Source organism: Coregonus clupeaformis, chromosome 10, assembly GCF_020615455.1.
Source record: "Coregonus clupeaformis isolate EN_2021a chromosome 10, ASM2061545v1, whole genome shotgun sequence".
Taxonomy (NCBI): domain Eukaryota; kingdom Metazoa; phylum Chordata; class Actinopteri; order Salmoniformes; family Salmonidae; genus Coregonus; species Coregonus clupeaformis.
In genome coordinates, this window is record NC_059201.1 from 46,043,862 (window position 1) to 46,114,615 (window position 70,754).

General features: G+C 42.7%; 5 protein-coding genes across 6 annotated transcripts; 2 read left to right on the forward strand and 3 right to left on the reverse strand.

Moving 5' to 3' along the window:
• The first annotated feature begins 2,051 nt into the window (after positions 1-2,051).
• On the forward strand, positions 2,052-7,533 carry LOC121575979 (acidic mammalian chitinase-like). The gene is made up of 11 exons (XM_041889281.2): positions 2,052-2,364; positions 2,783-2,812; positions 2,940-3,141; positions 3,519-3,575; positions 3,656-3,821; positions 4,016-4,140; positions 4,287-4,410; positions 5,704-5,889; positions 6,391-6,513; positions 6,815-6,953; positions 7,117-7,533. The coding sequence occupies exons 1-11, from the start codon at positions 2,325-2,327 to the stop codon at positions 7,398-7,400; spliced, it is 1,476 nt and encodes a 491-aa protein (XP_041745215.2). The 5' UTR covers positions 2,052-2,324; the 3' UTR covers positions 7,401-7,533.
• A 2,700-nt stretch (positions 7,534-10,233) lies between these two features.
• Positions 10,234-16,427, forward strand: LOC121575390 (G2/M phase-specific E3 ubiquitin-protein ligase-like). Its single transcript, XM_045223042.1, has 13 exons — positions 10,234-10,592; positions 10,699-10,819; positions 10,926-11,232; positions 11,320-11,399; positions 11,674-11,726; positions 12,802-12,838; positions 12,917-12,984; positions 13,106-13,195; positions 13,295-13,608; positions 13,755-13,933; positions 14,163-14,335; positions 15,489-15,703; positions 15,779-16,427. Exons 3-13 carry the CDS (start codon positions 10,941-10,943, stop codon positions 15,928-15,930), a joined length of 1,653 nt encoding a protein of 550 aa, XP_045078977.1. The 5' UTR covers positions 10,234-10,592; positions 10,699-10,819; positions 10,926-10,940; the 3' UTR covers positions 15,931-16,427.
• Positions 16,428-16,637: 210 nt separating this feature from the next.
• Positions 16,638-18,397, reverse strand: LOC121575389. Its single transcript, XM_041888457.2, has 3 exons — positions 17,533-18,397; positions 17,069-17,287; positions 16,638-16,974 (listed from the first exon to the last, which is right to left on the reverse strand). Exons 1-3 carry the CDS (start codon positions 17,889-17,891, stop codon positions 16,767-16,769), a joined length of 786 nt encoding a protein of 261 aa, XP_041744391.1. The 5' UTR covers positions 17,892-18,397; the 3' UTR covers positions 16,638-16,766.
• A 7,157-nt stretch (positions 18,398-25,554) lies between these two features.
• On the reverse strand, positions 25,555-45,030 carry LOC121575981 (sodium- and chloride-dependent neutral and basic amino acid transporter B(0+)-like). The gene is made up of 15 exons (XM_041889282.1): positions 44,939-45,030; positions 44,341-44,515; positions 43,940-44,071; positions 35,780-35,941; positions 35,386-35,524; positions 34,751-34,883; positions 34,506-34,646; positions 30,237-30,372; positions 29,983-30,075; positions 29,777-29,902; positions 29,572-29,690; positions 29,334-29,433; positions 26,425-26,534; positions 26,074-26,241; positions 25,555-25,886 (listed from the first exon to the last, which is right to left on the reverse strand). Exons 1-15 carry the CDS (start codon positions 44,999-45,001, stop codon positions 25,722-25,724), a joined length of 1,962 nt encoding a protein of 653 aa, XP_041745216.1. The 5' UTR covers positions 45,002-45,030; the 3' UTR covers positions 25,555-25,721.
• Positions 45,031-50,197: 5,167 nt separating this feature from the next.
• On the reverse strand, positions 50,198-53,978 carry LOC121575391 (fibromodulin-like). Of its 2 annotated transcripts, none has more exons than XM_041888460.1 (6): positions 53,894-53,978; positions 52,560-52,870; positions 52,168-52,290; positions 51,716-51,856; positions 51,328-51,595; positions 50,198-50,919 (listed from the first exon to the last, which is right to left on the reverse strand). In XM_041888460.1, exons 2-6 carry the CDS (start codon positions 52,737-52,739, stop codon positions 50,768-50,770), a joined length of 864 nt encoding a protein of 287 aa, XP_041744394.1. In that variant the 5' UTR covers positions 52,740-52,870; positions 53,894-53,978; the 3' UTR covers positions 50,198-50,767. The 2 variants fall into 2 exon arrangements, with proteins under 2 accessions (XP_041744394.1, XP_041744393.1); XM_041888459.1 differs by having other exon boundaries at positions 52,560-52,989; positions 53,894-53,953.
• Between the last annotated feature and the right edge of the window lie 16,776 nt (positions 53,979-70,754).

Here is a 70,754-nt window from a genome sequence, read left to right on the forward strand (position 1 = left end):
GCGCGTCGCCAGCCCGGCCCGGCCTGTTCCTCCTCCACGCACCAAGCCAGGGGTGCGAGTCGTCAGCCTGGTAAGGCCCGTCCCTCCTCCACGCACCAAGCCAGGGGTGCGCGTCGTCAGCCTGGTAAGGCCCGTTCCTCCTCCACGCACCAAGGCAGGGGTGCGAGTCGTCAGCCTGGTAAGGCCCGTCCCTCCTCCACGCACCAAGCCAGGTGTGCGCGTCGTCAGTCCAGCACAACCCGTGCCTGGGTCACCGGTGCCTGGTAAGGTACCGGTCAACTGCTCCACGATGGAGCTGAAGCTAACCGCTCCTGCTAAGTCCAGTTCGGCTCCAGCCGGCGGGGCCAGACTGGACCAGGGGCGCTATGGGGGGTGTATTGGAGGGTGGTGGTCAAGGCCGGAGCCAGAACCGCCGCCGAGGAGGTATGCCCGCCCAGCCCTCCCCTGTTTTGTTTAGTTGAGGCGCGGTCGCAGTCCGCGCCTTTAGGGGGGGGTACTGTCACACCCTGGCTCTGGGACTCATTATGTTGAGCCAGGGTGTGTTCATTCTATGTGTTTATTTTCTATGTTGGTAATTCTGTTGTGTTTAATTCTATGTTTGCCTGAGTGACTCCCAATCAGAGGCAACGAGTGTCAGCTGTTGGCTGGTTGTCTCTGATTGGGAGCCATATTTAAACTGTATGTTTTTCCCTTTGGGTTTGTGGGTTTTTGTTCCGTGTTCGGTCATTGATACCGTGGACGTCACGAGTCGTTTCTTGTTTTGTATTCATGTTTAAACTTTAACTAATTAAAGTATGTTTGTTCATCACGCTGCGCCTTGGTCTGTTCCCTATGACGATCGTGACAACCAGTGATTCCATGTCTATGTATATAGGGCAGCAGCCTCTAAGGTGCAGGTTTGCGTAACCGGGTGGTAGCCGGATAGTGATGGCTATTTAACTGTCTGATGGCCTTGAGATAGAAGCTGTTTTTTCAGTCTCTCGCCATTCAGAAAACCCAAGGACACTGTACAGTAAAGACTATAAAACAAGAATAATACAATAAAAGGAATAAAAGCTTCATCCCAACATGATTTGAACATACAACCTTCTAATCTGGAGTCAGGCCCACTACTGTTGCAGCACGAGGTCTTGGTTGACCACCAGGTCTGCAGGGGAAGCATGGTTTCATGGAACTGTTCATCAGACGATTCCTCCCCATCAGAACGGGCTTCCCCCTTGGCTTCCCCCCCTGATTAATGTCCTGAACTGGGCAAAGAAGGCAGAGTTTGCATGTGTAAAAAACTTTGCAGACAGCAAAGCGCTTAGTCAGAGTATGCTGTGCATATGCCACCCTTCAACCATGATCGCAATTTAGGCAGTGATTGTATTCAAGGAACTTATAAGGACTGATACACTGTTTTAAATGTGATAAGGTAGATATCAGAGCACTTAACTCCTTTTGAACAATTGATGGCGCAGCTACAGAAACGCCAGTAGAAAAAAGTTAACCTGATTGTGACTCTGTAATGAAAAAAAAAATCTTTATTTTCAGACAATTTTTTTTTTTGACATTGTGTAGAAATCATAATTATTAGTAATAATAACAGATTCCAATAAACTAAAACTAATATGGTACCACTGTGGTAACACACTGAAATGTACACTTGATTTCTTAATAATTACTTTTTATACGGCTGCATTGTAATACATTATTACTGTTAACAATTATCCTATTGCAAGTACCAAAACTTTTGCTCGGCAGACCATGAGGTTATACAGGTCTGTCTCAATTTTAAATAGACCCTTTGTCCCTTATCCTCTAGTCACACCTCGTACCCCTATCCCCTAGGCACTTCCCCCCAACCTTCAGCCCACTAATATTAGAACTGAAACATAAGATATGAAATATGGGGACAGCTCAACCTTGAGCTTGACTTGGTAGAATGGTCACCACATTCTTTACATCTATCCCATTTCAAGGTCAATCTCCACAAGTATATAGGGTTTTGGTGGTAGGAGAAAGGTGCTAGCTAGGGTGTAGGGGCTAGTTGTAGGGGCTATACTGAAGAGGTTAAGCGGGACTAACGTACCCATCTCTATGCTTGTCAATTTCACCAAATTATTACAAACGAAAAACAGACATGCTTTTTTTAATTGTCAGCATATCTAAAAAACAAGGACATATTAACTTTATCAGTGTTTTAGTTAAGGCAGTGGAAACCCTTGTTCAAACAAGTGACTGAGGTTGATTGTGTTTTGCTGTGGAATGGGAAAGCCATAGAGATATGAGAGCGATAGTAGTGTTCGTTGAGAGTATAAAAGAGTCCAGCAGCCTATGGAGCGATGTACAGAGTAACCATGGGCAAACTACTCATCTGCATCGGTAAGTGGAATTACTTTTAGGCTAATTTAGCTTATAACTGCACTAATGCTCTTTCTATCTTTCAAAGATTTTATTTTAATTTTCATTGTAATGGCAATTACCAACATTCAAACATACAAGGCTCTGTACTACAGCTTTGGCTCCCTGTGGAGAGAATAGGCCACTGACGAATGTCCTCTAGCTATGCATTTTGTCAATGCTACTGTGGTCAATGTTTCTAAGGACTGAGGTTGCCAGCCCCATGACCAGCCTATATTCATGTCTGAGGGAAGGAACTGCACTTTATATAATTATCATTACAGTTCTAAGTAATGCTGACTTTTTAAAAGTTTGATGTAACATAAACTCTCTCTCTTTCTCTTTCTCTTCCTCCTTTCTTTATTTCTGTCTCTCTCTTCCCCTCTTTCTCTCTCTCTAGGACTGGCTCTCCTGCTGCATGTGCAGCTAGGTATGTTTTAAGTACATTTACTTTACATGTAGCCAATCAGAGAACAATAACTCGACTTACAGAGCATGACAACCATGACTCTAAAACTGCCTCTCCTAACTCTACCAATACTACTACCGTTCCATAGGGTCCTCCTACATCCTCTCTTGTTATTTCACTAACTGGGGCCAGTACCGGCCAGGAGCAGGCAAGTATTTCCCCACCAACGTGGACCCCTGTCTCTGTGACCATCTGATCTATGCCTTTGCCGGCATGGCCAACAACGAGATCAAGACCTACGAATGGGACGATGAGAAACTCTATGGACAGTTCCAGGCTCTCAAGAACCAGTGAGAGAGAGAGAGACACACACACACAAACACATGCACAAACACACACTCAAGCAGGCATGCACACATGCACATACACATGCATGCATGAAGGGACGCACACAAATACACAAATGCAGGCAAACACATTCTCATTCAAGCATGTTCACACCACAGGAGTTTGGTGGCACCTTATTTGGGGAGGGCGGGCTCGTGGTAATGGCTGGAGTGGAATTAGTGGAATTGTATCAAATATATGAAACACATGTGTTTGATGCCATTCCATGTGCTCCATTACAGACATTATTATGGGCTGTCCTCCCCTCAGCAGCCTCCTGTGGTACACACACATGCACACCTAAGCCAGGACTAACCCTAAGTCTTGTATTTGCTAACAGGAACAGCAACCTGAAGACTCTGCTGGCCATTGGAGGATGGAATTTTGGCACTCAGCCGTAAGTGGAGATACACACACACAAGTGCACACACACATGCCCACACATACCCTGTGTCTGAGCCGTGTGTGTGTACACAGGTTCACAGCGATGGTGTCCAGTGCAGCCAACCGCCAGACGTTCATCAACAGCGTGATCAAGTTCCTGAGGCAGTACCAGTTTGATGGCCTGGACATTGACTGGGAGTACCCCGGATCCAGAGGATCCCCGCCCGCAGACAAGGCCAGATTCACCACCCTGCTGCAGGTTAGACTCAAACACCCATACACACAAACACACACGTGAATGAAGAAACACGAATGAACACACATTAATAAACACACACACACACACAGATGAACACACGCACATCAAGATACACAAATGAACATAGGGACAAGAATGAACACATGAACACCAAAATGAACACACACACCCCTCTGTGCGCTGTCTCCCTATAGGAGCTGATGGCTGCCTTTGAGACTGAAGGAAAGAACACCAACCGTCCTCGTCTGATGCTGACTGCAGCTGTGGCTGCTGGAAAGGGAACCATCGACACTGGATACCAGATCGCCGAGATTGGATCGTCAGTACACACACACTGGGCATCATTCATATATTAGTTCTTATGAAGATTGTGTACACAAAAACATGCATGATCTATCAAATACTTATTGGCATATTGGAAACTCTCTCTCTCCCCCTCCCTTCCTCTCTCTCACTCCCTCTCAGGGTGTTGGACTACCTGCATGTGATGACCTATGACTTACATGGAGCTTGGGAACACAGCACTGGAGAAAACAGCCCTCTCTACAAAGGACCAGCTGATCAGGGAGACTACATTTACTTCAATGTGGTGAGTATCTCTCTCTCTCTCTCTCTCTCTCTCTCTCTCTCTCTCTCTCTCTCTCTCTCTCTCTCTCTACCTCTCTCTCTCTACCTCTCTCTCTCTACCTCTCTCTCTCTATCTCTTCCTCTGCTTATCTATCTGTCTCTTCCTGCCTATTTAGTTTTCAGTTGAGAATGAGTAGCACATATTTAAGTGATAATGCCCTCGAAGCCGGTGTTTGAAGGATATATTGGCATGGGTGTTGCCAATAAATCCTCCAAACACCGGCTTCGAGGGCATTATCACTTTTATACAACGGGTTACCAACATATTCAAATAATGATTGACATTATTTTGATTAATTTATTCATACTATTTGATCCTTCCACAAGATATAGTCCCGACACAAATCTAGGGTTGCTAGAGATGCGACCCAGTAGTTCAGTGTTTTTATTCTGTATCTATGGACGTGACACAATCATTTGTTCTAAATGTTCCATTGCCATACTGGCTGGCAACGTTCTGATCCCTTGCTTGCTAGCTAGCCAACTACGGCTAATTTACAGTCACGTCAAACAGTGCAGCCAGACTAACACAAAGTATTGCATTTGCATTTGTTTAAGCTGTTTTCTAGTGACATTTATTTGGATACATCCATAACAATGAGCTAATGAGGTGTGATTTCGCCTGGCATAGAAAATGTGCTCACTCGTCAGGACACTGTTGTTCAGAGGAGCTAGCCAACAACACAGCTACAGTAACACAATCACTTCAATCTGAAGCTGGAAAGACTGCAAATTAGCTGTGTTTCGTTTAACCTTTTTTCAATTGACATTTTTTTTATATATTCATAAAAATGATGCCACCTGATTCATGATTTCGACTGGCTGAGAAACGCTGCCTGCCTGTCTCGTCCCAACTCCTGACACATTCATTACTATTGGACAGCAGGAGATCGAATTTGAATATTGAAACAATGTTGTAGATGTCGGAGAAACAGACAGCAAGGTTTATATGAATCTCCGCTGTTGAAAAGGAAATGCTACTCTAAAAGAATGTCTACATGCTTTTTATAGTGGAGATCAAATGTATAAGTTGGCTGGCTGGGCTGATGAGACAGTGGATTGCGCAGTCAGATGGAACAGAGTAAATAGACATTTTAACGTCATAGATTTAGCCGGTGGCAACTTGTGAAATAGACACCAGCTGGAATGCGGTTTTAACCAATTAGCATTCAGGATTAGACCCACCAGTTATATAAATCTTAATAATTCTTCTCTCTCCAGTGTTCTCACTACCACATACTGTGTGTGTTCTCAGGACTATGCTATGAAGTACTGGAAGAGCAATGGTGCCCCCGCTGAGAAGCTCCTGGTTGGATTCCCCACCTACGGCCACACCTTCCAGCTGGCCAGTGGCTCTAACACTGGAGTGGGCGCTCCCGCCACCGGCCCCGGCCCCGCCGGACCATTCACCAGGCAGTCTGGCTTCCTGGCCTACTACGAGGTAACTGACAGGATTAGGATAGGTCTGAAATTACACCCTATTCCATTCCCTACACAGTGCGCTACTTGTTTGCTAGTGTCCTATATGGGGAACAGGGTGTCAATTTGGATGCAAATCCAGTGTATGTTTTTGAGTGATTACATCTACAGCTTCCTGAATCAAATCAAATCAAATCAAATTGTATTGGTCACATGCGCCGAATACAACAGGTGCAGACATTACAGTGAAATGCTTACTTACAGCCCTTAACCAACAGTGCATTTATTTTAAACAAAAAAGTAAGAATAAAACAACAACAAAAAAGTGTTGAGAAAAAAAGAGCAGAAGTAAAAATAAAGTGACAGTAGGGAGGCTATATATACAATAGAATAAAGTGACAGTAGGGAGGCTATATATACAGGGGGGTACCGTTGCATAGTCAATGTGCGGGGGCACCGGCTAGTTGAGGTACTTGAGATCATGCAACTCCCAACCCTAACATAAGTGTGTGTGTGTCATTAGATCTGCACCTTCCTGAAGCAGGGAGCTACCCAGGCCTGGGACTCTACCCAGATGGTGCCCTACGCCTACAACCAGCAGAACCTGTGGGTCGGATATGACAACGTCAAGAGCTTCCAGGACAAGGTCTGTGTTTGTGTGGGTGTGTGTCTGTGTCTGTTGGGGGAAAGATATGACTAGGGGGTAATGGAGTAGCATCCTACTCTGTTTCAATAAGCCTAATAATATATGGAATTAAGCAGAAGCTTTTATCTACATGATTTACAGTAGTGAGTGCAAGCCTTTCTTATGGGTGACCACAGCGGGAATCAAATCCACGATCCTGGCATTGCATGCGCCATTCCCTTCCAACTGAGCAACATGGAACATCACCAACACAAATGTGTCCAATTTCACCCCATTAAGTAAACCTTCCACTCCCCTGCAGATCGAGTGGCTGAAGAACACTGGCTACGGAGGAGCCATGGTGTGGAGTCTGGATCTGGATGACTTCTCTGGAACCTTCTGTGGACAGGGAAGATACCCGCTGATCAACACCATCAAGTCTGGACTGGGAACTGGAGCCGGTGAGTGACACAGACACAAACGCAAGCCTGCATGCACACACAAACGTTCAACAACAACCCTCTCCATCACTCTCTCAAATAATAGTAGAAATGTAGTTGAAAAGATCATAACCCACTCTCTCTTCTATCTCCCCCCCACTCCTATGTCTTCCGTCTCTCCCAGGTTGTGCTGCCCGTAGTGACCCCATCGCCCCAATGACTCCTTCCCAGCAACCACTCAACCCCCCACAGCCCGGCGGTCAAGGTGGCAGCAGCGGGGGTGGCAGCAGTAGCGGTGGCAGTAGTAGAAACGGATCTGGCTTCTGCACCGGGAAGGCTGACGGCATATACCCTGACCCCACCAATAACAACCACTTCTACAACTGTAGCCAGGGCGAGACCTACGGCGAGCAATGTCCTGCCAGCCTGGTGTTTGACACCAGTTGCAAGTGCTGCAACTGGGCATAAGAAACAATGGTTCCCGCCGATTAATGAAGGAGCTGGGTCTAAAGGTTGTGTGGTTGTTAGGGCCACCGTTGTCATGGCCTATTTTAACATCAGCTCTATGTAACATGTCAAATCCACTCCAATAAACTTCCAACATTTGAACGCATCCTGCTGTCTCTGGAACATTAATTCATCTGCTCTGTTTGGGTTTGAGGTCAATTTCATTGCACTTTGAGCAGAATCACTGATCTACAAATAACCTTGCATCCCACATAACTAATCATTATGTGAACAAGATAAGCAATTCTGCTCTTCGCCTTTCTCAAACTGATTCCCTCAAACACCTTTTTTTTCAGTTTAGTTTTTATACAATTCATTCCACCACAGAGAATCGCAGTAAAAGATAAGTCCTTTATTGCTGTCAAACTTTACCAGGCTGACAGACACGGTATAAAGCACACAGAGCTTAGACTGACTCATCATTACCATGACATAATGATAGGCTCACCATTTAGTCTTTTTAACTACCATTTAATTCAATAGCAAAAATACAAGATACACATTTCAAAACTGTTCTTTTTGAGGTGCTGAATAGAAAGAATAGATGGTAAATATTATTTTTGATACAGTATTTGACTATAACTTGACATGCACCATTTTTTATCATTTGTATCCAATGGCAGGTTGTGAGCATGTTGAGAAATATGTCCGTCTTACGGTTTCATTATCCTTATACAGCACATACAGTACCAGTCAAAGGTTTGGACACACCTACTCATTCCAGGGTTTTTCTTTAATATTTTTTACATTGTAGAATAGTAGCGAAGACATCAAAACTATGAAATAACACATATGGAATCATGTAGTAACCAAAAAAGTGTTAAACAAATCAAAATATATTTGAGATTTGAGATTCTTCAAATAGCCACCCTTTGCCTTGATGACAGCTTTGCACACTCTTTGCATTCTCTTTCCACTTTGTCCTATGATTTAGTATTTACAGACACTTCCATATATGATTTGGTTTTACCTTCCAACATTTTTGGGGGGTAAAAATATATAAATATACAGTGTACAGCAGTTATCAAACTATATATGTTAACTAGGCACTTTGTAATTGTGGTTCAGTAGTTATCAGTTTTGAGCAGTTTGATTAAGTGATAGTTAATTGTATTGTTAACAAATGACAAGAAAATCATATGTGTATGAATGAAATTCAGATAATGAGTGTAATATATTGTTATATATAATCCAGGTATTTCAGCTGTGCATTGTACACTTAATGAATCCTTCACAACCAACTTGCTCCGGGACAGGCTACTCTAGTATTTTTATCTACCATTTAATCCAATAGCAAAAATACAAGATACACATTTCAAAACTGTTCTTTTTGAAGTGCTGAATAGAAAAATAGATGGTAAATATTATTTTCGATACAGTATTTGACTATAACTTGACATGCACCATTTTCTATAATTTGTATCCAATGGCAGGTTGTGAGCATGTTGAGAAATATGTCCGTCTTACAGTTTCATTATCCTTATACAGCACATACAGTACCAGTCAAAGGTTTGGACACACCTACTCATTCCAGGGTTTTTCTTTATTTTTAATATTTTTTACATTGTACAATAATAGTGAAGACATTAAAACTATGAAATAACACATATGAAATATATGATTTGTTTTTACCTTCCAACATTTATTTGGGGGTAAAAATATAGAAATGTACAGTGTTCAGCAGTTAAATAACTGTATATGTTAACTAGGCACTATATCATTGTGGTTCAGTAGTTATCCGTTTTGGGCAGTTTGATTAAGTGATAGTTAATTGTATTGTTAACAAATGACAAGAAAATCATGTGTATGAATGAAATTCAGATAATGAGTGTAATATATTGTTATATAAAATCCAGGTATTTCAGTAGTGCATTGTACACTTAAGCAATAAAGTACGAGGGGGTGTGGCATTTAAGTGATAATGCCCTCGAAGCCATGTGTTTGGAGGAAAAATGAAAATATGTAAATCTTATTTGAATATGTTGGTAACCCGTTGTATAAAAGTGATAATGCCCTCGAAGCAGGTGTTTGGAGGATATATTGGCACGGTTATACAACGGGTTACCAACATATTCAAATAATGATAGACATATTTTCATTAAAAACATTATTTTGATGAATTTATTCATACTATTTCATCCTTCCACGAGATATAGTCCCGACACAAATTTAAGGATGCTACCCAAGCCGGCTAGTTGTTCGTTCTATCAGTTCAGTTGCCAGAGACGCGACCCTGTCGTTAAGTATTTTTGTTCTGTATCCATGAACGTGACACAGTCATTCGTTCTAAATGTTCCATTTCCATACTGGCGGGCAACGTTCTGATCCCTTGCTTGCTTGCCAACTACGGCTAATTTACAGTCACGTCAGAAAGTGCAGCCAGAATAAGAGCAAAGTAGCTGCAATTGTGTTTCTTTAAGCTGTTTTCTAGTGACATTTATTTGGATACATCCATAACAGTGAGCTAATGAGGTGCGATTTCGCCTGGCATAGAACATGTGCTCTCTCAGGACACTGATGTTCAGAGGAGCTAGCCAACATCACAGCTAACACAATCACTTCAAACTGAAACTGGAAAGACTGCAAACTAGCTGCATTTTGTTTAGTTTGACCTGTTTTCTATTGACATTTCTACGGTGGCCGGGAAGTGCAAAGCAACATTACAAAGAATGAAACACTTTTACAAAGCTCGAGACAAATTTACATTTTGGAAAACAAATTTACATTTTGGAAAACAAATTTACATTTTGGAAAACAAATTTACATTTTAGAAAACAAATTTACATTTTAGAAAACAAATTTACATTTTAGAAAACAAATTAACAAGACGCAAAACACTTTTACCAGTCCCGAAACAAATTTACAAATGACAGATTCGTCACGGAAAGGGAATGTACCATATACCGGAAGTGACGAGCGTGGTCTTTTCGTGTTTTTGTTGTGGAGTTTATGGCGTCAAATAAGTTTATGGTGACCGCCCGAACATGGACTGCGGCCGAGGGATGTTTTGCCCGTTTTGTGGCAAACACATGAACAGCTTAACGCGGTTTTGCTTTACGTGTGGTCGGTGTTTGGAGTTTTTAAAGGACGCGGACAAGACGGAAACATTGGAAACACAGGGGACGTCTCGACAGCCGGACAGTGCTATGCAAAGTAAGTTTAGCAAAACCAAAACGCTAGCTATCTAAAGGACAGTAACGCTAATGATTTTTTGAGCGGCTTCTAACTTTCTGTTTCGGAACTCTGTCCATTTCTGCAGAACAACCATGCCCATCATACAAACAGTTCATGGAGTACAGAAGCTCGAAATCAAAAGAACGACAGTCTTTTAACTATGGGCCAAAAGGAAGATATAGGCCTAAAAAAGAAAACACGTCCAGGTAAGGTGTACTGACCGTCCTATACAATTTTGCAATGCTCTATATGTATTTGTGTATATTTATTTTACCTATGTATACATTAATTATATCTTTGTTATTTTACTAGATAAACGTAGGATTGATGGTGCCAAGTGGAACTAATTTAAAACCTCTAAGAGGGAAAACACTACAGTTATTTACAGACCCAGAGGTAGCAGCACCTGATCTACTGAAACAAGCTGTCCAGAAAATGACAACATTTAACAAGGACATGCACGAAGGACCTTATGTCCTTTTGTATCCAGACTGCTCAGAGGTGGTTCATGTGCCTGGGTCAGAAAGGCCATTCAAATTGGCAGAATATAAAAAGGAAATAGGAAAGGCATATTCCAGGATCACTTTTTTCATTTGCCTAGAAAAACACTATAAAAGAGGTTAGTGGATCTCATGATTCAATATTTTTACATATTTAGATACTCTGCTGGAGGATAGATAATGGTTGTTTGAATTATTTTTTTCAGTGGATGATACCTCAGACTCTGATTCTGAAATTGTCATCACAACAAGGAGCACAGCTGAACTCAATCGTGCTGACACTTTGGTACATCAGTTATTTCTCTTTTTTAAAATGTTTATGTATGTTTGTATTTATTCATTTTCATATAATTTATTAATTAGATGTACATTGGATTTTAAGCATAAAATCAATGTCCTGGTCAATATTTTAGTGGAAAAAGGCTTGTTTTGATTATTTTGCAGTAACTATTATACAGTAACACAGACAACCATTCAGCATTGATATATACTGTATGTGGTAATGGAAAAATAATGGAACTTGTTGAAAGTTGTTGATCATTTTATCCGTTTCCTCTCAGGTTTTTGAACCACAAAATCGAAGTACTCCCAAACACAAGCTGGACGATGAAAGGTAGGTGTTGCACACTTGGACACAAAGGAATTTTCACACGTGCAATAATAATTCATATTTTGTTGGGCTACAGTGCTTTCACTACCAGGTAAAGTGCAATTTCACCTTTTTTTTTATTTAACTCACAAAACTGATAAAACTACTAGCAGATATTTCACTACTTATTCACATACACATTATACATACATTTATATTGCTGCACATAAGCTCAACGTTGCTACATGCTATCAGCTGTTTCTGTAACTGACTGCGGTGCCCCCTCGCTCCCTACCTAAAGGACCCACAGCTGCCTGTGTGAGCAGAGCTTTACAGAATAAACCCACTGAAATACAGTTGCTCTTGCAGTTGAATAAACAAAAATTAACCAAACCATTAAAAAAACACGTGAGAATGAAGTGGGGGTATCCACTGTCCATTCATATGTCCCACATCACTGTCGATCCTGCATAGGTACTATAGGCCTTTACTGAAGTGGCACGGTCATCCAGAACCAACTTAAAGAACTCCAACACGTTTCGGCATCTAGCCTTTGTCAGGGAGTCAAATAGATGTAATGAGAGACACTGGGTTTTTTCTAGTGGTAATCCACCAATAGGAAACATGGGACACATCCATATACATAATGTTTACATGATTTGACTATTGTAGGCCTGAAGGACACCTACTGGTTTTAAGATGTCTACAACACCTACTCTAGCCCAGAACACCTTGGACACTAGAAAATACCCATTGTCTCTCATTTCATCTGTTTGACTCGCTGACGAAGGCTAGATGCAAAAACGCATTAAAGTTCTTTTAAATTGGTTCTGTATGGCTTGGCCACTTGCAATACAAGCATTTTAATAGTTAAAAAATAGTAGTTTGAGCTTTCTTTTATTTTATACCTTTTCCATTAAAAAAGAAACTCAAACTAACTCAGATTTGAGTCCAGGAAGCGCTCCTATCCACATGTTCTCAAAATAATCTTTTTTTTTAATACATCTTTCTGTTCCCTCTACTACTACATGCTACTCAAAGCTACATTATAGCCTTTATCATGGAGCTAATCATTTTAATATGTTTTATCATGTTTCAGAGATGCACCAGGACAATCAACAATTCAGCCTGGACAGGTAATAAGGCAGAGTGTGGCAGCATGACATTTCTTGCTTTCAGTGTTGTTGTTTCAGACATTTTAATCTTTTTTTCAGATAGTAATATCTGATGCTGAGGATCTGGATCCACCGGAAGCAAATCCAGAAAAAATGTCTTGCTACAGGTAAGTAAAAAAAAAAGAAAAGATAATGACTGACATAATTTAAATGTATTGAACTGATTACATGGGGAAGACATTTTTGTTTGTAAGATGTTTTAACATGGAAATGGCAATTTCCCAACAGTAAATACACAGACCTATATTCACCAAAAGTTGAGCAGGAGGACGAAGAGCCGGTTGCTGTCAATGTGAAGAATTTCCAACACACAGCAATGTAATATGCTTTTGACTATAGCACTCCAGTTTTTTCACTGTACAATAGTTCTTGTATATCTGGAATATCCACAAATGAATTAACTTTTTGTCATTACAGGGAGGAGACGGACATTGCATTACCTGACATTGTAGCAAACCTGTCTCTTCCTATTGATCATAAAAAAGTCCGCCGGTTTAACATCTCAAGGGATAATGTTTGGGATGGGGCAGTCAGAGGTTTCAAGCGTACAACATATTCTGAAACCTGTGACATGCTGGTGAAATTTACTGATGATACTGGTGTTCTGGAAGAGGGAATTGACACTGGTGGTCCAAGACGAGAGTTTTTAACTCTACTGATGAAACACCTAAAAGACCGGCCCATTTTTGATGGACCAGAAGGACATCGGTTCTTGGTCTACAATGCAAAGGGTATGCATATTGGTTGGATGTGTACTATAGGCTACTAATGGTTGGTTAATGCTCATTGACCAGATATACCACATGACATATGCTTGCATATTACAGTATATACAGTAATGCATTGTTTTAATTTTGCAATATGAATTCATTCACAGCTGTTAGGGAGGATGAATACTACTTGGCAGGAAAGATGATTGCTGTGTCAGTTGTGCATGGAGGTCCAGGACCCCATTTCCTGTCAGAAGATCTTGTACATTATCTTGCAGGCCAGCCTTCATTCAAAGCAACAAATAATGTAATAACTGATGAAGAAATAGGGAAAGCTTTGCAAGAGGTGAGAATAGCATAAGGGTATGGTAGGGCAGAGTTTTTCATACTTACTGCAGTGTTTTTGAGACAATGTTTACTTCCTATATCACGTGCGGAATATATTTAATTAATTTATTAGTTTTTGATAGTGTAAGATTACACCTTGCTATGTACGTTATTAAAAAAATAGGCAAGGAGATACAGTGCATGCAGTTATTGACTGGGGTGTTTTTGCCCATTTTCATGTCTTTCAGATTGAGAATGCTGCTTCATTGGATGCTCTGCAAGAATGTATGATGAGACACAGCACAATGTTACAGACAGCAGGTTGTCTGAGACATGTGGCTACTGTGGAAGAAAATAAAGAAATCGTGTCAGACTACCTCCAATGGTATATCATTGACCGCAACTCATCTGTAATTGACAGGTAAGACGATATTTGTAGTGATGAGATTTATATTTATTTATGTATGAATTTTTTGTTTGAAACTCCTCATGGTCCCCATCTTTGGTTTATGCAAGTATGTATATCTGTTATCAATTTGTCCTTAATCAGAATTTGTACCTTAGTGTATTTCAACGGATATGTGATGTCACTTCATTCTGTGTCAAACTACAGTGCCTTCATTAAGTCTGCACACCTTTATAGATTCAATTTAAAATATATTTAAATCCTTTTCCTCATCAATCTACACACAATACATCATAATGACAAAGCAAAAACAGAAATTAGATCTTAGGTTTCTCCTCCTGACTAACTCTTCCATAGAGGAAAATCAGTCCAGTTACCCCTTAAAGTGATCCATCCACCTCTGCTGCACATCTGGCAGCAGAGTGATGGTTTGAGGCTCACTTTACCCATCAAACCCTTGATGACTTGCTGCTGTTTATCCAACCACCTGCTCCATACTGTAGCAGTGTCATTTACATATGGATCTATTTCTGCCCTCAGTTCTCATAGAGATCCTGACATGCAGAGAGGTTTTAGTATCTCTTGTAAATGTCCCTGAAAATCAGATATAAAGAGTGTGGTGATGTTGTGTGTAAAGCCTGTAGCTTCATACACGAGGAATCCAGGCTGGAATTACTTCCAAAGGTGCTTCAACAGTGTACTGAGAAAATGGTTAATTAACTTGTGCGAATGTGATATTCCAGTTTTTAATTTTTATTACATTTGCTACAATTTCTAAAAACGTGTTTTTGCTTTGTCATTATGATGTATTGTGTGTAGGCTGATGAGGAAAAATATTAATATTACTATTTTAAATTGAATCTATAACGAAACAAAGTTGTGAAAAAGTGCAATGGGTGTGTAGACTTTCTGAAGGCATCGTGTGAGTGCTCAAGCCACCCATCCGTCTGTGTCATTCCAGTCTTTTGTTTCTGTGTGTTATACTTACAGTTTGTAACAATTAATGTTTAATGTGCAATGCAAAAATAGGGTTTTTGAAATCAATTTTCAACAATGTTAAGGTGGATAGTAATTGTAGAGAAGAGAATATTTAATAGTTTTCTTTAGATAATTTTAAATTCAATTGGCACTACACAGCAGTGAAACAATGTTTGTGTTCACTCTGTAGATTCAGAGATGGTCTTTCAACCCTGGAGTTTTTGACTGCACTACAACAACACCCTACTTTGCTGGCCCCTGTCATGTGCCACTCTGAAAGGCGACTCACTGCTTTTGAACTTGAGAGACTCTTCAAACCTGACCTCAGTCCTTCGGGGAGTAATCGAAGACTTAAAGAAAGTCAAACCATGGCCTACTGGGCAGACTATCTCCTTGATTGTGAAGGTTTGTTAGTTAGTTTTTTATAACTAGTTAAGAAAACACATGGCAGTGATGTATCTGAATTGTTTTTCTTTGCAGAAGGCCAGGCTGCTGTGTCTGTGGAAGATGTTTTGATGTTTGCTACTGGGCTGTCTTCACTTCCCCCATCTGGCTTGGAACCACTGCCTCAAATAGAGTTCCTGGAGGACTCTGCGTTCCCAATGGCAAATACATGTTCAAACTTCTTTTGATTACCACTCCTAGACTCATACACTTTGTTTAAGTCACAAATGGACTTTGGAATTCAAAATAGTCCAGGATTCGGCTGTTTCTAAGCTATATGATGGATGACCCCTAGAGTTAAGACTCTGAAAAAGTTGTTGTTGTTAAAGGTTAGGGTTGGGCATCATTTAGATTTTAACGATTCTGATTCCAATTCCGATTCTTCCTTTTGATTCCGGTTCTTATCGATTCTCGATTCCGATTCTTTGAGTGGTGGAGTTGAAACGGGTCACATGCTTATTTCACAAATAAGAGGAAAGTTTTATTTTGATTCAAAGGTGGGTTGCAGTTTGACGGGGCTTTTTCAATGTAAAATAAAGCCACACTAGAGCACCGCTTACTGTGCTCCATGGCTGCAACACAACAAGCACCTGGCCGCTACAGAAACCAAAACCTGCGCATGTTAAATTTGGAACCCATGATCAGATTTGAAACCCAATCCTCCAAAACGATTCCAATAAAGAAACAATTCGATGGAATCGTAATTTTTTTACTATTCCAAGTAGGAATTGGTTCTTGATGCCCAACCCTATTAAAGGTGCACTTTTAAAGTGCAGTTGCCAAAGTTGTTTTTATAATGTTACTGTATGTGAGCATGTTCTTTTCTCACAGTAAACATTTTGAAAATGTTTTAGATCCATTACTCTCAATACTACAAAAGTGTAATAAATACTGATTACTATTTTTGATTAATTTACTTCACACTTAAAAACAATTAAGCTTTGGGTGACAGATTCATAAATATTGTGTTCAGACAGACAGCAGTATTCCACCACTACAAAAAACCCTCCCTTTTTTGATCATTTCATAGCTGAGCCATTTCTTTTAGTTTCATGTACAGTTCGGATGCAGACTCCCAGTTGTCTGGCTTCTGTAACTGATTGTGTTCCATGGCAAAGTCCAAGTACTCCTGCATGTTTGGGTCCCCACAAGGAGTCATTGACAGGCTAGCCTCAGGAAGGGCATCCAGTTCAGCTTGTTCACTTTGAAATCCGCAGTCTCTGGAGCCAAACCTATGTTAAATAGAATACATAATTGCATTTATTTTCATTTAAGCTAAAACGTTACATTAATGCTTTTATCTGTTTATTATCACCAATGTATCACCTGTGTGGTAAGTAGTAGAGTTCATTGGGCACTCCTCCTGGACATGCTGCTGTTCTGGAAGGGCGAATCCTGTGGCTGTTCCACAGTCTCACACACTCATCCAAGTCCTTCTGAATAACATCACCAAAGCAATATCTCAATAGGCATTGATGCTCATGACTCCCGTTGAAGTATCCGGCATCTCTAAGGTCGGCAAATAACTCCATCCAGAACTGAGACCTATAGAAATGGATACAAATGTTTAGTTATACTATAAATAATAAAGGTTAGTTATAATGAAATGTATGGTCTGTGCATCTTTTGGTCATTCGATTTTCTTTTCAGGAACAGCTACTTTTCCTGACGGGCAGGATTTGCTTTACAAATTTGTATTGATAATTATTGTGCTCGTTTTTCATTAATCGTTCCTCAGAAGAAAATCGAATGACCAAAAGATGCAATGACCCTTTATGAAGACAACTCACCTTCCCTTTCTAAATATAGACCACCAGGACTCAATACGCTGGTTATTTATAGATGAGCCGTACATGTGGCTGGACGCTCCAGAGTAGTAGTCACTGTGATGGTGGCGTAGGGTACATTGAATTGCAGCCATTATGCCGTTCTCAGTGCCGCAATCAGTCCTCAGTCTCATGGGGATGACACCGAGGTTTCGCACACATGACATGAAATAGTGAGCAATCACTGTTGGGTTATTATTTGTTGGTCCACATTGAAGCCACAATACTTTACGTGAAAATCCATCTATGCATCCCGAAATGGCCAAACCGAATGGCTTAAGTTTGTCATAACCATCTGCGTGCCACATATAGTTAGGTCCCATTGAGTAGTTGTCCAGGTCCACGAAGTTCAAATCTGATGGCGTTACTCACGGCGTTTGGCGAGGAATAATCCTTTCTGCGGTACAACCCGGCTTCGTTCAGTTTACTTTTAAGAGTCCTCAAGCTGATGTTTACACCGTGTAGACTTGACATCATGTCCACGATTACAGCGTACGAGTGACCCTCGTTAAAATATTGAACGCAATGATGCAGTATGTCTGGTGTTTCCGTCTGGTCCGCGTCCTTTAAAAACTCCAAACACCGACCACACGTAAAGCAAAACCGCGTTAAGCTGTTCATGTGTTTGCCACAAAACGGGCAAAACATCCCTCGGCCGCAGTCCATGTTCGGGCGGTCACCATAAACTTCTTTGACGCCATAAACTCCACAACAAAAACACGAAAAGACCACGCTCGTCACTTCCGGTATATGGTACATTCCCTTTCCGTGACGAATCTGTCATTTGTAAATTTGTTTCGGGACTGGTAAAAGTGTTTTGCGTCTTGTTAATTTGTTTTCTAAAATGTAAATTTGTTTTCTAAAATGTACATTTGTTTTCTAAAATGTAAATTTGTTTTCCAAAATGTAAATTTGTTTTCCAAAATGTAAATTTGTTTTCCAAAATGTAAATTTGTCTCGAGCTTTGTAAAAGTGTTTCATTCTTTGTAATGTTGCTTTGCACTTCCCGGCCACCGTACATTTCTTTGTATATATCCATACAAATAATGCCAGCTGATTCATGATTTCGACTGGATAAGAAACGCTGCCTGTCTGTCTCATCCCGACTCCTGACACATTCATTACTATTGGACAGCAGGAGATCGAATTTCAAAATTGAAACAATGTTGCAGATGTCGGAGAGACAGACAGCAAGGTTTATATGAATCTCCACTGTTGAAAACCAAATGCTAGTCTAAACGAAATGGGAGATAATGTCTAGATGCTTTTTATAGTGGAGATCAAGTTTATAATTTGCCTGGCTGGGCTGATGAGACAGTGGATTGCGCAGTGAGATGGAACAGAGTAAATAGGCATTTCAACATCATAGCTTTAGCCAGTGGTAACTTGTGGAATAGAAACCGGTTGGAATGTGATTTTAACCAATCCGCATCCAGTATTAGATCCACCCGTTGTATAAATGGCCAATATACCAGGCTAAGGGCTGTTCTTATGCACGATGCAACACGGAGTGCCTGTATACAACCCTTAGCCGTGGTGTATAGGCCATACAGTGGGGAGAACAAGTATTTGATACACTGCCGATTTTGCAGGTTTTCCTACTTACAAAGCATGTATAGGTCTGTAATTTTTATCATAGGTACACTTCAACTGTGAGAGACGGAATCTAAAACAAAAATCCAGAAAATCACATTGTATGATTTTTAAGTAATTAATTTGCATTTTATTGCATGACATAAGTATTTGATACATCAGAAAAGCAGAACTTAATATTTGGTACAGAAACCTTTGTTTGCAATTACAGAGATCATACGTTTCCTGTAGGTCTTAACCAGGTTTGCACACACTGCAGCAGGGATTTTGGCCCACTCTTCCATACAGACCTTCTCCAGATCCTTCAGGTTTCGGGGCTGTCGCTGGGCAATACGGACATTCAGCTCCCTCCAAAGATTTTCTATTGGGTTCAGGTCTGGAGACTGGCTAGGCCACTCCAGGACCTTGAGATGCTTCTTACGGAGCCACTCCTTAGTTGCCCTGGCTGTGTGTTTCGGGTCGTTGTCATGCTGGAAGACCCAGCCATGACCCATCTTCAATGCTCTTACTGAGGGAAGGAGGTTGTTGGGCAAGATCTCGCGATACATGGCCCCATCCATCCTCCCCTCAATACGGTGCAGTCGTCCTGTTCCCTTTGCAGAAAAGCATCCCCAAAGAATGATGTTTCCACCTCCATGCTTCACGGTTGGGATGGTGTTCTTGGGGTTGTACTCATCCTTCTTCTTCCTCCAAACACGGCGAGTGGAGTTTAGACCAAAAAGCTCTATTTTTGTCTCATCAGACCACATGACCTCCTCCCATTCCTCCTCTGGATCATCCAGATGGTCATTGGCAAACTTCAGACGGGCCTGGACATGCGCTGGCTTGAGCAGGGGGACCTTGTGTGCGCTGCAGGATTTTAATCCATGACGGCGTAGTGTGTTACTAATGGTTTTCTTTAAAACTGTGGTCCTAGCTCTCTTCAGGTCATTGACCAGGTCCTGCCGTGTAGTTCTGGGCTGATCCCTCACCTTCCTCATGATCATTGATGCCCCACGAGGTGAGATCTTGCATGGAGCCCCAGACCGAGGGTGATTGACCGTCATCTTGAACTTCTTCCATTTTCTAATAATTGCACCAACAGTTGTTGCCTTCTCACCAAGCTGCTTGCCTATTGTCCTGTAGCCCATCCCAGCCTTGTGCAGGTCTACAATTTTATCCCTGGTGTCCTTACACAGCTCTCTGGTCTTGGCCATTGTGGAGAGGTTGGAGTCTGTTTGATTGAGTGTGTGGACAGGTGTCTTTTATACAGGTAACGAGTTCAAATAGGTGCAGTTAATACAGGTAATGAGTGGAGAACAGGAGGGCTTCTTAAAGAAAAACTAACAGGTCTGTGAGAGCCGGAATTCTTACTGGTTGGTAGGTGATCAAATACTTATGTCATGAAATAAAATGCAAATTAATTACTTAAAAATCATACAATGTGATTTTCTGGATTTTTTTCTCTCACAGTTGAAGTGTACCTATGATAAAAATTACAGACCTCTACATGCTTTGTAAGTAGGAAAACCTGCAAAATCGGCAGTGTATCAAATACTTGTTCTCCCCACTGTATGCCACAATCCCCTGAGGTGCCTTATTGCTATTATAAACTGGTTACCAACGTAATTAGAACAGTAAAAATAAACGTTTTGTCATACCCGTGGCATACGGTCTAATATAACATGGCTTTCAGCACAATCAGCATTCAGGGCTTGAACTACCCAGTTTATAGCACACTATAATTCCAAATGGTAGCACATGAGTGACTCTTGCTACTTTGTCCAATTGAAGCACACTGGCAGATGGAGAATGATGATGTAGTGCAGCCACATCCATGTATGATTTGGTTCCATTGAGCAAGGCATTTAACCCTAATTGCTTCTGTAAGTCGCTCTGGATAAGAGCGTCTGCTAAATGACTAAAATGTAAATGTAAAATGTAAACATACATTTATGTCAATTTGATACATTTATGATGTATAAAATATAGAAATGTACAGTGTTCATGCCCAGACGCAACCCCCATACATTAGCCCTTGATCAACACTATAGTCTCGTTCACCCAACCAACACCTTTCACAACATGTCGCACACAGACACACGGACCCCCTCCTAACTAACCCATCACATCCACACTACAATAATCAGAACAGTGGGGTGAGATGTTTACGTACAACATGTGGTAAAAAAATTTATAACATGAGGGTGTGATATTCATATCCTGATGTGAAGTCACATGGGTGAGATATTTGCAACCTAGTGTGAATCCCTTCTTTCTTTTCTCTCCAAATCTCTTGAGCGTGCCGTCTTTAGCCAACTCTCTTGCTATCTCTCTCAGAATTACCTTCTTGTTCCAAACCAGTCAGGTTTCAAGACTGGTCTTTCAACTGAGACTGCTCTTCTCTGTGTCACGGAGGCTCTCCGCACTGCTAAATCTAACTCTCTCTCCTCTGCTCTCATCCTTCTAGACCTATCTGCTGCCTTTGATACTGTGAACCATCAGATCCTCCTCTCCACCCTCTCCGAGTTGGGCATCTCCGGCGCGGCTCACTCTTGGATTGTGTCCTACCTCATAGGTCGCTCCTACCAGGTGGCGTGGCGAGAATCTGTCTCCGCACCACGTGCTCTCACCACTGGTGTCCCCCAGGGCTCAGTTCTAGGCCCTCTCCTATTCTCTCTATACACCAAGTCACTTGGCTCTGTCATATCCTCACATGGTCTCTCCTATCATTGCTACGCAGACGACACACAATTAATCTTCTCCTTTCCCCCTTCTGATAACCAGGTGGCGAATCGCATCTCTGCATGTCTGGCAGACATGTGTGGATGACGGATCACCACCTCAAGCTGAACCTTGGCAAGACGGAGCTGCTCTTCCTCCCGGGGAAGGACTGCCCGCTCCATGATCTCGCCATCAGGGTTGAAAACTTTGTTGTGTCCTCCTCCCAGAGTGCAAAGAACCTTGACGTGACCCTGGACAACACCCTGTCGTTCTCCGCTAACATCAAAGCGGTGACTGCAGAAGCACAGTTCCCGCTCAGCCCAGTCAAAACTGTTCGCTGCTCTGGCACCCCAATGGTGGAACAAGCTCCCTCACGACGTCAGGACAGCGGAGTCACTCACCACCTTCCGGAGACACTTGAAACCCCACCTCTTTAAGGAATACCTGGGATAGGATAAAAGTAATCCTTCTATCCAGGGAATGTGCACCGCTACATACGAGCAGATAAGGGGCCAGGTTTAGGAGAGAGAGAGACCGCGTCCCTCCCTGCCTGTTGATGTACACCACCACTGTCCTGTTGTCGGACCTTACCAACACATGCTTGCCCTCCAACATCGGAAGGAAACGTCTCAGTGCTAGCAAAACAATCAGTAGCTCTAGGTAATTCATATGCAGTGCCCTTTGCACTGTTGACCAAATCCCTCTTTCCAAGTAGACCACACACAGCGCTCCCCATCCCAGTAAGGATGTGTCTGTCATGGTCACCCTGCGGTACACTACCCGGCCCATGAGAACCCCATGCAACAACAGTCACGTGGATAGCGGGTGAAGTGTAAGCATTTTGAACTTGCAATCTTGAGGCGCTTGTTTAAAACACGCAAGTCCAGGATGTTATGCAACGTTACATCACTCTTGAGAACTAAGAAGTACCAGCTGTACCAACCGCTCTGTACTTCTGACACGGGGACCAACCGAATAGGCTACTTTTGAAGGAGAGAGGAAATCTCCTCTCTCAAGACAGGCGCTGGGACCTTGGGGACCAATGATGTTATCATACCACGAAAAGGAGGAGGACGCACGGCGAACTACAGACCCTACCCCCTCGTCACCGTCTTCATCACCCACAGTGAAACTGTGCATGCCCGCCACTGGACGGAGCACGCTGCCAGTCTCCCATATATTATCTCCTGAAGGGGCAGAAGGCCATCCTGACTACTGGGATAATATATATTTTTTGTCATGCTTGTTTTCATATCCACCACTCTTGACAACTGTGTGTCCAAACGTGGGGAAGGAACTGTGCGTTCTGTTACCCGGTGAACACCGGGTTTGGGGACCTCGACAACCAGTAACTTGCCCCCATTGACCGAGCCATTTGGAAGCACTGTTGCCACAGTAAATGCTTGGGGATGAGGGCTAGCTAGCTATGTTTCAAAACGATAGGTGGTCATTGGACCAAGATACAATCAATCAAGTGAACACCGCCCGTCTCATCGGCTTGTAATTATGTTGTGTCTTCATGGCTAAAATTGTTTCTGTATCGGATATACCTAAGGCAGAATGATCAAAGAAAGGCTGGTTACCTTCTGGAGTGTCTGAGGAATAAATAGGAATCTAACTTGACTGGCTGAAACAAGGTTTGGCTTTCAATTTTCACAGATTTCTTTCTTTGCAAGTTGAACGAGTGGGAATACAACATCGATCATGCATACAACATGGATCGTGTTAGGATATAAAAGTAGGTTTTATCAAACAGAACTACGCTATATTTTATCTCTGGGACACTCAGGATGACAAATCAGAGCAAGATTACTGAATGTAAGTACATTATTTACCTTCAGATGTGAATGAATCAAACCTGTCGCCGTGATAAGTGTTTTGTTGTTGTGCACTATCCTCAAACAATGGCATGGTATTTTTTCGCTATAATAGCTACTGTCGATTGGACACTGCAGTTAGATTAACGATAATTTAAGCTTTCTGCCCATATAAGACACGTATATGTCCCGGAAAAGTGGCTGTTGTTTACAACATATTTGTAGTCACATTATACATATTGAGTAACAACTGTCCCATTCACGGGACACCCATCCAGAGGTTAACAGACACCTAAGTCAGAGCCGAACCTTGTAGCCTTTGTGTGCTTGAAAAGTTTGTAAATTGCGTGACAAGTTCTTCCTTCAAGCGAGCTGAAAAGCGAATAATTTAGGAAATGGATGCGAGCCCTGGTATTATAACCAGGAAGTTGTGGCTTCCGAGGGCGGGCTCGGCATCCATTGGCCTGTTGGGCGTGATTTCAGTTTGCTTCAATTGAATAGGATTGGTCGTTGACTCCCCATAGTATGTGATACCGTGTGACTGACTGAAAGGGAGCACAGTAAACATCATGTAGACAACAGTAAATAGAAAACTACTTCAACTTCATGTAAAATCTGTGGTTTAATGAATTAAAACATTAAAAACAACAGGCAAGACCACAGTGCAAAGTGAAACTAAGAATTCCTAATTAAATAATTAATAAGTAAATCACAAGAATTCATAATGATCACACACACGTATGAAATACACACATACACTCCCCTACATATTTAATTGGACAGTGAATTTAAAACTTTTAATTTGGCTATATACTCAAATGTTTTACATGTGGCGACAGTACAAAATGTCTCCTTTTATTTGAGCGTATTCTCATACATATCCGTTTTACCGTTTAGGAAAAAAAAGCACTTTATGTATCTAGTCTGCCCATTTGAAGGTGTCAAGTATTTGGAGAAATTCACTTATATGTGCATTAAAGTAGTCAAAACTTTCTTACTCATCATTATTCACTATTAATCATGGTAGCAGCCACATTAATTTAGAAGTGTTCAGAAACATATTCTATTCTTATTTACAATAAAAGTTACTCCAGAATGACACAATACATTATTTACCATTCATTTCTATTGGGCACAACATTCTGAAACAACCAAAACAAACTGCAAATGCATCCAACAAGGTTGTAGAGGGCGGCAAGTAGCCTAGAGGTTACATCATTTAGAGCATTGGTTGCTATTTCAAATCCCGGAGCCGACAAGGTAAAACATCTGTTGATCTGCCCTTGAGCAATGCACTTAACCCTAATTGCGCCAGGGTCACCGTCAATAATGGCTGATCCCTGGCTGTGACCCGACTCTCAGGGGGAGTTGGGATATGCAAAAAAAACATTTCCATTTCACACTTGTACATGCAGGACAAATATAAGTACCCCCTATTTGACCTTTTGAGTATCACAAGTTTGATGTAGTCATTGCGTGCTAGGAATATGTGACCAAATATTAAACTCAATACAAGTTAATTTGTCCAAATATTTATGACACCTTCAAATGGGGGAACTCAATACATAAAGTGTATTCAGAAATAAATGGTAAAACAGATACGTATGAAAATACCCTCAAATAAAAGGTGACATTCTGTGACGAAGGTCAAATATAAAACATACAGCAAAATTAAACATTTTAGCTTCACTGTCAAAATAAATACATAGGGGAGTGTACGTATAAAACGTTTATAAAATCTTATTAAAAGTGGTGATACCACATTTACATTTTTGTCATTTAGCAGACGCTCTTATCCAGAGCGACTTACATGAGCAATTAGGGTTATGTGCTTTGCTCAAGGGCACAATGACAGATTTGTCACCTAGTGTGCACACGTTGGTGGCACCTTAATTACTCGTGGTAATGACTGGAGTGGAAGTAGTGGAATGGTATCAAATATATCAAACACATTCACTCCATTTCAGCAAGTATTATGAGCCATCCTCCCCAGCAGCTTCCACTGACACACACACACACACATACACACACACCAGGGGGTTAGAGGCGTGTGAGGTTGTTGGGGATGATGTAAACATTGTTGTCTGGCAGGTGGACAGAGTTCTTCCTGTAGTACCATCGTCGTCCATCTGCATAACGCTCTCCCCAGTGGACCTCCAGGTACGGACCCCAACTCTCCACAGGAGAACACACAGCACACAGACGCTGCAGACAGAGACACATTCATGTAACTTTAATGGATTCACACACACTGCAGACACTTGGAGACACACAGACAGATACTTCAGACGCTAGATCCTAAAAAAGGATTCTGACAATTGCAGGAGAAGTTCCAAACACTCTCAGAAGTCCTAAGGAGCCACATCTCTGCCACCCACAAACACACACCCACCTGCCAAGGGTTTCCTTGGGAGGTGAGTATTTTCCAGATAGCGAGGAGGGGGATCCAGATGAGACAGAAGGCGATCATACACCATCCTAGAGCCACCCCCCACGCAGGGTACTGCACCGTACCGTAGGACGGGGGACGGAACGTCAACAACGACCACACCAGGATCACCTACACATCAACAACAACAACATACACACACACACACACAGGCGTTAGAGAGTGTGCTTACGTCTGTTAGAGAAACAAAGGGGTTAGAGAAATGAGGACCATTGAACAGAGAGCCAGGTAGGATAGAATCTAAGTTCTAAAGAGGAAGACAGAGACAGAGAGGCAGAGAGAGAGAGAACTCACAATGATGATGGCGGGAGAGATGAAGAACCAACATGCTCTCCACCACAGCCAGAAGAGAGAGCTCCTCGTCCCAATCATCATCTCTATGTCCTTAATGAAACGGTTTCCTCCTACACACATACACGTAATACATGTCATAGAATAGGTAACTGCCAACTAAAAAGGAAACACCAACATAAGGGGCGGCAGGTAGCTTAGTGGTTAAGAGCGTTGTGCCAGTAACCGAAAGGTCGCTGGTTCTAATCCCTGAGCCGACTAGGTGAAAAATCTGTCGATGTGCCCTTGAGCAAGGCACTTAACCCTAATTGCTCCTGTAAGTCGCTCTGGAAAAGAGCGTCTGCTAAATGACTAAAATGTAAATAAGGTGTCATAAATCAAATGTTATTTGTCACGTAATTCGTAGACTAACAGGGGAAATACTAACAGGTTATTTTCCAACAACGCAGAGTTAAAGATAAACATAAAACCATTAAAATAGTGACAAGAAGAATAAATACACAGTGAATAGCAATAACATGGCTATATACAGGGAGAACCAGTACCAAGTCGATGTGCAATGGTTTGAGGTAGCTACATTTATATAGTAGGGGTAAAGTGATTATGCAACAGGATAGATAATAGAAAGTAGCAGTGTGTGTGAAAGTGTATGCCCCACCAACATTCGAAAACTATATAGAAAGCCCTTAAATTATTGAAATAAGTAAATTTAGTCGATGATGATAGAATAGTCAAATTAACTGATAACTGACACAGACATGGTGGCATAGCAGGAAGATCTGAGTTCAAGTCCCAGGTGAGGACATGTTGAATAAGTGTACATGCACAATGTAATCATGTATGTCAAAGTGTGTTAAATTTAAAATCAATGTGTGTGATTGTCCCTAAACTTGCCAACAGACAAAAAGAGCTGTGAACGGATCAGTGGTTCACCAATCAGGGCCTTGATGGGCTTGGCAACAGTAACAAGGCGTGATGCGTAGTGAAACATTTTGGAGAACGTTTCCTTGGGACCATCAGGCGACATCCGGACAACTGATACACAGAAATGTTTTTCCAACATTCCCATGAAACGCATCTAGAACACTAATATTGTATAATCTGAAAACATGGCAACCATGTTCTGTGTATGTTTGGTGGGACATTTATGGAATATTCTCCTAACCCTCAGAAAACTGGACACATGAATGTTCTTGCAACTTCCCATAAAACGTGTCTAGAACAATAATGTTGTATATTCTGAGAACATTATAACCACATTCTAGATCATTTCTGTTTGGCATTAAGGGAATATTCTCCTAACTTTAACACCTAAACATGCTAAAAAGGTCCTCAGAAGGTTTGTGCTAACGTAGATAGAATGTTCCCCTAACAAAGGGAAAACTGGACACTCAAACATTAGGGGAACATTGTGTGTAGCATATATATATATATATATATATATATATATATTGACCTCTTCCTAGAATTGTTAGCTGGGAATGCAGGTAGTCTGGTAGCCATTTGATAAGCTATTTAGCAGTCTTGTTTAGCAGTCTTATGGCTTGCGGGTAGAAGCTGTTCAGGGTCCTATTGGTTCGAGAATTGGTGGGTCCAGGGCGTCTAGGATGATTGTGTTGATGTGAGCCATGACCAGCCTTTCAAAGCATTTCATGGCTATAGATGTGACTGCTACGGGGTGATAGTCATTTAGGCACGTTACCTTGGCGTTCTTGGGCACAGGGACTTTGGTGGTCTACTTGAAACAAGTTGGTGTAACAGTGAAGACACTTATAATAATATTTTATCCAAAGCGACTTACAGTCATGCGTGCATACATTTTTGTGGATGGGTGGTCCCGGGGATCGAACCCACTACCTTGGCGTTACAAGCGCCGTGCTCTACCAGCTGAGCTACAGAGGACCACTTGCAAGCTGGTCAGCGTATGCTCTGAGTACGTGTCCTTGTTTACCGTCTGGCTCTGCAGCCTTGCAAATGTTACCCTATTAAAGGTTTTACTCACATCAGCAACGGAGAGTGAGATCACACAGTCGTCCAGAACAGCTGGTGCTCTCATGCATGGTTCAGTGTTGCTTGCATAGAAGGCATTTAGCTCTTCCCGTGGGCTTGTGTCGCTGGGCTGCTCGGCGTTGGGCCACCACGAGCCAGAACAGCTTCAATGCACCTTGGCATAGATTCTACAAGTGTCTGGAACTCTGTTGGAGGGATGTGACACCAATCTTCCACGATAAATCCCATAATTTGATGTTTTGTTGATGGTGGTGGAAAACGCTGTCTCAGGCGCTTCTCCAGAATCTCCCATAAGTGTTCAATAGGGTTGAGATCTGGTGACTGAGACGGCCATGGCATATGGTTTAAATATTTCATGCTCATCAAATCATTCAGTGACCACTTGTGCTCTGCGGATGGGGGCATTGTCATCCTATAGGGACATAGCCATGGTAGCAAAAATAATGGCCAAAATAATGGCCTGCCCAGCATTGTTATACATGACCCTAAGCATGATGGGATGTTAATTGCTTAATTAGCTCAGGAACCACACCTGTGTGGAAGCACCTGCTTTCAATATAATTTGTATCCCTTATTTACTGAAGTGTTTCTATTATTTTGTAGTTACCTGTACAGATGTAGGATCTTAATTTGATCACTCTTTTGTTGCTGAGAATTACCTGCACAGCAGGAAATGCAAACTTGTAGTGTATTCGAGGTTTAAAAAGGCTTCTAATTCCCACTTTAAAATGTCAGACTTGATTTTCCCTAACAAAAAAATGATTAATACCTACATAAGACTTCCCATTCATTACAATCCACATAATAATTCACTTTTCCTGTTGCTGCAGGATTATTTTCCTGCTTTAGCAAACTGGCTCAAATTAAGATCCTACATCTGTATGTAGCATATTTCAATTTACCGTAGATGTAGAAGACTCCAATGAGCTCCAGCAGAGCAGCGATCAGTAGAACAAAGCCAGCACAGAACTGATCCATCAGAGTCACCCAGTATATCCCTGCCTGGAGAGACACACACACAGTTATCACACACACAAATACACACACATAAAGCATGAATTAATTTGCACAAAATGGTCAACAGCGAAGGAAATTGTGGTATCTAAGGACTTCCTTCTGTCACGGTAACTAAGGACCTACCTGGGTTACGCACGGCAGGCCAAGCAGGAAGAGGATGGCACAGGTAGCCACAAGGATGATGGAGTTTTTTGATTTTAAGGTTTCAGGGAAGGCGTCCTGTAGGCAGGTGGAGATGACCTCTGAGGGAACAGAGGTCAAGAGTCAGAGGTCAGGGGTCATTGTCTAGTTCTAGTTAGTAGTGTGTGTATGTGTGTCTGTGACTGACCTATGCCAGCGAACTGCGAGTCGAGTCCGAGTGTGAGCAGCATGAAGAAGAAGAGGATGGACCAGAGAGGAGAGATGGGAAGCTTGGACAGGGCATCAGGGTATGCAATAAATGCTAGGCCAAAACCTACACACACACACTGTTAGTTTGTTAGGGGGTTATCGTGTCAGGTAAAGCTGAATACAGTACAGTGGTGTACTACTGACCTGCCTGGGCAACCTCTGATACAGGCTTTCCGTAGACATGAGCCATGTGACCTAGGATGGAGAAGATGGCGAAGCCTGCAAACACACTGGTACCTATACAGTGACATTAAGAAGGATCAAACACACTGGTACTGGAACACAATGAAAGAACTGGAACAATGTTCTTCAATGTATATTTCCTAGTTTCTATGATGCAATTAGCTTCGGTCTGGTGTGTGTGTGTTTTGTGTGTGTGTTTTGTGAGTGTCCCGTACCACAGTTGGTGAGGCAGACGATCAGCGCATCCTTGAACACATTGTTGTGGAACTTGTTATAAGAGGACAAGGCTGTGACTCCACCCCACGCTATCGACAGCGAATAGAAAATCTGTGTCGCTGCATCCCTCCACACCTGCCACAGACACAGGCACAAGCACAGAAGGCACAGTCAGCCTCAGTAACTTTCAACAGCAATCAATTATGCATTTTGAGTGAACCATCTCTTTGCTACAAGGTATCAGAGTTTGACTTTGAAATTTCAAATCAAATCAAATCAAATCAAATTTTATTGGTCACATGCGCCGAATACAACAGGTGCAGACATTGCAGTGAAATGCTTACTTACAGCCCTTAACCAACAGTGCATTTATTTTAAACAAAAAAAGTAAGAATAAAACAACAACAACAAAAAAGTGTTGAGAAAAAAAGAGCAGAAGTAAAATAAAGTGACAGTAGGGAGGCTATATATACAGTAAAATAAAGTGACAGTAGGGAGGCTATATATACAGGGGGGTACCGTTGCAGAGTCAATGTGCGGGGGCACCGGCTAGTTGAGGTAGTTGAGGTAATATGTACATGTGGGTAGAGTTAAAGTGACTATGCATAAATACTTAACAGAGTAGCAGCAGCGTAAAAAGGATGGGGTGGGGGGGCAGTGCAAATAGTCCGGGTAGCCATGATTAGCTGTTCAGGAGTCTTATGGCTTGGGGGTAGAAGCTGTTGAGAAGTCTTTTGGACCTAGACTTGGCACTCCGGTACCGCTTGCCGTGCGGTAGCAGAGAGAACAGTCTATGACTAGGGTGGCTGGAGTCTTTGACAATTTTGAGGGCCTTCCTCTGACACCGCCTGGTATAGAGGTCCTGGATGGCAGGGAGCTTTGCCCCAGTGATGTACTGGGCCGTACGCACTACCCTCTGTAGTGCCTTGCGGTCAGAGGCCAAGCAGTTGCCATACCAGGCGGTGATGCAACCAGTCAGGATGCTCTCGATGGTGCAGCTGTAGAATTTTTTGAGGATCTGAGGACCCATGCCAAATCTTTTTAGTCTCCTGAGGGGGAATAGGCTTTGTCGTGCCCTCTTCACGACTGTCTTGGTGTGTTTGGACCATGATAGTTCGTTGGTGATGTGGACACCAAGGAACTTGAAGCTCTCAACCTGTTCCACTACAGCCCCGTCGATGAGAATGGGGGCGTGCTCAGTCCTCTTTTTTTTCCTGTAGTCCACAATCATCTCCTTTGTCTTGGTCATGTTGAGGGAGAGGTTGTTGTCCTGGCACCACACGGCCAGATCTCTGACCTCCTCCCTATAGGCTGTCTCATCGTTGTCGGTGATCAGGCCTACCACTGTTGTGTCGTCGGCAAACTTAATGATGGTGTTGGAGTCGTGCCTGGCCATGCAGTCATGGGTGAACAGAGAGTACAGGAGGGGGACTGAGCACGCACCCCTGAGGGGCCCCCGTGTTGAGGATCAGTGTGGCAGATGTGTTGTTACCTACCCTTACCACCTGGGGGCGGCCCGTCAGGAAGTCCAGGATCCAGTTGCAGAGGGAGGTGTTTAGTCCCAGGATCCTTAGCTTAGTGATGAGCTTAGAGGGCACTATGGTGTTGAATGCTGAGCTGTAGTCAATGAATAGCATTCTCACGTAGGTGTTCCTCTTGTCCAGGTGGGAAAGGGCAGTGTGGAGTGCGATAGAGATTGCATCATCTGTGGATCTGTTGGGGCGGTATGCAAATTGGAGTGGGTCTAGGGTTTCTGGGATTATGCTGTTGATGTGAGCCATGACCAGTCTTTCAAAGCACTTCATGGCTACAGACGTCAGTGCTACGGGTCGGTAGTCATTTAGGCAGGTTATCTTAGAGTTCTTGGGCACGGGGACTATGGTGGTCTGCTTGAAACATGTTGGTATTACAGACTCAGTCAGGGACATGTTGAAAATGTCAGTGAAGACACTTGCCAGTTGGTCAGCACATGCTCGGAGTACACGTCCTGGTAATCCGTCTGGCCCTGTGGCCTTGTGAATGTTGACCTGCTTAAAAGTCTTACTCACATCGGCTACGGAGAGCGTGATCACATAGTCGTCCCGGAACAGCTGGTGCTCTCATGCATGCTTCAGTGTTGCTTGCCTCGAAGCGAGCATAGAAGTGGTTTAGCTCGTCTGGTAGGCTTGTGTCACTGGGCAGCTCGCGGCTGTGCTTCCCTTTGTAGTCTGTAATAGTTTTCAAGCCCTGCCACATCCGACGAGCGTCAGAGCCAGTGTAGTATGATTCAATCTTAGACCTGTATTGACTCTTTGCCTGTTTGATGGTTCGTCGGAGGTCATAGCGGGATTTCTTATAAGCGTCCGGGTTAGAGTCCCGTTCCTTGAAAGCGGCAGCTCTACCCTTTAGCTCAGTGCGGATGTTTCCTGTAATCCATGGCTTCTGGTTGGGGTATGTACGTACGGTCACTGTGGGGACGACATCATCGATGCACTTATTGATGAAGCCAGTGACTGATGTGGTGTACTCCTCAATGATGTCTGAAGAATCCCGGAACATGTTCCAGTCTGTGCTAGCAAAACAGTCCTGTAGCTTAGCATCTGCGTCATCTGACCACTTTTTTATTAACCGAATCACTGGTGCTTCCTGCTTCAGTTTTTGCTTATAAGCAGGAATCAGGAGGATAGAGTTATGGTCAGATTTGCCAAATGGAGGGCGAGGGAGTGCTTTGTATGCGTCTCTGTGTGTGGAGTAAAGGTGGTCTAGAGTTTTTTTCCCTCTGGTTGCACATTTAACATGCTGGTAGAAATTAGGTAGAACGGATTTAAGTTTCACTGCATTAAAGTCCCCGGCTACTAGGAGCGCTGCATCTGGATGAGCGTTTTCCTGTTGATTAATGGCCTTGTACAACTCATTCAGTGCAATCTTAATGCCAGCATTGGTTTGTGGTGGTAAATAGACAGCTATGAAAAATATAGATGAAAACTCTCTTGGTAAATAGTGTGGTCTACAGCTTATCATAAGATACTCTACCTCAGGCGAGCAAAACCTCGAGACTTCCTTGGTATTTGATTTTGTGCACCAGCTGTTGTTTACAAATATACAGAGACCGCCACCCCTTGTCTTACCAGAGTCTGCAGTTCTGTCCTGTCGATGTAGCGTATAGCCCGCTAGCTGAATGTTATCATTGTTGTCGTTCAGCCACGACTCCGTGAAACATAAGATATTACAGTTTTTAATGTCCCGTTGGTAGGATAACCGTAATCTTAAATCATAAATTTTATTCTCAAAAGATTGAACGTTGGCTAATAGGATTGATGGGAGAGGCAGTTTACTCGCTCGCCGTCGGATCCTTACGAGGCACCCGGATCTGCGTCCGCGATATCTCCGTCTCTTCCTCACGCGAATGACGGGGATCTGGGCCTTGTCGGGTGTCTGTATGATATCCTTCGCGAACGCCTCGTTGAAGAAAAAATATTCGTCCAATGCGAGGTGAGTAATCGCTGTCCTGATATCCAGAAGCTCTCTTTGGTTATAAGAGACGATGGCAGAAACATTATGTACAAAATAAATTACAAATAACGCGAAAAAACACACATAATAGTACAATTGGTTAGAGGGCTGTAAAACGGCAGCCATCTTCTTCCGGCGCTGTTCTGTTTTCCAAACGTGTTTGTCCACGTTTTTCCAAACGTCTAAGGGTGAAGTCAAGGTAAACAACGGTTTTTGATATTTAAGTTGAGACACTGTTACATAACTCCACAAAAGTGAAACCGAAAACACTTGTGTTTCGTGTCTCGTTAAGGGATAAGGTTTGGGCATAGGGTTAAAATAGGGTTAAGTTTAGGAATTAATTCAGAGTGGTTAAGGGTTAAAGTTTGGGAAAGGCTTAAAACAAAACATTGAATTGTCTAGCACTGGGATTGGACATTCAACCTTTGGCACTGGAGCATGGCTTATACGCACATCCATGTCCACAACAACCTAGCAAGCTGCCAGCCTACTTGAATGTAATAGTGCTCACCGTTGCCCCTAGTGGACTGTTTTGAAGACAATCCCAGACGTTCTTGGGACCTGGATGGACGTCTAACTTCGACTTCAAACTAGAGTGATCGCCCTGCTCTTTGTGCAACATAACTAACTGGTAAACTAATACTGCCTCTCCATCTGATCAGTGGCAGATATGGTGAGAGGAACCCTGACATAGTGGGGTTAAAGGGTAGTGGTTTGATCCTGAGAAGAGATGAGGTGAAAGGTCAAAGGTGAAAGGTGAGAGGTTAGTCCCTGACCTCTGCCTCTCCCAGTTTGGTGAGGTTGGACTGGGAGCCGATATAGAACTCGATACCGTCTCTGGCACCTTCTAGTGTCACTCCACGGATCAGCAGAAGCAGCAAGACCACATAGGGAAATGTAGCGGTGAAATACACAACCTGGTGACAGACACACAAACAATTATTAGACACACAACATACACAAACACATCAGAAAGACAGGACCAACTCACACACACAAAATGGATCTGGGTCATACTGACCTTTCCTGAGGACTTGATGCCTTTGTATAGGGCAGCGGCGATAAGCAGCCATCCCAGCAGCAGGCAGAGAGCCAGATGCCAGACCACCGGACCAGTCTCATCCAGACTACTAGACCTTTGTAAGGCCACCAGGCTGGGGAGGGACACACAGACAGATAGACCATCTTACCGACTGGATATATTGTAAAAATTCATGAAAACTAAAATTTGCTTTTTGGTCTTGATTTAACCCTCCCGTTGTCCTAGGGTCAAAATGACCCGCCACTGTGTTGAACCAACTTTATTTAATTGTTATATTTTTTGGATCATTTGTGAGAAGGAGGCAGTGATACTTTCTTTAAAGTAGGGTTAAGGTTAAGGTTAGGCCTTAGGGTTAGCAGTGTGGTTAAGGTTAGGGTTAAGGTATAAAATCTAATTTTATGACTTTGTGGCTGTGCCAGCTATTGACCACTCTGTAGAGCTGCCTCCAGAACAATATTAATGGTGAAAAACGCTAACCTGTCTTACAGACAGGCTCAGTTTACACACCTCATTACAGACAACCTGGCATTCAACACAACCTGCGCTACCACTGAAGTATTTTTGACTGCGAGCAAAAATGAAATAGAATTGTGGTGTGTGGGTGTGTTACTCACTCCCAGTACTGTTCGCTGGGACTCTGTACTGGAATGCTGACTATAATTCCCTCTGGGCAGGTCCCATTCTCCCACACCGTCATGTTGGCTGTAAGTACTGGCACACTCCAGTTGGAAGCTGTTGTAACGTTGCACACTTCTGTAAAGGTCAGAAGTCATTAGTCAAAGTGGCAGAGTTGCTGGGCACTCTTTTCTGGTTCACCTGGGTCATGTTCATTAAAGCACACAATGGAACATGTTTCTATATGTTTAGCAACGTAAAATTAAAAATATTGGACAAGGTCCAGGTTTTCTTCTGTTTGGAGCCTAATTAACACAACAGAAGAGTAAAAGCTGCACAACATGGAAACTTCCCTACATCTTTAGATGTGATGCTACATTATAAAACAGGTACCTCTAGGAGTGAGGCTACAGTTGCTGTTGGACCAGTAGAAACAGTCGCTCCATGGCAGAGGGGACTGGAAGGATGCAAACATGTAGTAGAGACTGTAGGCAATGATGACGTTATAGTAGATGCCTACTAACGTACTGACCAAAACCATGGCTACACCCACACCTGGAGAGGAGAGGGAGAAGAGGTAGAGGGGAAAGGTTTACACGGAACTACCATTTGTTTTTTATCAAGGAGGATTCTTCAATATTTGAATCTGAATTTCACTTCACTTCACTTCCTGCATAGATTGAATTGAGGTGAATTGTCCCTATCCATGATAGCAAAGTCACTTCATTGACAAGACATGCAGGTCTGTCACGCCCTGACTCTGGGGACTCTCATTTGTTGAGTCAGGGTGTGATTTTCTATGTTGTCTAGATCTATGTTGGCCGGTGTGGTTCCCAATCAGAGGCAGCTGTCGCTCGTTGTCTCTGATTGGGGACAATACTTAGGCAGCCTATTGGCACTAGTGGGTTGTGGGATCTTGTTCCGGTTAAGGTATGTTGTGTTGTGCTGCCTTGGACTTCACGTTTCGTCGGTTTGTTGTTTTGTCGGTTGTTTATTCATTTAAATAAACATGTACGTATATCATGCTGCGCCTTGGTCCGTCCCGTCTGTAAACGAACGTGACAGGGTCTCTGAAGTTTCATATTTACCACATACTGATTCAGCCAAACAGCTAGAACCAGAGATTCCTGGTGTACTGGTCAACCTGTCATGTTGTAGTTCCTTTTCTTAAGATTTATCTAAACAAGGAAGTTCCACTGAGGTAAACATTCTCTATTCCAAGGAAGACCTGACAGAGTATATGATAAGAAGTATGATAAGTGTGTCATTGATCCACCACAGTACACGCTAGAATAACTGCAGTGGCAATGAAAATAAATAATAGGTGAGTCACAAACAAGTATGACTGTGCCGCTGTGGGTGAAAATCCAGCAATTGAACAAAGAAGAAATTAGGAATATATGTATAATTATTTAACTACAGGTACTGTAGATGTGAGTGAAATATCTATAAGTAGCAGTAGATGTCACACCCTGGCTCTGGGACTCTATTTGTTGAGCCAGGGTGTGTTTATTCTATGTGTTATATTTCTATGTTGGGGGTTCTAGTTTGTCTATTTCTATGTTGGCCTGAGTGACTCCCAATCAGAGGCAACGAGTGTCAGCTGTTGGCTGGTTGTCTCTGATTGGGAGCCATATTTAAACTGTCTGTTTTCCCTTTGTGTTTGTGGGTTCTTGTTCGGTGTTGGTCATTGTTACCGTGGACTTCACGAGTCGTTTCTTGTTTTGTTTATTGTTGTATATTATCACTAAAGATAATAAAGTTAACCATGTTCGTTCAACACGCTGCGCATTGGTCTCTCCCTGACGATCGTGACAGAAGAACCCACCAAGTAAGGACCAAGCAGCGTGTCCAGGAGCAGAACTTGGACTGGACATGGGAGGAAGCGCCGGGAAAGGCCCTGGCGAAAGAGGAGCAGCGGCGTCAGCAGTGTCAACGTCGGACAGGCGAGAGGCAACCCCAGAAAATTTTTAGGGGGGGGGCACACGGCATGGACGACGGGGCTGACGGAGGCAGAAAAGGGGCGGATTCAGAAGGCCACCAGGTTACGGGGGCCACTGGTCAAAGCAGGGAGGGAAGGTGTAGAGGCACGGCGAGAGGTACTGGGGTGTGTTACCAGTCCGGTCCGGCCCGTTCCAGATCCCGAGGTAGAGCCAGTGGTGTGTGTCCCCAGTACGGTCCGGCCTGTTCCGGCCCCTCGCACCAAGTGTACGGTGCGCGTCGCAAGCCCGGTCCGGCCTGTCCCTGCTCCACGCACCAAGCCTACGGGGTGCGTCGTCAGCCCAGTCCGGCCTGTTCCTGCTCCACGCACCAAGCCTACGGTGTGCGTCGCCAGCCCAGTCCGGCCTGTTCCTGCTCCACGCACCAAGCCTACGGGGTTGCGTCGCCAGCCCAGTCCGGCCTGTCCCTGCTCCACGCACCAAGTCTACGGTGCGCGTCGCCAGCCCGGCCCGGCCTGTTCCTGCCACTCGCACCAAGTCTACGGTGCGCGTCGCCAGCCCGGCCCGGCCTGTTCCTGCCACTCGCACCAAGTATACGGTGCGCGTCGCCAGCCCGGCCCGGCCTGTTCCTGCCACTCGCACCAAGCCTACGGTGTGCGTCGCCAGCCCGGCCCGGCCTGTTCCTGCCCCTCGCACCAAGCCTACGGTGTGCGTCGCCAGCCCGGCCCGGCCTGTTCCTGCCACTCGCACCAAGTCTATGGTGTGCGTCGCCAGCCCGGCCCGGCCTGTTCCTGCCACTCGCACCAAGCCTACGGTGCGCGTCGCCAGCCCGGCCCGGCCTGTTCCTGCCTCTCGCACCAAGCCAGGGGTGCGAGTCGTCAGCCTGGTCCAGCCCGTTCCTGCTACTCGCACCAAGCCAGGGGTGTGAGTCGTCAGTCCGGTGAGGCCCGTTCCTGCTACTCGCACCAAGCCAGGGGTGCGAGTCGTCAGTCCGGTGAGGCCCGTTCGGCCCACGCACCAAGCCAGGGGTGCGAATCGTCAGTCCGGTGAGGCCCGTTCGGCCCACGCACCAAGCCAGGGGTGCGAGTCGTCAGTCCGGTGAGGCCCGTTCCGGCTCCACGCACCAAGCTAGGGGTGCGCATCGTCAGCCCGGTCCGGCCCGTTGCTGCTCCACGCACCAAGCCAGGGGTGCGCATTGTCAGCCCGGTCCGGTCTGTTCCTGCCTCACGCACCAAGCCAGGGGTGCGCGTCGTCAGTCCGGCACAACCCGTGCCTGGGTCATCGGTGCCAAATCAGGTACCGCTCAACTGCTCCACAACGGAGCTGAAGCTAGCCGCTCCTGCTACGTCCAGGTCAGCTCCAGCCAGCGGGGCCAGACCGGACCAGGGGCGCTATGGGGGGTTTATTGGAGGGTGGTGGGCAAGGCCGGAGCCAGAACCGCCGCCGAGGAGGTATGCCCACCCAGCCCTCCCCTGTTTTGCTCTTATTGAGGCGCGGTCGCAGTCCGCGCCTTTAGGGGGGGGTACTGTCACACCCTGGCTCTGGGACTCTATTTGTTGAGCCAGGGTGTGTTTATTCTATGTGTTATATTTCTATGTTGGGGGTTCTAGTTTGTCTATTTCTATGTTGGCCTGAGTGACTCCCAATCAGAGGCAACGAGTGTCAGCTGTTGGCTGGTTGTCTCTGATTGGGAGCCATATTTAAACTGTCTGTTTTCCCTTTGTGTTTGTGGGTTCTTGTTCGGTGTTGGTCATTGTTACCATGGACTTCACGAGTCGTTTCTTGTTTTGTTTATTGTTGTATATTATCACTAAAGATAATAAAGTTAACCATGTTCGTTCAACACGCTGCGCATTGGTCTCTCCCTGACGATCGTGACAGTAGAAGTATTGTTGTCTGTTTGTTTACTCCAATTAGGGTAGGGATGGTAGGGAAAGAAGTGTAGAAAATAAATAAAATAAGGGGATTAGAAATGATGCAAACAATTCAGTTGAAACAAATCCCCCCCCAAACAAAAAGTATGACTAAGAAACTGCTTACATGTACACCCTAGACCAGTGTTTTTTTTTGTTGACCTGGTTCTGGGGACCCAAAGGGGTGTACGTTTTTGTTTGCACATTTTTGTTGTCCTTGGGCAGAAAGTGGATGTTTCTGTTTTTCAGGGCTACTGTCACACCCTGATCTGTTTCAACTGTTTTGTGATTGTCTCCAACCCCCACCAGGTGTCTCCCATTACCTCATGTGTATTTATACCTGCGTATTCTGTTTGTCTGTTGCCAGTTTGGCTTGTCCCGTCAAGTCCTACCAGCGTGTTCCTGTGTGCTAGTTTTTGCTTTTTCTAATCTTCCCAGTTCTGACCTTTCTGCCTGTCCTGACCCTGATCCTGCCTGCCTGCCGTCCTGTACCTGCCTGAGTCTGATTTGGATTACAACTCTTTGCCTAGCTTGAGCTACCGATTGCCTGCCCCTTGTGCTGTAATACACTCTGAGACTCGTACTATCCGCCTCCTGTGTCTGCATCTGGGTCTTAGCCTGAGCAGGGATACCTACAGTATTTTCAACCTAACTTCCATTTCCCCTGAAAAATGGTTGGGACTCGGCTTAGGTGTCTTTCTACGCCTGCTACGTTAGGTTAGGGGTCCCCAGGACCAGGATTGGGAAACACTACCGTAGACAGTAAATATATAAAAACAATAGCAATAGAAGGATTTATAGTGAGTAACTCCAATACTGAGTAACGTCTTTACCATGAGTCAATAAAAGTGCAATCTGTGTTCTGGCTCATAAAGCAGCTACATGTAACTGCCAGAATAAAGGAAACACAAAGTGTCTTAAACGATCCGCCAGAACAGCTTTAATGAACCTTGGCATAGATTCTACAAGTGTCTGAAACTGTTTTGTTGATGGTGGTGGAAAACGCAGTACCAGCCGCCGCTCCAGAATCTCCCATAAGTGGTCAGTTGGGTTGAGATCTGGTGACTGAGACACACACACCCTTTAAACCCCCTATGCTCCTTTGGGACCCCTCTTTCAAAATCACTGAGATCAAGTTTTAATGTCACCTGCACAAGCACAGTGAAATGCCTTTCTTGCAAGCTCTATACCCAACAATCAATAACAATGTAATACTAAAAACAATATAAGGTAGAACAAAAACACACAAGAAATAAAAATAAGAAGAACATGAGAAAGTAAGTAAGCATACTATATACAGCATCTGTCAGTTCCAGTACCATGTTGACAATGTGCAGGGATACTGGAGTGATAGAGGTAGATATGTACACTGCTCAAAAAATAAAGGGAACACTTAAACAACACAATGTAACTCCAAGTCAATCACACTTCTGTGAAATCAAACTGTCCACTTAGGAAGCAACACTGATTGACAATAAATTTCACATGCTGTTGTGCAAATGGAATAGACAACAGGTGGAAATTATAGGCAATTAGCAAGACACCCCCAATAAAGGACTGGTTTTGCAGGTGGTGACCACAGACCACTTCTCAGTTCCTATGCTTCCTGGCTGATGTTTTGGTCACTTTTGAATGCTGGCGGTGCTTTCACTCTAGTGGTAGCATGAGACGGAGTCTACAACCCACACAAGTGGCTCAGGTAGTGCAGCTCATCCAGGATGGTACATCAATGCGAGCTGTGGCAAGAAGGTTTGCTGTGTCTGTCAGCGTAGTGTCCAGAGCATGGAGGCGCTACCAGGAGACAGGCCAGTACATTAGGAGACGTGGAGGAGGCCGTAGGAGGGCAACAACCCAGCAGCAGGACTGCTACCTCCGCCTTTGTGCAAGGAGGAGCAGGAGGAGCACTGCCAGAGCCCTGCAAAATTACCTCCAGCAGGCCACAAATGTGCATGTGTCTGCTCTAACGGTCAGAAACAGACTCCATGAGGGTGGTATGAGGGCCCGACGTCCACAGGTGGGGGTTGTGCTTACAGCCCAACACTGTGCAGGACGTTTGGCATTTGCTAGAGAACACCAAGATTGGCAAATTCGCCACTGGCGCCCTGTGCTCTTCACAGATGAAAGCAGGTTCACACTGAGCACATGTGACAGACGTGACAGAGTCTGGAGACGCTGTGGAGAACGTTCTGCTGCCTGCAACATCCTCCAGCATGACCGGTTTGGCGGTGGGTCAGTCATGGTGTGGGGTGGCATTTCTTTGGGGGGCCGCACAGCCCTCCATGTGCTCGCCAGAGGTAGCCTGACTGCCATTAGGTACAGAGATGAGATCCTCAGACCCCTTGTGAGACCATATGCTGGTGCGGTTGGCCCTGGGTTCCTCATAATGCAAGACAATGCTAGACCTCATGTGGCTGGAGTGTGTCAGCAGTTCCTGCAAGAGGAAGGCATTGATGCTATGGACTGGCCCGCCCATTCCCCAGACCTGAATCCAATTGAGCACATCTGGGACATCATGTCTCGCTCCATCCACCAACGCCACGTTGCACCACAGACTGTCCAGGAGTTGGCGGATGCTTTAGTCCAGGTCTGGGAGGAGATCCCTCAGGAGACCATCCGCCACCTGATCAGGAGCATGCCCAGGCGTTGTAGGGAGGTCATACAGGCACGTGGAGGCCACACACACTACTGAGCCTCATTTTGACTTGTTTTAAGGACATCAAAGTTGGATCAGCCTGTAGTGTGGTTTTCCACTTGAATTTTGAGGGTGACTCCAAATCCAGACCTCCATGGGTTGATACATTTGATTTCCATTGATAATTTTTGTGTGATTTTGTTGTCAGCACATTCAACTATGTAAAGAAAAAAGTATTTAATAAGATTATTTCATTCATTCAGATCTAGGATGTGTTATTTTAGTGTTCCCTTTACTTTTTTGAGCAGTGTATATGGGTAAGATGGCTAGGCATCAGGATACATGATAAACAGAGTAGCAGCAGCATATATGATGATTGTTTGTGAGTGGGTGTGTGTGTGTGTAGAGTCAGTATAAATGTATGTGCATATTATATGTGTGTGAGCAAATTGTGAAGTGAGTGTTTGTGTGTGTGTTGGAGTGTCAGTTGTGTGAGTTTGTAAAGCCCTGTGAGTGTGCATTGACAGTGCAAAAATATAAATAAAATACATTTAGTTAGCTATTTAATTAGCTATTTAGCAGTCTTATGGCTTGGGGATAGAAGCTGTTCAGGAGCCTGTTGGCGTCAGACTTTATGCGTTTTGATGCGATTTTCCAGGCCTTTCTTTCACACCGTCTCATATAGAAGTCCTGGATGGCAGGGAGCTCAGCCCCAGTGATGTACTGTGCTGTCCGCACCACCCTCTGTAGCGTCATGCGATCGAGGGCGGTGCTATTGCCATACCAAGCAGTGATGCAGCCAGTTAAGATGTTCTCAATAGTACAGCTGTAGAACTTTGAAGATTTGAGGGCCCATGCCAAACCTTTTTAACCTCCAGAGGGGGAAGACGTGCTGTCGTGCCTTCACAACTGTGTGCGTGTGTGTGGAGCAGTTTAAGTCCTTAGTGATTTGGACACCGAGGAACTTGAAGCTTTCGACCCACTCCACTGCAGCCCCGTCGATGTGGATGGGGGCGTGCTCATGTCGGTCTTGGCGAGCGAAATCACTCAGTCCTCCGGGTCGGTGATCCTCCTGATGTAAGTTTTCCTGCTTGTTTATAGCCTCTTACAGTTCGTTAAGTGCCAGCTTGTTATTTTTCCTGAGGTGGAATGTATACAGCAGTCACGATAACAGCTGAAAACTCCCTCAGGAGGTAGAAGAGTCAGCATTTTACCATCAGGTATTCCAAGATGGGTGAACAATGTGTCGACAATTCCATTGCGCTTGAGTCAGCACACCAGTCGATCTTCTTCTAGCCATGATAGACAAAATAATGGGCAACTGGGCAATTTTATACATGACCTTAAGCATTAATTGTTTAATTAACTCAGGAACCACACCTGTGTGGAAGCACCTGCTTTTAATATAAATTGTATCCCTCATTTACTCAAGTGTTTACTTTATTTTGGCAGTTTACCTGTAGAGGCCAGTCTGACAGAGTGACCCAGTGATCCACTGAACCTGGGGCTGGGTAAGAAAAGGGATGGCACGCAGCAGCCTTAGGGTTATAGGTTAAACCAGGGGTTGGGTAGATAAATGGACTGGCAACCTTGGAGTTAGGGTTAGCCCTGTGGCTGTACTGATATATCCTCTGAACTCCCACCCATAAAGAGTTACGGTTCAGGTCGTATGGTTAACCATTACTACACTGTTTAAACAAACGTGAGACCAATCTCCCCTAAGGTCAATATGGCTGATCCAGTGGTATAATGGGCTGGCTGCTCACACAAAACTCAAACACAGAGAAAGGTCTGAGTGGTGAAGTGAATAGATGAGCTCCTAGTCTTGGAAAAAACAGTCTTACAGCCAGTCCCAATTCACTCTTTACCCCTCCCCCTTGGCCCTTACCCTTCAATGTTAACAGATCTGAAGGATCTGCTTAGATATAAACAGTATAGTGGTGGAGCTTCCAACAAATTGCGTACACGTTACATATTTGCTAACAATGAAGGGTTAAGGCCAAGAGTAATAGGTAACTGAAGCATGGGCTAAAAGGGTTATAGATACGGCAGTAGGGGTTAGTCTTACCCTGAAATATGGGCAGAGCCCTCCACACATTGACAGGGCCTTGGCTGCAGAACTGACCGAAGGAACTCTCCAGGAAGAACAAAGGGATACCAGCAACAGTTAGCATGATAAAATATGGGATGAGGAAAGCACCTGGAGGGGGGAGAGAGAGAGAGAGAGAGAGGGGGAGAGAGAGAGAGGGGTGGCCAGTGGATGGTGGGACTGTGTATGGTCTTAAAACCAATGCAAATACAACAATCTAAACTATGCCTTAAGAACGTTCTGCCATGATTAAGTTTATAAGTTTGATTATAGGGTATTGAGTTCCCATTGTCACTCCTGCACATTAAGCAGGCTTATCTCACTGAGGGAGTATGTGAGTGTCTGTGTGAGTGTGTGTGTGTGTGTGTGTTTCCACTTACCTCCTCCGTTCTTATAGGCCAGGTAGGGGAACCTCCATACGTTCCCCAGACCCACAGCGTAGCCAATCATAGACAACATGTACTCCCTCTTATTGGTCCAGTTCCCCCGGTCAATATTCTCGTCATTGCTTCCCACATGGGAGTCCTGCTGCTGCTTTTCATGGTCATCCTTAACCTGTATGACGGACAGACAGATGGACGGACAGACACAGGGATGTTAATAGTAAGTAAGAGCAGATTTCAATAGCTTAGAAGACAATGGTAGGCCATTGTTCCATACTGGCAACACAATGGAATTAGTCTTTCTTTATTAAGAGTGACAATAGGGGAACATTAGTAGCCGATGCAAGTTGTATGCAATAGAGACAAATCAGTTTGTAACCACATCTACCAATTTGTTATTTGGGCTGTGCAAGTATTGTCTATTCACCAATCACCCTCTTTATATGCTGACTAAAAAAAGTAACCTCATCCCCAGGCTAACAAGATCAATTAAAGGACAGTCATCAGAATGAAGTTGCTTTGGTTGAAATATCATTCCTCCCATCAACCATGATATAATTGACTGCTACACAAACATAGTTGAATGTCATCCTACCGTGTCAGTGGCCGCATGGTTTTTAAATATTTCGTCCGTGAAACTGCACCAATATTTCCTCATTTTGCTGCTGTCACGTTCAGAAGAAGTGATGCGATGAGAAGCGTTTTCTTGGGAGAGACAGGTAGCGCAGGTATTTAAACTCCTGTGTGCCTGAGTGACAGACAGGTCACCAGTGTCTCTCTAGCCAATCACCGCTCTGCTCCCGGCTCTGTTCTCACATCCCAGCTCCCGATGAACCCTATGGCCACGGTTGAAGGTGAGTGAGTAAGGAATGTATTTGGGATTTTCTGTCATCACACTTTTTATCAGTCACCTGAATTACTGGCATACCTAATTATAGCTTGAGTGAAATGCTCGAAACCACGTGTGTGCGTGCATGTGTGTTTCCAAACAGAGAACAAAGACAATGACTGTGTCTACAGTATTTTCTGGGAAATACTTTTTCATTATTTTGTCCTCTCTAAGATATGACTAACTCTTTCTATTCGGTTTTATTCAGTCAATGCCAAATAGAACAGGTTGCCCATAAACCGGACGTGATTGGGAGTCCCATAGGGCGGCGCACAATTGGCCCAGTGTAGTCCGGGTTTGGCCGGGGTAGGCTGTCATTGTAAATAAGAATCTGTTCTTAACTGACTTGCCTAGTTAAATAAAGGTTAAATAAATAAAACAAAAAAATACGGTCAATTGCTTTGTAGTTTATATATTTATTTATGACTTGCTAACTTGTTGAACGCGGCACATGTATAACTACAACCAGTTAGCATGCCAGAAATGTCCTTGTTCGGACAAGAACATTAACGCGGAATAAGTCACAAGGATCAGCCAGTGGTTGAGAATCATCTTGTAAAAACATACATCTCACAAACAAATCTGGGACAGTGTGCTCTTTTTGACTGCCATGGCAAAGCCAATTTCCTGGTAACTGTTATGAAATAGATACTGATGGTGTTTTTATGAATATGTATTGATGCATTGCAGCAGTATTGGAAACAATTAGAGAAGCAGGTCCTTTGTCTGGGCTTTTTTGACTGATTACATTGTATTGGTGTCACATCTGTGTCTAATAGAACTTTTCTGAAATACTAGGTAAGACACACCATACACTACCGGTCAAAAGTTTTAGAACACCTACTCATTCAAGGGTTTTTCTTTATTTTTACTATTTTCTACATTGTTGAATAATAGTGAAGACATCAAAACTATGAAATAACACATATGGAATCATGTAGTAACCAAAAAAGTGTTAAACAAATCAAAATATATTTTATATTTGAGATTCTTCAAATAGCCACCCTTTGCCTTGATGACAGCTTTGCACACTCTTGGCATTCGCTCAACCAGCTTCACCTGGAATGCTTTTCCCACAGTCTTGAAGGAGTTCCCACATATGCTGAGCACCTGTTGGCTGCTTTTCCTTCACTCTGCAGTCCGACTCATCCCAAACCATCTCAATTTGGTTGAGGTTGGGGGATTGTAGAGGCCAGGTCATCTGATGCAGCACTCCATCAAATAGCCCTTACACAGCCTGGATGTGTGTTGGGTCATTGTCCTGTTGAAAAACAAAAGATAGTCCCACTAAGCCCAAACCAGATGGGATGGTGTATCGCTGCAGAATGCTGTGGTAGCCATGCTGGTTAAGTGTACCTTGAGTTGTAAATAAATCACTGACAGTGTCACCAGCAAAGCACCCCCACACCCTAACACCTCCTCCTCCATGCTTTACGGTGGGAAATACACATGCGGAGATCATCCGTTCACCAACACCGCGTCTCACAAAGACTGGAGGTTGGAAACAAAAATCTCCAATTTGGACTCCAGACCAAAGGACACATTTCCACCGGCCTAATGTCCATTGCTCGTGTTTCTTGGCCCAAGCAAGTCTCTTCTTCTTATTGGTGTCCTTTAGTAGTGGTTCCTTTGCAGCAATTCGACCGTGAAGGCCTGATTCACACAGTCTCCTCTGAACAGTTGATGTTGAGATGTGTCTTTTACTTGAACTCTGTGAAGCATTTGGGCTGCAATTTCTGAGGCTGGTAACTCTAATGAACTTATCCTCTGCAGCAGAGGTAACTCTGGGTCTTCCATTCCTGTGGCGGTCCTCATGAGAGCCAGATTCATCATAGCGCTTTATGGTTTTTGCGACTGCACTTGAAGAAACTTTCAAATTTCTTGACATTTCCCGTATTGACTTACCTTCATGTCTTAAAGTAATGATGGACTGTCGTTTCTCTTTGCTTATTTGAGCTGTTCTTGCCATAATATGGACTTGGTCTTTTACCAAATAGGGCTACCTTCTGTGATGGCACACCTGTTAATTGAAATGCATTCCAGGTGACTACCTCATGAAGCTGGAAGAGAGAATGCCAAGAGTGTACAATGTTGTCATCAAGGCAAATGGTGGCTATTTGAAAAATCTCAAATATAAAATATATTTGTTTTATTTATATATATTTGTTTAACACTTTTTTGGTTAGTACATGATTCCATATATATATTTCATAGTTTTGATGTCTTCATTATTATTTTACAATGTAGTAAATATAAAGAAAAACCCTTGAATGAGTAGGTGTTCTAAACCTTTTGACTGGTAGTGGATCACTTTGGTGATGGATAACTGTAATATACCATCACTAAATACACCAACTTAGTTTCCGGGGACAATGCACATTTGTTTTCACAGCATTCATTAGTAGCCCACCACCGATATCAGGGAAGTGGTGAGAAGTGTTATTGATGTTCTCAGACTACCTGTAGCAGTAACAGCAGAGGCAGGGGAGGATGTGGTCAGATTTACAGAGATACAGGATGTAGCCTACTGTAGCAGGCATACAGGTTGGATGTGGTTACAGCTTGGCTGTCAAGAGGACAATAGCTTCCATGGTCTCACAAATATACACACATATAATAATATGATATATTGCTCTTTGTAGCTCAATTGGTGGAGCATGGCGCTTGCAGAACCAGGGTAGAGGGTTTCGATTCTCGGGACCATCCATACGTAAATGTATGCAAGTCTGTAAGTATCTTTGGATAAAAGTGTCTGCTAAATGGATATTAGTATATAAGAGTGCAGTGGTGTGTTTGTGGGTGTCACATACATAGGCATTACACTGACCCAGAGTGAGATGGTCATATATATAGATCACAGGTCATTACAGTAGCAAGATCGTAAGATTAGATGTTTGTGGACCACACACGTTACATCATGTTGTTGGTCCTAAACAGCCATTGTACAGGACTGTATGATCTCTTCCTAAATATTTGATCACATGATATATTTTGTATATAGTTTCCTAGATACAAGGGGTGGCATCTAACCCTTTGGCTTGACTTCCCCCAGTTCCCCTACTCCTTCAGCCAACAGATGAATGATTGATGTGGCAATTAAGGACAAACAAAAGCCTTATTGTGATGGGTGTGTCAGTCAGCAAAGCCAAGACCCCACTCTCCCCTGGCTGCATTCCCTCCACTCTCTCCTCCATTCCCTCCACTCTCTCCTGCATTCCTCTCTGTGTCCTGGTGCCCCACAGAGACATAGTTGGGTGATCTGGTCTCTGTCTCTGTCCCTGTCCCTGTCTCTGTCTCTGTCTCTGTCTCTGTCTCTGTCTCTGTCCCTGTCCCTGTCCCTGTCACTGTCCTTTGCTCTGACTCTCCCTTTTCCCCTGTCTCTCGTATAGCATACATACTGCAGGCCCTACCCAATGAAACACATTTCAGGGTTCCGTCTAGTGCTGTGGGTTTGCTGTGGCACTTAAGTTAATTTAGCCAACAAAACAATATTTACTTTGTGAAACAAGAAATTTGATCAAAACCAACAACCGGTTAAGTCTTAGTAAAACATTGATACCTTTATCACGTCAGTAAGAAAGGCCTGTAAAGGACATCAGAACACCCAGAGGAATAATTATGATTTAAATGGTTTCTCTGTCCAGATCTGTCTTGTAAGATTTCCAGACACAATGTGTGTCTGACTACCTCTGGAGGTCGGCAGGATGATCTGATCACAATCAAATCACAATGTGTCTTTTGATTGTCTACATCTGTCTAAGAATGTGGGCACAATCAGAATGTGGACAAGATTCAGGACAAAGGACGCCAAGTTAGAACCAGGTGTAAATGGGGCTTTAGTCAATACTAATACCAACACATGCAATAGGACTACATTTCTCTCCAATCATAAATCACAACAGTCACATCCCTACTCGGGTTAGGACCAGAACACAGTAATTTGAGCCAATGGTTTCTATTTGTGGCTCATACATTGACGGACAAATTAATTTCCAAAACACTATATCCACCACTTTTTCACATTTGTGTTTTTTCATCAGAAATGATTGCTTATGGGTACCTTCATGTGTGTGCAAAATATTACTATTGTAAAGAAAAATACTAAACGCTTTATATTTATTGTTTAGCTGGAATGGAATGTTCATATACTGTACATTTGACTGTGATATGTGGTTCTCACCTAGCTATCTTAAGATGAATGCACTAACTATGTCACTCTGTATAAGAGCATCTGCTAAATGACTAAAATGTCAAATATAAACGTTTTGCATACAGAGCTCATATTATTGTATTGAATTAGTTTTTTGGGAAATATTGATGTCACAAATACATCAGTTGTTCAGTTCTTTATAAAATGTTTAGTTATATGTTACATTTGACTGTGTAAAACCTAGCAGTACTACTTATTTCTCTGAGAGCGAGGCGGATATGTAACGTTTTGCAAAAAATACATTATTATTTGTGTCTCTGAAATGGATGTGATAGATTTCAAACAAATGCATGTCTGTCATTGAACAACCCCATGCCATTATTAGATAGTGAAAAAACACACCAATCTCTTTCATAAGTTACTTAAACAATAAAATATAGTTTACCAACATTTCTGAAAATGGATATATAGCGTTTTGGAATGAAACTCTTCAAATGATGGACAGGCAACCGCCATTCGTCCATAATTTTTTCTGAGTGTCAAAAGTTTAACTTTCGGCGGATAGATGAATGCATAGTGCGTTCTTCATGCATTTCATCTGCCTCTGTGTGGTCTTAGTCTCTTTACAGTAAGCCTTATGGAGAATAGACTGCATGCGTATTCATACATATCATATTATAACATCATATTGATAAAAGACACTAACTGTCAAATGGGGACACATACACACAAACAACGTACACACCAGTGGAGGCTTGTGGGAGGAGCTTTAGGAGGACGGGTTCATTGGCTGGAATGGAGTCAATGGAATGGAGTCAAACATGTGGTTTCCATTTGTTTGATGTGTTTGATACCATTCCATTGATTCCATTCCAGTCATTACAATGATCCCATCCTCCTATATCTCCTCCCACCAGCGTCCTCTGGTTCACACATCCTATTAGAATTGTGAGCATGCACACTCACATATACCCACAAATACTGAACTCACTCACAGATACACACACATATATAAGACAAAAACATTGGACATTTGGCTTTGCAATCAACACAACAGAAATATACAATATTTTATATAAAGTTATCTTTCCTCAACAGAGTTGACCTTGGAAGAAGCACTTTCAACATGCTTTGAATGATCTACATTTCTAAAGTTTAGAGAAAGAAAAATGACCTGATATGAAGATCTATCATAATGTCCTTTGAATGATAAGAGATAAAACAACCAAGATAAACTTGGAGTAGGTGGGCCTTTGTGCCTTTACAGCCCTCTGCTGCAGCTTCTTGGTGAGATTCTGGAATTTCAATGTTATGCTAAAATTAGGACTGCTGCCCTATGCTCTGATGGTAAGATGATGATGCCACCCGGTGGTGAGATGGGTGCATTACACCTCAATGGTGTTAGCCAGACGCAGACAGAGGGCTGACTCCGAGGGGACATCCCCGGTGCTGATCTCATTCCCCTCCAGACGCAGTGTCCTCAGCCTGGAGAAGTTCATTACGTCCACGACACCACAGAAACTCCCCAGGGTGAACTCTACAGAGAGAGAGGAGGGAGAGATGGCGAGGAAGGGAGAGAGAGAGGGAGGGAAGGGAGACAAAGGAGTGGGAGACAGAAAAATAAAAGGGACGGATGGGAGTGAGAGAGGGAGAGGAGAGAAAGAGAGAGCTATTGTTTACATTCTGGCATTCAAACAAAAATGTACTTTGTTCGTTTAAGTGTTGCTGAAATCACGTCATACGAATCACCCAACACGAGTCCCACCTGCAGCAGCCACATCGCCCTCCACAGCCACATGAAGTGGTACCAGCGTCGCTGACCCCTCCACTAACTCTAACAAAGAATTGTCATCATCGACTTCGATTAATAGCGAAGACGGTATGCGTGTGTACATGCGCGTGTGTGTGTTTACTGCTTGCATGCTTACATGCCTACTTTACACACCTTTGATGTGGTTGGCCTGCAGGTAGAGGTGCTCAAGCGTCTGGCTGACGGAGGGGATCCTCTCCAGCTGGTTGAAGCTGAGGTCCAGCTCCACCAGGCCGGACACGTTGAAGGTGTTGGGGGGGATGCCATTGTCTGTCAGCTGGTTGTGGGCCATGCGGATGTACTGCAGCTGGGAGAACTTACTGAGGAAACCCTCTGGGACAGCACTGATGGCGTTGGACTCCAGGTACAGCTGGTGGAGGCGCTCTGGGAGACTATCTGGTACCTGGACATAGATTGTCAGTCGATCAGTTGATCATTCGATTAATCAATCAATCTAGCAAGCCGATTGCCATAACTGGCATCATTCAACAGTCACACACACACACCCTCTACATTACGGTACCTTCTTCAGCTTATTGCCGCTGACATCGAGCAGTGTGAGTGAGTTCAAACCCCTCAGAGACTTGCCCATCTCCGTCAGAGCGTTGTCATGGAGATACAGGATGGTCAGGTTGTCCATACCATCAAGGGCCGCTGGCGTTACCTAGGCACTCACAATAATACAAGCGTTATTAAACACACACACGCAAAAAACCGTTATTTAAAACATCTAGGCAACAACAACAATACAAGCTGAATTTAAATGATTGATAAAAACAGTGAGAAGGCCTGGTGCCATCATACTTGAAACAAGGATGAGTGTTGTCTTTCCAAGAGTTTGTATTTTTTACATGTGGCTTGATTGAAAAACATCTGGATCCACTTGACAATCAACATCCAAACATCTGAAGACAGATGAAGATGAATGAAAGTGTTTGAATGGGCAGCAGTGATTAGAAGTCTGAGTGTTGTTACCTTGTTGATATTGTTGTTGTTGAGTCTGAGGTCCCGTAGTGAGTGTGGCAGGTTGGGGGGAACACGAGTCAGGTTATTATGTTGAAGGTACAGACGCTCCAACCCCTGCAGCTTGGCAAACACCTAGAATACAATGATGATAAAATGATCAAAGTATGTTTGATTGATCAAAGTCTAGCGTAGTGTAGAGCAGGTTTTTGCCCTAGCACTACACAGCTGATTCAGATATCCAACTCATCATCAAGCTTTGATTATTTGAGTCAGTTGTGTAGTGCTAGGGCAAAAAACAAAACTAGGACCGAGTTTGGGAAACCCTGGTGTACAGTACTGTAGTGAATTCTAGTGTCGTATGGTGAAGTGCCGTGCATTTTGTGTTGTGTAGAGTAACCTACCTTCTTGCCAATTTTGTCCGTAGATAGCGCGTTGTGATGCAACATGACCCAGACAAGGTTGGTGGCGTTGGCCAGGGAAGAGTCTGGCATGGTGGAGATCTCATTGTGCTGCAGGTACAGGTACTTCATCCTGGAGGGCACGGTGGGCATGGTTGTCAGGCCACGCCCGTCACAGTACATAGCGATGGGGAAGGAGGGCGGGCAGTCACACTCCGCAGGACACTCCCCTCCGGTGGTGTCAGCCAATAGGGAGCCCTCGACGTAACCACGACCACGCAGGGCGGACAGCCAGAGGAATGGGTCCTGCCTGCCTGGCGAGGCGAGGGATAGCGGCAGGACACACGCCAAGAGGAACACACAGAATCCACTCATGGTCACACACGCAGGTCACACACATGCAGAAAAGGGCTTACACACAAGTATACTGCAGCTTGAAGGAGAGAAGGAGAGGGAGAGAAAGAGAGGAGACAGAGTAGTAATGCAGAGTTCGGAAATGTGAGTATAACCTACCTGAACAAACTGGGAAAGACTCCAAATAACAGTGGAAAAATCTAAATCGACCAACCTGGCTCTACTGAACAAGAAATGAGGGAACATTGTAAAAAACCTATGGACTCTCCCTTTAGGAGTTTAAACGCATAAATTACCATCAAAAGTAACACATGAAAGTATTGCATTCCTGCTGACAGATCTTTAGTACATAATGTACTACTGGACTCTGCACCATAATGTACTACTGGACTCTGCACAATAATGTACTACTGGACATTAGGACTACTTTTACATAGTCTAATGCAAAATGACCAGAAAAATCTAAACACCATAACCAATCATAACCAAAGGTGTCCCAGTGCAGAGCACATGTCAAAGAGCAGCTGACCAGCCAAACAGCAAGCAATATTGACTCAACACTGGATATACTGCATGTTAAATACTGCATGTTACTGCAGAGGCAGTATTTAGGGTTATTTCTCCATCAAGTAATTGGTCTAGAGAGGAAAATGTAAAAAAGGGAAGAATATATCCATGAATGCAGTCGTTGTATAAGTATCCACACTGGTGCCAAACCATTACACTGTACAGGGAAATGTCGAACAAGTGTCCTTTGATGCAAAAGAGAAATAAAAGTCCAATAAAAATGAAAGATGTGAGTTTGTCTTCTGTTTTCCACATTTCCTATAACATTAGGTGGTGGTTTAAAATACGCACACAAATGCATACACACACACAAACTTGCACTGGCACACACACATGCACAAACACACATCCATACATACTCACGCACACACACACACACACACGAACACACACACACACACACAACACACACCTACCTGATCAGTGAGAACTAGTCCCTCCTCTTGAGAGGCTGTGTAGGACTGAGAGGGACTTTGCGAAACACTTTGTGAAAACCTCTCTCTCTCTCTCTCCTTGACTCCCTTCCCTCCTCCATCCCTCTCTCCACCCATCCTTCCCTCTTGACTCCCCTTCACTCTACCCTTGCTAGTTTCCCTATCTCGCCCACTCCCTTTTCTTTCCTACCTCACCCTTTCCTGTTACTACTCACACAACCCTACCCCTCTGCTCCCTCCTCTCTTCTCCTATCAACCATTTCAAACCTGCCCCAGCTCTTCTTCTCTCTCTCTCCTTCCTCTACCCTTTGTCAAACCCAGTTGTACCATGGTCTCCTTCTCCTCCAGGTTGAGTATGTGAAAGAGAGTGATAGAGTGCTTTGCCGTGGGGTGGCTGTACCTGCAGTATTGCTCCCATCTGTGGAGCATGTTAAGCCCCTCAGTCCCCTATCCCCGCTAAACATCCCCATCTGTACCTGTACTAAACAGTCAGTTCCAAATTGGCCTCCCCTCTCCTCTTTCTCTTCTTATTTCAGGCTCATAACAGCTCTAAATGCATTCCCCCTGCCCTTACCCAGGGGCTTACATGAACTTACTTTCCCTGGGCTGTCCCACCCTCAGCCCAACCTTCCCCTCTCTCCAAAGTGTTGATCTTTACCCTATAAACCTATCCTGAAGGTTGAAGAACACACCTAAATTATACTTGACCTCGTAGATGCTGAGGGCTCTATTTTAACAAAACTAATATACAATGGTAAATCTAAGTGTTGGCGGTAGAGCTATAACTCTAAGGGATCCTGACACAATGACTACCGCCCTGTAACACTCACATCTGTAATAATGAAGTGCATTGCAATAGAGCTTGGAGGATAAACCCAAAATTACTGACACCAACATTGCCTTCCTCTTAGGGAGTGAACATTATTTATAAGGGTTACATGGTGAAAATGAAAATGGATGGCCCTACCTTCAGCAAAATATATTTGACCTAAATCCTCCCTGAATGCTTAGAAAGAAAAGTGACCCAAAATAACAATGAAAACAAAGTGGATAGCAGAGAACCGTTTACCCTCACTCCTTGGACAGACCACAGCCTTAGATATGCAGTTTTTAGAAACTGTTCTTCGTCCTTTAAGCATTACATGGCAACGCAGGAACTTTGATCGAGCACAGTGCTGCGGGCCGGAAGGTTGTGGGTTCGCAGACCACTGTGAACAAGAGTAGGGGTGGAAAGATATCCTTTATAGTAAAAGCATTGCATGAATCTATCATCGTATTTGCAGGTCCGAGAAAAACTGCCTTTTATAAAAATGTCATGCAATTCTATGTCATTTTACATATTAGCAGAATTTGTTTTTATATAACACAAATCACCTAAATTACTTGCTAAGAATGGACAGAGAGATAGGCCTATGTGTTCATATTTTCATATTTCTCCAACTAAACTGTCCCTGTTTGCAAATAATTAAATCTGAGATGTCATTAGGAATCTGAGCATGGTACTTTCAAAAGTTAGGCCTACCTTTCCACACCAGACAGAGTAGGCCTACCGACGCAGAAAAATGTACGCTTTAACTGCTGGCTACTCTTCTGCTGTGGCATAACCCAATGAGAGACGGTATCAAGTGTTTCCGTAAAAGCTGTCTTGGTTAAACATCTTCTATTGCAAAGAAAGTGAATAGCTTAATCAATTGATAGTAAAATAAAATTGATTACTTCCCAAGCAAAGTATATTTTTGGTCTCCTCCTCTATAGAAGGTCAAAGATATCCTCATATGCATCAGTGTCACATCTTTCACAGGTATTGTACAGCTTGTTTCTAGCATAAAGCATCGCGGGTCAATGCGCTGTTATAGATGTATATAATCGGATCCGTTTTTTTTCCTTTAAAATCTTAAGCTCACAATACCTGTGCTTTTTGCCATTTTCTTTAATTAAAGGATAGACCTATGGCATACCCTCTCATACCACCTCAATTTGAGTCTTGGTTTTAACTTAACAGCCCTTCACTGACACAGAGGTAGGCTATTTAAAGAGTGCATGGTGGGTGGAGGAATTGACCGACAAATCAATGTATATAGCACCCTATAGCCTAATTGAATCTGTCAAACAGTTAGGCCTACCTCTTATTTCTTAAATAGGAAGAAATAGGCTCCAACACAAAGCCCTCTTGTTGTTAGTAAAGTCTAATTAAAATGAAGACGGTTGAAATGAATGATGCCTACTCAAATTTGCCTACTTTCAGCACCATGAGCTGTCCATTTCTGATTGATTGTGCTGCTGCTGCTGCTTCATGTTTCAGCACCACAATGTAAGTTACATGAATTTGGCTTATTGTGAGGTCAATAACTCTGATAAACACATCATGGGCAAGAAACATATTGTTTTTAATAAAATCATAGTAGTAGCAAGCTATCAAAGTTGAACTCTGCTCCTCCTTCTCATCTTTGCGATCTCCTTCTCAAACAGAACAGAATATAGGCTATAGACTAGTCCGTGTACAATATAGTGCAATTTTTGGATTAGGCCTAATCTAAAATTATTAAGCCTTTGACTCTCCTCCTGAACTGCCGCCGTAGGCCTAGACAGCGCAACCATTGGTTAAGCAGCACACAAAACTGTTTTGGATCAGCAAGAGCAGAGCAGGCGGGGCTCAGGGTTGGAATATTCATTGCAGTTTACAGTGCGTCCTAGTTTTATTTAGACCATCCTAGGATCTATCTTAGAAATATAACTTTGCTCTGTGCTTCTCTGAGAATGCACTTCGTAGCCTATAGCCTATAGGCTATGGATCATTTGTGACCGCCCGGCTCGATTCGGTCTTATGTAGCAACATTTGAAACTGTGTTTTTTTTTACATTGGATTAAAGTAGAGACTCAGAACTAGAAAATGATGTATCATACACTACAGTTGAGGAACAATGGGAACTTGTAACCTCACTTTTGAGAAAATGGCCCTTGAATGTTTTGGTATCTACTGGAGAGCTCTTCTTTGTCTACACCCATTCAGCATAGTTCACATCCTTTTAAGCTTTAGCCCCACCCATCTCTTTAAGGATTCACATGTGAGGCTATGTACTAAACAACCAAAGATTTCAAGACTAAAGGCTGGCTTATACTACGGGTGTGTTCGTAAATTTAATCTGGAGTGCCAGAGTGTGCTCTGGGCGTTCGTAAATTTAGAGCGTTGTCAGATTGGCCGTTCGTAAATTCAGAGCGCTTCGCTCTCTGACCATTCAGAGCGCACACTGGACACTCTGGCCGAAAAGTAGGGTTGATCCGAGCATTCTGACCTAACAACAGCAGTCAAGCACCCAAGCTAACTTGCTAACGTTGGCTAGCTTGCTAGCTCCTTCCAGACACAAATGAGAGAACAGCTCACTCTGACCATTTTACCCGCCCTAGCAGAGCTGGTTAGGCTGTTTTTATGTTATCCAGAGCGTTGGTGACTGCAACTGTGCTGCTGACAACAATTGAATTACTATTTTTTGCCAACGTTTACTGACACCAGCCATATTCAACGGGTGTTGAGCGTTCGTAAATTTGTCAGTTATTCTGCGCTCTGGCACACTCAGACGAGAGTGCTCTGAAATCAGAGTAGATAGCCAGAGCGAATATACCAGCTACGTCTATTGACAGTCGTCGTGGTGACATCATAAACATTCTATTGAAATAGTTACTTGCATAGTGGAGTCTTTTGTTTAGACATGTAGCTAGCTAGCTAAACAATGAACCATAATCCCAACTCATAACGTTACTACCCTGCATGAATCTGCAGGTAGCTAACCAACCAGATTCATTGTTAGCTATCTAACATTGGGCTATAACTAGCAATGCAAATGGCTCTGAGATACAAATAATATAACTACACAGATCATACACGTAATGTTAGCTAGCTAGCCAGCCAGCTAACGTTAGCTAGCTTGTGTCGTGTCTGTTGTTGGTGGCTATTGCTGTCAACAAAGAGTCCGCTTAGGCTGCACCGTGATTAGAGGCTTTTATTAATATCACGCATTTACAGCATAAGTTACAGACCCGCGGTGTCTGGAGAAGCATCGTCCCAAATTAATCTGAATGCCTCTAATCATGGTGCAGCCTAAGCGGACTCTTTGTTGACAGCAATAGCCACCAACAACAGACACGACAGAATGGGGGCTCGTCCGGGATTCTGATTTCATCGTTCTTGGTTCCTTTCCTGAGTCGCGAGTTGACTACTGCCCAAGCCGGCTTTAAAGGTGAGATTACTCACAAAATTTGGGCATTAGTTATTCCGCTGATTCATGAGAGGGCATTGAAGGTGTACAGTTAAAAGTACTTGGGTCGTTGTTGATGTGGCGCTATTGTGGTCGACTAGGAGTCTGTAATAATATTCTAAAATGTGATTCCATTGGTAAACGGCAGATAATTGGAATTTTAGAGCATAAAACGGTAGGAATTAAGTATTGGCAGTGTACAATTAAGGCAGATATGCATACATTAGAGCACTGTACCGCTTAAGACCCCAGGGGGGCCATTTTAGAAATGGGCCGTCAAATCCGCTTGCACGATAGAATGTGCAAGTCGGTGTGTTTTTAAAGAAAAACTCGGGTTGATGGAATTTATCTGATTTGTGATTATTGCTCGACTTTCGTCCGACGGGGGGTCTGATTGGGTGTAATTTCTCGGTGAATTGTCATTAAGTCCACGGTAGCACAAAACGGTAGGAAAATATGTCAAAAGAAAAAGGGCAGTGCAGGATGCTTGTTGCGTGGGGTAGGCCGCAGTTAGCTAAAGGCTAAGGCTAATGTTAATGCTAAATGCTGGAGTGTGGTTCATGCCACATTGTACATAGCGGCTAATGCTAAAGGCTAATGCTAATTGTGTTGCGTGCTACATGCTAACGGGTGTCCTTAGAGGGCCATTGCGATGGATTAAAGCCTCTTAAACTTGTTTGTGTGTGTGGAATTCAGAGTTCTACGCAAATGTGAGCTCTGTTATGTGTAATTGTTCGATTATAAGGTATAAAATAGTGACGCTGTAGCGTAATGCTATCGTTCTATTGTGTGGCAATCGTATGGTTAAATGGATTTGCGCATGCGCTTAATTTTACGGCGCTAAAACTACAACATGAGGAGATTGGTTAAACTACAACACGGGATTGTGGGTAAGGGTCATATTTCTGTGGGGTTGCGTGCTCAGGGGGAGACAGAGAAACACAGACGAGGGAACAAAGAGGAGAGATTTTAACACGAATCTTATAGTTTTAAAGCGGCTGCTGTTTGAAAATGAAACTATTTGTTGAGATGTAGTGAATTTATAAATTAAATATATGTTGAAGGAGTATAATGAATTAAATTAAATGACGGATTAAAATAAAATAAAAATGTTATTGAGCGATCTATTTAGTCCTGAATTAAGTCTTAAAGCGAATGTGAACGAAGGAATATTGAATATGGTTGAAATAACTCAGTGATTGCATTAAGTACTAAAATCTTTTCCTGTGTCTCTGTTCTTTTGTCATATGAGAGGAACAATGGAGAGAGAAGGAGAGGGGGTGCTGACGTAGCGTCACGTGACGCGACAGAGGATCGAGTCAAGGGTTTGAGACTGGTCTGTTCACAAAATCTTCCCCTACAGGATGTTTGATGTTATGACAATTTCGCATAGGCTTGGCAAAATACTGATTCATTAAAAATTGCATTTGGGAGGCTCTGTGCATCACTGGGGTTAATTACAGATGTGTTGGGAATCAAGGACTGACATTATTCTGTAAAATTAAGATAATTAGGTACTAGAGCAAGGGGGTTTATGGGAATTGTAGTGTTGTAAGGTTAGAAGGCTTTGTTTTTGGGATTGCTTTGAAGTTGACTAACGTACATTTACTTTCCTGATGGGTTGTGGTAAGATAGCCACTAATTGATAAATTGGTAATCTAGGATATAGAAATAAAAGATTGGTTTTAATTATTCATAATTTTTAATTGATTTTTTAATTGATTTTTTATTTTAATTAGAAATGGGTTTTGAATGAAAAATTTAATTGAATTTTTTCATATTCATATTTTTATTGATTTATTAAATCATTTTTTTTTTTGGTGGGTTGTTTAGGTTATATTAATAATTAAAGGGGGGAAGCCATAGGCTATATAGTCTAAAATAAAATAATTCACGATAAAGGAATATAAAAGGGTTGTTACAATGGGGAAAAACGACATCAAGGCTATGAAAGTCATTACACCGGTTGATATAGTACAAAATGGTAATCCTTTAACTAAAGTAGTGTTAGGTTATCCGGCAAATGAAACAAAAGTTGCCCTTCATTCTCAAACAAAAACTGATAAAAGATTCCAGCGATAAGATAAAGGTATAGAGAAGGTGACAGGAAAAACTAATGGCAGAAGTTAGTACACCTTTCTCACACACGGATTCAGCAATAAGACACCCACCTTATGAGAAGGAAGTAGAGCTTAGGGATGTTTATCCTCAGCTTCCAGGGATCATCCAGGAGGGTGATTGTTGCATCGGAGAGGAAGATGAACGAATAATAGATAGAGGACAAGCAGAAACGACAATAAAAATGAATCCAAAACTCCAGAAGTAAGAAAAACCGAGATGTCTGGAAACTAAGAGAAGAATGAGGTTCAGAAAGATGAGGAAGAAGATACAGAAGGAGAAACTGCTGAGAAAATGATCCCAAGAATTGGAGGAGAAGAATAATAAAGGCCAATAGTAAGAAGATGATGGAAGATGATATTTCAAGGACAGAACTTAGAATATAAGCTTTTGAAGAATCCTGATATGTCAACAGCAAGAAAGAACAGGATCAAGAAACTCTCAGAAAACTCAATCATACAACTGGTGGAGAAGGAGAAGAGAAGCTTTGGTTATGAAGAATCAGAGTGAACCAAATCAACAATCACTGTTACAGCTTCAACTGAACAATATCAAATGCAATTGTACCAGCCACCAAGGGCGGTACCAGGTGTTCCATATCCACAGCCAGTTTCTGGACAGACACAGAATTGGAGAGGAAGAGGACGAGAAGGCTTAGAAGGAGGAGGAAGATTTCAGCTACACTTCCAGCAACTTTCAGAAGACTGTTATAATTATGGACAGGTTGGTCACTTTGCCTGTGAGTGCAACAAGTCAGGAGGAAACAACAGAGAACATTTTTAAGGAAGATACAGGGGCCAGTCAAGATCACCTGTTCTCCAGGTGAACCCTAAGGATTCTAGAGGTGCCTAGAAGATCCGAAAGGGGGGTGTCAGCTGATAGCACCGATTAGAGAAGAAGAGAAAATATCTAACAATTGAAGTAAAACCAGAGGACTATGAGAAATAATGGTGAATAGTGGAAAAACGTATCTGTGTTCAGCCTAAAGAGGTTAAACATCTCACTATGTAAAATTAACTAATTAGGATAGGGATTTGAGGTAGTAAAACAGCTAATTACTCTTAAGGAACCAATTGAGCTCTGCTATAGAACTCAAAGAGAAATTTAAATAGACATACTAATATTAGAACATATACCTATTGCAGTGTTGGGAAGAGATGCATTGTTTGAATTGAATTGTACAATAAGATGTACACTAAACGGCTGTCTGGTAGAAGATGTTAAAAAGTAGGGTTTTTGGGAATCATATTGGCTTAAAAAGATAATATCATAGGAAGGATGATAATCTATTAGACTGCCTATTAGACAATCTGTCTGAAAAATAAAGTTAAAAGGGGTGACTGTTATTCTGGGTTACATTCTTACACCAAGAGATTTCAAACTAGGCTAAAAGGTGTTTAGTCGTTTGCCAAGTCTGTGTGTAAAGAAGTCAGAAGCATGTGGGGACTTTCCCAATCACATATTCTAAAATTTGGTGGTAAAAGGATTTTGTGAATAAATCAGTGGAAAAGGTTTTTAAAGGTTAGGAGAAAAGATTAGATTAAAAAAAGTTAGGAGAACTAAGGTTGAAGGAACTCTAAGACAGTAAGCTAAGTTTCAAAGTTAGTAGTAAGAGAGAGAACAGTGGTGAAGGACATTTTAGAGTTTAGTGGGAAGATATGGTAGGAGTTTAGATATGTTAGGAGCAGATGCATTGAGAAAGTATGTGTTGCTGAATGATAGGAGAAGATTGAGGGTGATTGAGTATCTATATTTACAGTTCCCAGCAGGGAGATCAAGGTCATTATAGGTGTATTTTTTATAATCAAAAGTTTGAAAGTCAGGGATTAGAGGTAGGACTGAGAGTTGAAAAAGTGACACTAGTGGTAATAGATGGAAGTACAAGCAAAGAGTTCAAAGCTTTGGGGAAACTAGATGAAGTAACAATAAGGACATTAACACGTCAGTCTATTAAAACAACAGTGAGAAGCAATTTAACTCTTTCAACATTGATATTTATTAAAGCCATAAATATATCGCATTTGATTATAAGGGAACCAATAGCTCCAGCACCAATTTTAGAGGAAAATACTTATTAGGGTTAGGATGGGGACGTTCCTCCCACATGGAGAGATAATTATGGAGAAGAAGTATTGTTATCAGGACCAGATGTAGAAGCGGTGTCCCCTAGTCAAAGGAGGTATAGTTTGTACAACAATATGAAGTGGAAGAGGGTTATGAGTGATTGTTCACTTATTTTGCGTAATGTTACAGAGAAAGATCAGGGAGAATATGTGTACTTATCTAGTGCAAGCATTAAAATGTGTTCCGGTTAAGAATTATTGGTTAAAAGGCTATGTAATTCGTAAAGTGACGCTTATAATGGAAAATTTGAAATCTGTTGAAACTTTCGCAGGCACCGAAGGAGTTCAGGAGGAGTAGATTACAGTAGTCACTCCAACAGTGAATAATACACATAGGATATCGGTAGCTTTCTCACTAGAAATAATTAAGGTTAATACATCAACTAAATCAACTACTTTAATGGTAACTTTGGAAGGGATTAATGATACGATGGCAATAGCAAATGTAGGAAGTATGACACCGACAACAACTTTTCTGAAATTAAAGGGGGTAGCAAGAAGGACTCAGGGGTTTATGGTACGAATTGGAGAGTGCTGTCAATGATAGTACGAATAGGGTTAAAATAGGAGAGCAGATAGTGGTAGAGAGAATATAGATTCATCTGAAATAGTGAAGGATACTATCATGGAGGTACAGGATGAGGTCTTTGATTTTAATGACAGACAAGGAGAGGTATCTGATCAGTACCGCTCGATAGGGAAGAGAGAAACTAAATGGATGGGTTTGATTCTTCTGTTGTGAAAAATTAAAGATAGCAGGTAGGAATCTTTGGTTCCAGCAGCTCATTCTGTAAGATTAGTGAGGAATCTTGAGGGTCCATGTCTGTTGAGAATTCCAGTCAAACATTTTAGAGACGGTCGTTCGACCTCTATCAAGTATGTGTCAATCTTATGCTTTGTCATAGCTATTGTATCAGCAACAATCAGTAACAGATAAAACAATGTCGTTGTCAAAACATTTGTTTAAGCCTAGGTTTAAGTGTTCTTGGGTTAAATGAATTACCCTATGGGAATTTGTTAAATGGGAAGAAAAATCAGGTAACAGCAAACCCTGAAGCATTGGAGGTGAAACCAGTGAGGGCTAAAATTTGTTTTTGTTCTAATAAAACATATGATGTAAGGGGTATGTTTATGGGAATATCAGATTGTGAGGATTATATGATAACTTTGGGTATGCATGACCTTAAGGGTAGTAATGAGAAATATAATGTTACTTTTTATGTTCCAGTTAGTAAGAAGAGCAGGACTTTGATGGTTAAAAGATTAGCTTTTGCCTGACAATGTGACTATGGGAAATTTTAGAGATATTTTGAGGGTTTGTGGTGATAAAGCATATATATTCTTACCCTATGGATGGATAGGATGTTGTTACATGTCAATGTTGAAGCTTCTATATGAGGCTTTTACCATTAAAAGAGGGTAGTCTTCAAGCCTATCATTGAAGGATAAATCTAAGGGAGAAGGAGGGACTTTTTCCATGGTATGGTGTAACATTTGGGAAGATCATATTGATAATGTTAGTTATACTTTGAGTCCAGATAGTTCAGATATTATCACTAGGGTTATATATGCATTGAAGAATATAAGGGATGCATTTGGTAGATCTGAAGGAGCTGGAGGGTCAGCAAAGACTTGGTTGCAAGATCAGGTAGGCCAGTAGGGGCAGTGATGGTTCAGATTTTAGTTGCAGCTTTGATAGCACTGTGTGTGAGGTTTGTAATTTGTTACTGACCTTTGAGAAAGCTATGATTTTGAGATAGGTTGGAGAGTGATGCCTGGAGACAACACTCAGATGCCGTTGTTGACTGTTCCTGATCTGGATGAAGATGGACAAGTGGAACTGAATGGATAAATATCATTTTTGATGATTTGATCATTTTTCAAATTTTTTTTTCAATATTAGTGTGATTTTAGTATGATTTTATGAATCAAAGGGGGGAAATGGGTTAATGTGATTCATACATCATTTATATATCATTTGTATAGTCTTAGTTGATCTTGATGTTTAATTTGAAAGGGTTGTTTTGCAAAAGATACTGTTTGGTCTTTTCTTTTCTTCCAGAAGCATTTGGGGGAAAAGGTAGAGATTGAAATACTCAAACAAGGACAATATGAAAGGACAATGACTGGAGGAGATGAAACAAAGAGGGTGTGGAAAGATTCCGATTCCATCATCAACAATGCATTGGAAGAGGAGACTACGGAGGAGATGAAGTGTAGTGGACTACATTCCAGTGTCTGCAATGAAATATAGACATATTTGCATGTGTAAATACATAATTTGTGTCATAGCCTTAGGGATTAATTTTTGTAGAAGGATATTTGATGTTATTGAATACATGTGAGGATCTTAGATGTTTTTGTTTATTTCGTTGATGCTTAGGGACAGGGAGTCTAGGCAGGGAGAGGTCCACTGTAGGGTCCAATGGGTTGACCAGCCTGAGAGTGGACATTTTTGGATAGTATTTTGTTTGCAGGGGCTTACATGTGTATTTAATTGCATCATAGTTTCAAATGCATTTACATGGTTTATGAGTTTATCTGGAGTATCTAGGTGGTTGCCTGGGGCAGAGGGACCGTGAGAGAATTTTACTGTCTTGATTGATGGATGGATGGATTTGGAACGAAGGTTGCCGGACAGTTTTTCGCTCTCACACTCCATAAAGATTTGTTCATATTTCATAGTAATGTATTCACACTTCATAAACAGTTATTCATATTTCATAGAAAGGTATTTACACTCTAGAGAATAATGTTTTTTGGTTTAATGTTAAAGATACTCAATAAGATAAATTGTTACTTGTCATAATCCTATTCTGTTTGTTTTTGAGACTGTTTAGTCTCGAAGGGGGGAATATCGTATATGAAGATTATGACGTTGTTAATGTTTTAAGTGGAACCGGAGAGGACGTTGATTTTAGTATCAAGAGGGAATGTTTTAGTGTAACACCACATACAACAGACAGGAAGTGTGTTGTAGACAGGGGATTGGACAGTAGAGGGAGCCACCCACATCTTGGGGAGATTATATATACTGGGGGAAAAACGAAGAAGAGTCAGAGGCATTCAGATTAATTTGGGACGATGCTTCTCCAGACACCGCGGGTCTGTAACTTATGCTGTAAATGCGTGATATTAATAAAAGCCTCTAATCACGGTGCAGCCTAAGCGGACTCTTTGTTGACAGCAATAGCCACCAACAACAGACACGACACTAGCTAACAGTACACTTTAACTTGAAATGAAAACGACTTTCTGACAAAATTAGAAACGTGTAATATCTGAAAATGTAGCTAGCTACACTCTCTTACCGGAATACATGGATGGACACTTCTCCCTCTCTGCCACGGATGCCATGGTTACCCTTAGTTTGAAGATGTAATCTGGAGACAGGTGTTTTATACAGCAGCCTTCTGTGTGTTCTCTTTTCGACTCCGTCTGCATATTTGCAATCAAACGCCAGAATGTTCTCCATCTCCTTAGCTATCATACTCTAATTCCACTGATTTCAAAACTCGGTCCTCCAGAAAGTGGAGACCAACACTTACGTAGTTCTACTACGTGATATCTTTAAAAAAAAGCAGCTTTAGAAAGGATTACCTACACATACTGACCAGCTCATATTATAGACAGAAGCGTGCCACATGGCAGACCAATCTGAACTCATCTCCCGGCATGTCCAGCCCACTCATTATCTCAGCCAATCATGGCTAGCGGGAAGGTTGCTGTCTTTTTCCGTGGCTAAACCAACAAGGCTCGTAATTTAACAATTGTATTCGTATTTACCAATGGCATACACGTTTGTTATTAAGGCACATGAAAGTTCACGTTCCAGAAAGCATTTCTGCCCAAAAACGAATTTTGATTTTTTTAAAGGTTTACGTTCAAATGGCGCTCCTGAGATGTAGTGACACGCGACATATGCCTCGTTTCCTGAAAGGAGTCACATTTGATTGAGACCACACTAAATAGCAGAGAATCAGAGATGGGGGGCGGCATCGGGCATACATCGATATATAGCCTAATAAGCAACTAATTCTAAAACACTGAAAATATTGAAATTTAATCCATTACAAATTACATGACCCTCCCCTGGACTAGATTAAAAAAATTACTAAACCCTCTCCGTGAATGAAATTGAAAAAGCATGACCCTCCTCCATTTTACTCCAGGTTACCGTTCTGTAAATGTCAATCCATCACTTACTGAAGCATTACAATGGTAATTGTATGTGATTTTGCTACACAACGTTCCTGTAGATTGTTCTAAAACCATTATTTGGTCAACAGTAATAGCCTATGCTTGTGTTGATTCCTGCTATGAAAGTATCTGCCTGTCCCTGTTTCGCTGTCAACTGCTTACTCTCATTCCCTCTTCCCACTTTGCGCATGGAGGACAGAGAGATGCAGAGGAGGAGAGATGCATTCTGAGAAGCACAAGCATATGACTGTTGCTCATAATGCTATTGTGGGAAAAATCTAGTTTTCAAAGCAACCACTGTGGTTCTAGTTACAGAGAGAAGAGTCAAAGCTATCTGTGAGTATATCATGTGTTTCTCGCCTTTTAATATTGAGTTCAAGGCACCATTTTACAACTGGGGTAGGCTGTAGTGTAACGGTAACTAACTCTGTTCCGTACATATGTGGGCAACTGCGGCATTCAAACGAGGCTGCAATGAAAACTAATGGGACTGTAGCGACTGTGCTGGCATCAAAATCCGGGGTGTGAACTAAGTTTCGATTCAGTGTTGATTGACATGGTAATGGACCAATAGTATTGGAGAAAAGTTGAAAAAACTGCTGACGCTGTACGTTAATGTGTGACATGTCACGACGTAACGTATAGCATGCATTATTCAACTCATTCTGTGCTGTACAGCCTCTTTCCACTAGGTGTAGCGCTTCTCTCCCAGATTAAAAACAAGAAATGATCAATGGTGAGTGTAAAGTTAATTACTTGTGAGTTCATCAATAGTTAATTCAATCAATTGTTAATCACTGCGAGCCATCATGACTCTCAAAAACCGTGACACCCACAGTTTAATTGTGAAGATAAATTTACCGCCGCCCTAAAAACCCTATTCAAATTCGACACAAACTTTCAAATAGGTATGTAATGAGACGTTATATAAACTCTTTATAGTGTTTTATTTACATTTTAGAGGTGATCAATTGGACAAATCGGGTGAAAAAAGCCGGCTCCCCACACGACATATCGCCCCCTTTCACTATGACGCAGTAGCTTTCGCTTCCCCACCCGCCATTTTGAAAAAGACCCGGCGGAGCTCCATTGCTTTCTTCAATCATGCAAAGACGGGTAGCATGAAGGTCTCGTCATTGATTTTGCTGGAAAGGGGAGAAATTGTGCTTTACAATGTTATTCATATTACAGTTGACCTGGAAGTATTACGTTTTGGGGGCACTAAAATAAGGTCAAATGTACGGAACAGCGCGATGTACAAAAGTGTGTTAGCTATCATTAGTCTGGTTTTGATGCACCGCGGAGCGGAGCGTGCCATCTGCAGTGAATTAGGCCTACATCAAGTAGCTTAGGCCTAGCGCTGGAAAGTTTTTGTAGGACATTAGCCTACATTTACTGATAGATCAATTAGCCTACATGGCTATCTAGCAATAATCATATTTAGAGTTAGCAATCTAGCGTGTTTTGAGTTCCCACTACCTCAGGTGGTGAATATTCAGTGTGTTCACGTGCTAGTCAGAACTAGGAATCTCTGACATTTCTGACTTGCTAGCAGGTTGAACACGGCATGTGTATAACTACAACCACTTAGCAAGTCGGAAATGTCATAGTTTTCTAGTTCCTACTAGCACGTGAACGCAGTATAATAGAGCCTCTAAGCCAATATCCACAAAGATGTCAGCAAATTCTCTGAAGAGCCCAAAAGAAATCTGATCATTCTGGATCCTAATTTAACAGGTTGCACATCAAATATCAATCATGCATTTCCTGGATAGCTGGTTGAGAGAATGCCAAGAGTGTGCAAAGCTGTCATCAAGGCAAGGGGTGGCTACTTTGAAGAATCTCAAATATAAAATATATTTTGATTTGTTTAACACTTTTTAACACCATATGTGTTATTTCATAGTTTTGATGTCTTCACTATTATTCTACAAAGTAGAAAATAGTAAAAATAAAGAAAAACCCTTGAATGAGTAGGTGTGTCCAAACTTTTGACTGGTCCTGTATATATATATTGTTGTATTTATTGTTATCGAGCAAAATCTGGCAATTTATCACAATATGTATTTTTGTCCATGTAGCCCAGCTCCATCATCCCAGACACCATGGACCCACTCCAATTTGCATGCCGCCCCAACAGATCTACAGACCACGCAATCTCAAATGCACTCCACACAGACATCACTCAACTAGAGAAGAGGAATACCTATGTGAGGACGCTGTTCATCGACTACAGCTCAGCGATTCAAGCCATTAATGCCAGGCGTTGTCTGAGAAAGGCCCGTAATACTGCCAAGGACTCCAGCCACCTGAGCCATGGACTGTTCTCTCTGCTCCCGTCTGGCAGGCGGTACCGGAGTATTTGGTCGCAGACCAATATGCTCCAAAATAACGTTTTTTCCCAGGCCATAAGTTGATTAGCATAAAACTGTTGAATAGCTAACTACACCTGCCCTCCCTCTCTCCAGCAGAGTATCCACACTGACTAGCTGCATGGACTCTATGCCAAGGCGGGGAAAGTACGGCCCGTGGGCCGTTTCCGGCCCACCTGGAACTTCAAGCCCGCAATACATTTTTTAAATGTATTAAATATTATTATATTTGAGTTACAATTTTTGGCCTAAAATTACTCATTCCATGATATACAAACAACCTCCAATAGATGGCACTGTAGCCTGGCAGCGCCTTCTGTATTTGGGCATACAGTCAGATTCAGAATGCGCTCAGTCATCATAGCCACTTCATTGCTTGACGACTTTTGATGTGAAAAATTAGTGCTGCGACAATGAGAAAAGCAAGCCTTTTGCTGAAGGGGAGTTTGTGAAAGAGTGTATGGTGGAGACTGCTGGTATACTTTGTCCTGAGAGTAAAAGACAATTCGAGAAAATTAGCTTATCACGCAGAACCATCACCAGGCGTGTGGAAGTGATATGTGAGGAGCAATTCTCAGAGTTGAAGAAGAAAGCAGATGGCTTCAATCTTTTTTATATAGCACTGGATGAGAGTACTGACATCAGAGATACCGCTCAACTTTAAATTTTTGTCAGAGGAATAAATTAGAACTTTGAAATAACAGAGGAACTTCTTGCGATGGAATCAATGACGGGAACAACCAGGGGCTCTGACTTATATAACAAGGTGTCTGCCTGCTCAGAAAAAATGAATCTACCGTGAAGCAAACTGACAAAGGTCACAACAGATGGATCACCAAATCTAACTGGTAAAAACATTGGCCTACTAAAAAAGATTACAAGACAAAGTAAAAGAAGAAAGCCCTAACTCTGAGGAATTTACATTTCTTCATTGTATTATTCATCGGGAAGCCCTGTGTAAAAGTGTGTTAAAGCTGGAAAATGTTGTCAAAGTGGTTGTAAAACTTGTCAACTTTGTACGGGCAAGGGGGCTTAACCATAGTCAATTAATTCAGCTGTTCAATGACACAGAAGCAGAGCACCAGGACTTGTTGTACCATTCAAATGTGCGTTGGCTAAGCCTGGGGAAAGTATTTCGCTGTGTGTGGGAACTGAGAGGGGAGATAGGGACAGTTGAAGTCGGAAGTTTACCTACATTTAGGTTGGAGTCATTAAAACTCATTTTTCAACCACTCCACAAATGTCTTGTTTACAAACTATAGTTTTGGCAAGGCGGTAAGGACATCTACTTTGTGCATGACACAAGTAATATTTCCAACAATTGTTTACAGACAGATTATTTGATTTATAATTCACTGTATCACAATTCCAGTGGGTCAGAAGTTTACATACGCTGTGCTTGGGAAATTCCAGAATATGATGTCATGGCTTTAGAAGCTTCTGATAGGCTAATTGACATCATTTGAGTCAACTGGAGGTGTACCTGTGGATGTATTTCAAGGCCTACCTTCAAACTCAGTGCCTCTTTGCTTGACATCATGGGAAAATCTAAATAAATCAGCCAAGACCTCAAAAATAAATGTGTAGACCTCCACAAGTCTGGTTCATCCTTGGGAGCAATTTCCAAACACCTGAAGGTACCACGTTCATCTGTACAAACAATAGTACACAAGTATAAACTCCATGGGACCACGCAGCCGTCATACCACTCAGGAAGGAGATGCGTTCTGTCTCCTAGAGATTAACGTACTTTGATGCAAAAAGTGCAAATCAATCC

Bases quoted from the DNA above. Each gene is read 5' to 3' on its own strand.
- LOC121575979 (XM_041889281.2), top strand. From the start codon at position 2,325: ATGTACAGAGTAACCATGGGCAAACTACTCATCTGCATCG. The intron at 3,822-4,015 runs GTTAGACTCAAA...GTCTCCCTATAG, and splicing joins GATTCACCACCCTGCTGCAG to GAGCTGATGGCTGCCTTTGA. The intron at 6,954-7,116 runs GTGAGTGACACA...CGTCTCTCCCAG, and splicing joins TGGACTGGGAACTGGAGCCG to GTTGTGCTGCCCGTAGTGAC.
- LOC121575390 (XM_045223042.1), top strand. From the start codon at position 10,941: ATGGTGCCAAGTGGAACTAATTTAAAACCTCTAAGAGGGAAAACACTA. The intron at 11,233-11,319 runs GTTAGTGGATCT...TATTTTTTTCAG, and splicing joins AGAAAAACACTATAAAAGAG to TGGATGATACCTCAGACTCT. The intron at 12,839-12,916 runs GTAATAAGGCAG...TCTTTTTTTCAG, and splicing joins CAACAATTCAGCCTGGACAG to ATAGTAATATCTGATGCTGA.
- LOC121575389 (XM_041888457.2), bottom strand. From the start codon at position 17,891: ATGGGACCTAACTATATGTGGCACGCAGATGGTTATGACAAACTTAAG. The intron at 17,288-17,532 runs GTGAGTTGTCTT...CCATTTCTATAG, and splicing joins TCTATATTTAGAAAGGGAAG to GTCTCAGTTCTGGATGGAGT. The intron at 16,975-17,068 runs GTGATACATTGG...TATTTAACATAG, and splicing joins CTCTACTACTTACCACACAG to GTTTGGCTCCAGAGACTGCG.
- LOC121575981 (XM_041889282.1), bottom strand. From the start codon at position 45,001: ATGAGGAAATATTGGTGCAGTTTCACGGACGAAATATTTAAAAACCAT. The intron at 34,884-35,385 runs GTGAGTAACACA...GTCCCTCCCCAG, and splicing joins CCCAGCGAACAGTACTGGGA to CCTGGTGGCCTTACAAAGGT. The intron at 29,434-29,571 runs GTAGGTCCTTAG...GTGTCTCTCCAG, and splicing joins GCCTGCCGTGCGTAACCCAG to GCAGGGATATACTGGGTGAC.
- LOC121575391 (XM_041888459.1), bottom strand. From the start codon at position 52,931: ATGAGTGGATTCTGTGTGTTCCTCTTGGCGTGTGTCCTGCCGCTATCC. The intron at 51,857-52,167 runs GTAACAACACTC...GTGAGTGCCTAG, and splicing joins ACAACAACAATATCAACAAG to GTAACGCCAGCGGCCCTTGA. The intron at 51,596-51,715 runs GTACCGTAATGT...ATCTATGTCCAG, and splicing joins GCGGCAATAAGCTGAAGAAG to GTACCAGATAGTCTCCCAGA.